Below are 72089 nucleotides of genomic sequence, written 5' to 3'. Positions count from 1 at the left end.
TTTATATCTTTAAATAAAAACAAAATAAATAAAACTGTGCTGTTGAGTAAATAGCTAGGATATAGTTAGTTTGAAAATGACTTGCCCTTGCTGTACATACTTTCACACTTTCTCATTTCCTATAAATTGAACACATTCACGCTCCATTCTTAGCAACCATCCCCTTAACACATACTGTGCTTTGCAATCTTTTTCTTCTTCTTCTTCTTCATCAACTTCTTCATCTTCAAATTCATATTTATCTTCTTCATACTCTTTGGTAAGTTCTTTTACGTGAGCATGCATTATATTTTGTGAACTTTATTGAGTTGGAAATATAATTTGCAAGAGCCTCATCTTTTTCCATCCCATATTGTATTTAATAACTACTTTAAATGTTTAATAAGTCATCATGTTCATGTTGTTGTTTTTCTTCTTCTCTCTTTGTTCTTTTCTAATGGTAATAAATTAGGCACGTATAACATTATAAAAGTCTTTTGTTGTATTTATTGCTTAGTAAGATGTTGAAATCATGTTGAAATCTTGGGTGGCTTTTAAGTTCGCTTTAAGAAATTCAGTAGTTATAGTCACAAAGTTATAATGATTCTATCAATGTCTAATTAATATTTGGATGTGTTGCAGAAGAAACCCCGAAAGGCAGCCATGGGTTCACTTAACTTCACCAATGAAACTGCGCTAAAGGTTAGGAAACTACTATTCAAGTGAAAGTTTCACAAATAGAAAATATTTTTCTAGGTTTAATGGAATTTTTTTCAAAAGTCAAGTGGTTGGAGCTATGGTCTAAATGGTCTGTATTTGAAATTGAATGGATATGCACACTTTGGTCTAGATCACTTTTTGGCCATGCAATTGGCCTACGACCATGGCACTACTTATGATTTAACTATTAAACTAGATATAATATTTAATTCATGGAAAAAAAAATGTGATTTAACTATCAAATTTGATGTAATATTTTATCCATGAAAAAAAAATGGTAATCTTTAATTACTTGGGCTCCTTTTCTTGTGGTCTGATGATGACTCGGATCAGCTTTGGCCATGCAATTATTTTGACTCCATATTTGCTTACGTTAGTTGTCCCTACTCCATAAAGTACATGACATTTTGTATTATTTAGATATTGATATTATGTGTCAAGCAATATCATATTTTTGTGATCCACTGGAAATTTTCTTTTGTTCGGTCAAATATGATGGTTTCTTAATTTTTAATTGCAATCTTATCCTTTGAAATCCTAAATTTTCATTTCCCTTATTTATCAATTTGCCAACTTGATAAATTTTATCATTTTTTTTCCTAACAGGATAGAGAAGATAATTGTAACTTTGGAGGTGCAGAAGTTGTGACTAACAACTTCAATCAGAAAGAAGAAAAGGTGACTAGCACAGGAGGGTGGAAATACACATGCATCTTGCTAGGTATCAATGAATCACCTATATACTTTCTATTAACTATTAACTATTAATATTTATTATATTCTCCACCCCATTTTTTTTTAATGTTCATAACGTGGTATTGATTTTTTTTTTTTTTTTCTTCTACATGGTTAATATGGAATAGCAAATCAAGGTCTAGCAACACTAGCTTTCTTTGGTGTTGGAGTGAACTTGGTTTTGTTCTTAACTAGAGTTCTTGATCAAGAAAATGCCACTGCCGCCAACAATGTTAGCAAATGGACTGGAACTGTATACTTGTTCTCTCTTGTGGGAGCATTCCTCAGTGATTCATATTGGGGCCGTTACTTAACCTGTGCAATTTTTCAGATCATTCTTGTTGTGGTAATATATCATCTTCAATAATATTTTTTTAACTTTTATTAGTACATTTTTTCTTTAATTTGTGCTAACCAATATTTTATTTTATCTATCATTAGGGTTTGGTGCTATTATCCCTCACTTCTTGGCTTTTCTTGATCAAACCGAATGGTTGTGGTGATGGAAAAATGGATTGCATGCCCACATCTCCAATTGGCATAGCCATTTTTTACTTATCTATATATTTAGTAGCCTTGGGATATGGAGGTCATCAGCCAACCCTAGCAACATTTGGAGCAGACCAATTTGATGAGGCAAACCCTAAACAAAAGAAATCGAAAGCAGCTTTCTTTGCCTGTTTTTACTTTGCACTCAATGTAGGGTCTCTTTTCTCAAACACCATTTTGGTCTACTATGAGGACAATGGAATGTGGACACTTGGCTTTTTGGTATCCTTAGGTTCAGCTATCATAGGCTTATTGTCATTTCTTATCGGAACCCCTAAATACCGGTATGTACAACCATCTGGCAACCCTTTGCCACGTGTTGCTCAGGTATTTGTAGCTTCTACTAAGAAATGGAACATTGTTCCAGCCAATCCAAATGATCTATATGAATTGGAAGGACCAGAATCTGCAATTAAAGGGAGTAGAAAGATTCTTCATAGCAGTGAGTTTGAGTAAGTATATATTTATAGGAAAAGATTCTTTTTTTTTGTTTTCTTTCAATGTTTTACATATCCATGAAAAATACTTTCTGTCCTTGTTTTTACATATCCGTCGTGACCGTGTATCTAGGCTAGTATTACTTTGTTTGTTTTGTTAATAGTCAATACCATGTTGTTTAGTGAATGTCAACCTGATTATTGCATGGCCTATATGCCTATCCTCTAGTTAAATTTCAATTGATTTTAATTGCAATTCAGTAGTCTTACTAATGGATTTATTAATTTTGGCCTGTAACATACTTATCTATTTCTTGAAATTTTTCAGATTTTTGGACAAGGCAGCAACAGTGACACAGAATGATGTTTATGGTCCAAAAAATCCATGGAGACTTTGCACTGTGACTCAAGTTGAAGAAGCAAAATGTGTTATGAAAATGCTACCCATTTGGCTATGCACAATAATCTACTCAGTCGTATTCACTCAAATGGCTTCCCTCTTTGTTGAGCAAGGCGATGTGATGAAAACAAAATTCGGAGAGTTTCACCTTCCAGCGGCTAGTATGTCTGCCTTTGATATCTGCAGTGTACTTGTTTGCACAGGACTTTATAGCCAAATCCTTGTTCCCTTTGTTGGAAGACTAAGTGGTAATCCCAAGGGCTTAACGGAGCTTCAAAGAATGGGTGTTGGACTCATTATTGGAATGTTGGCAATGCTTGCAGCTGGTGCTACTGAGATTCAAAGGCTTAAATATGTGATCCCTGGTGAGAAGAGTAGCTCCTTAAGCATATTTTGGCAAATTCCACAGTATGTTCTTGTTGGTGCTTCTGAAGTGTTTATGTATGTTGGCCAATTGGAGTTCTTTAATGGACAAGCTCCAGATGGTATCAAAAGCTTTGGCAGCTCGCTTTGCATGGCTTCAATTTCTCTTGGAAACTATGTTAGTAGCATGTTGGTTAACATGGTCATGAGAATCACTGCAAAAGGCAACAACCCTGGTTGGATACCAAATAACTTGAACACAGGCCACATGGACAGGTTTTACTTTCTTATTGCAGTTCTCACAGCTTGTGACTTTGTGATTTACTTGTTTTTGGCTAAGTGGTACAAAGGCATCAATCTTGAGGACAGTGAGAAGGAAATTCAAAAGGAAGGACCAGGACATGAATTGCTCAACAAAGTTTAGACTTTTTCTCTTTGCTTATCAGTCAAATGCATTTTTTTTAAAAATGTTTTTTGAGGTCTATTGGTTCCATCGTGACTTTTAGAATGGACATTTTCACAAGAAGGAAGCATGATCTTTGTTGGTGACATTTGATGAAAAAAAAGAGGGTTGTTACAAGGGATGATTGCTTTCTTTTTTATAATGGTAGGATTTCAGTGAGATAAGGTTGACCACATTAGGTAATGTCATGTGTGTTTTTGAATTTTATGGTTTTATCTATGGTGAGGTGTCCCATACATTGTAAGTGTCAAAAATAAATGAACATCTCCTTTTCAATTACCTTAAACTTTTCATTACACTATTTATTTATTTATTTATTTAATCAGTTACACTAAGTGGGATGAGATATTCATAGTTAAATTTTCCCTCTAAACAAAAGTGAGTAATACAATTAAATTCCTTTGGAAGAAGAAAAAAAGGTAATACTATTGGATTATTGACTAAGTAAGCTATCAAGTAACTAAAAATGCCATGTAGATGGAAATTTCTTTCTCAAGTGGCCCCAAGTCATTAAACCACCCAACTAAATTAGGGTGCTTTTTTTTTTATTATTAATTTTTGTGAGAATCTAGGGTGTGTTGCAATGATAATACGATTTCCATATATAAGCGCTATTGAAAATTTCCCTTTTCTTTTCATTTTTGTTTCAATACTGAGCCAAGACCATTTGCTTCATTTGATTGTCATAACTAGTCTTATGTTGAATTAAATATACTAGCTTGTAATCCTTTGCATATATATAAATGCATGGATATACTTAAAAGATATACATTAAGATGCATAGTATAATTTTTACATATATAATTTAAATATTATTGATAGTAAAATTCTTTTTTTTTTAATTCTTTAAAAAGTTTTATAAGGATATTATTAGGTCGAAAATGTAAATTGTCAATTTAAAAAAAAATTATATTCATTAATTCTAGACTCTTTTTGTAGGCAATAATTCACTTGGATAGATATTTTTGATGTGGTCCTATATATGACTCTAAAATTAAGAAATGAATCTCTCTCTAAAAATAAATAGTTTAGGACATATAGCGCAAAATTAAATTTCCATTATAGAATTTAATTGAATTTTCTCTAAATTTACCCCTCTCTCTCTCTCTCTCTCTCTCTCTCTCTCTCTATATATATATATATATATATATATAGAGAGAGAGAGAGAGAGAGAGAGAGAGAGAGAGAGAGATTTTCAATAAGTTAAAATCATCTCAACCTGCTTGACTTGCAAAAACCCCAGGTAAAGGAGTAAAAATACTAAAATCCCACTATTTTTTTTAAATGATTGGTAAACAACAAAGCAACATTTGGCCAATGAACTTATGGTTCAATGACATTTGCAACATTCTTGTAAGGATTAATGCTAGGGGTTGAATAGCCTACTTTACACTTGATTAACCACAAAAGAAAAGGAGCAAATTCGGATTTTTGTACAAAAAGGATTGAGAAGTCCTTATGATAGTTTGAAAAATTACAAGCAAAATGGTTGTTTTAACTTAAGGTGCATATTATCAATAACCTTGTAGTTCAACTTACACTCATTTCTATTTTCAATAGAAATATCTATAATTTAAATTCCTTCCTCTTATTATCATTGTTGAATTTATAATTTTAAAAAATCAACCTTAATTGCAAGTTTACTCTTACTTTCAGTTTATGTAAAACTTTTTTAAGCCTTATATTTTTAGATATAACTGAACTTTTACACAATTTATTTTTGAATCAAAATAAACTTCATTCAAACATATATAGTTATATACTAATCATTTTGTTACAAAAACAGGTCATTAATACATAAAATGGATTGTTATACATAAAAAGTAAGATAAGAGTCAAAATAATAGTGTCTTCTTAATTGTGAATTGAGGCCTTAGCCTAATGTCACAAAGAAAATGACACATGGAGGGACCTGTTTTCACTTCCCCGATATGCAAGGAAATGGCTGAGGCTGATATACCTAAAATTTTGTAGGCCACAAATTGCTTGTCTTCCTAAAGTTAACAATTCGATCAACGAGTCAACCAACCACACGTACAACCAGCAAAAGGCACGTACAAGTTATTCACTCGATGTGTGTGTGTGTGTGTGATATTTTGGCAACGCACTAGCTACTTTCATGTGTTTTCATATCATGTCGGAACCTCATCGATTGATTTCGTGGGAAATGGACAGTTAAGGGCCTGTGTGTGTGTGTCATATTTTGATGAGGTGTTCAAAATAATGTGAAAATCGGTTTACGCAACTCCATTGGCGGTCTCTATTATGCTTCGCAGTAATGTTCAAGTATTACTGTGCGTTTAGATATAGCTTATTTTGTTGAAAGTTAAAAATTGAAAACATTATAGTAAAATAATTTTAAATGTGTGAATAGTATTGTATGACCAATTTTTAATGAAAGTTTTGTTAAAAAAGAGGTTTGTGAGTTCCGTGAACAGCGCACATGACCCATTGAAAAAACATAAACACTCTTCTCAAAAAAGAAAAAAAGGAAAACGTGAAACGCACGCTATCCAAACGGAGCTTTAGTATTCAAAATGATATAAAAATTGGTTTTTGCAACTCCATTTGCAGCCCATATCATATTTGGTAGTAGTGTTTAAATATTGATGTACAAAATGATATGAAAATTGGTTTATGCAACTCCATTTGTGGTCCATATTAATTGATACACCAATAAAAACTCATTAATTACATTATTTTTCATATACAATTTTTAACCAAATTGTAAGAATAATGCTATATATATAATATTTTTTCACATCTTACTAAAAAATTGAGTTGTTATTGATTTTCATATAAATCCACAACTAGCATGACTATATAATCTAACACTACTAACCATCTATCACATCAATAATTGTAAAAAACAACTATAAAAAAGTTATATTTGTAAAGTTATTGAAATATGATAAATCAATGAGGATTGATTAGGTAACTTCCCACTAAAAAAAATATCGATAGAGAATCTCTGAGATAGTTTAGATGATATTTTAAATTGTATGGTGCATTTACATTGTTATATATATGTACGAGATAAATTTTTTGATCATGACGTTTCACTTGAAATGAAGATGATCAAATTGGTTTACGCAATTCTATTTGTGGTCTATATTATGCTTTGTAGCAGTGTTTAAGTATTGATATTCAAAATGATTGGAAAATTGTTTTATGCAACTCCATTTGCAGTCCATATTATGTTTGGTAGCAGTGTTCAAATTTGATGTACAAAATGACATGAAAACTGGTTTATGCAACTCCGTTTGTGGTCCATATTAATCAATACACCAATAGAAACTCATTAATTACGTTATTTTTCATATACAATTTTTAACCAAATTGTAAGAATAATACTTTATATATAATTTTTTTTTCACAGCTTACTAAAACATTGAGTTGTTATTGATTTTTATATAAATCTACAACTAACATGACTATATAATCTAACACTACTAACAATCTTTTACATCAATAATTGTAAAAAACAACTATATATAAAAAAGTTATATTTGTAAACTTATTGAAATTGTAATGATAAATCAATGAGGATTGATTAGATAACTTCCCACTAAAAAAAATATCATTAGAGAATCTATGAGATAATTTAGATGATATTTTAAATTGTATGGTGCGTTTACATTGTTATATGCACCAGATAAAAATTTTGATCATGACATTTCACTTGAAATGAAGATGTTCAAATTTATGAAGTTTAGAATTGTGTTTTTTTTGTATGAAAATATTGTGAACGTAGCATTTATCTTGTTTTTGTTGGTTTAGTTAGAGATTGCTATATGAAATCGAGGAAAATTTTATTTTCTGTTGAACTTGCCACAATTAATGGCCACCCACTCACTCGCTTTGGGAGTGCTTACTTATCAATAATGAGACAACTTGTGACTTGTCTATAAAAGAACCAAGATCATTGTGTTTAGGTTGCCATGAAATCCAGGGAAATTATATTTTCTACAAGTAATGGTCATCCCACTCATTACTCGGGGATTGCTTAGTTAGCAATAGTGAGACAACTTGTCAATAATGGAACCAAAATCATTTTGAAAATTATGTATGGTCCTCTTCACGCTCAAAAAAAAAAAAGTTTCAACTTTTCTAGAAGATGTATTCTCCTTGACTAAACATTAACTAGCTAGAAAAGATTGTGGAAAATCATTTGGTCTAAAATCAGAATATAGTGGTTAATTTGGTTTAGAAAATCACCATTGTAGTATTCATCTAGTTGAGATGATTATATTAATTGGTAGCTAGAAATAGTAGTAGCCAAGTCATTACTCATCCTCAAAACTTTGTAAAAGAAGAAGTTATTCATCAAAATCTTTCAACAACATAAAAAAATAAAAAATAAATAAAAAAAAGAGAGGGAAAATCAAAATTATACATAGTTACTGTTTTGATCACACTAGTAAGAGTTTTATCTTATAATTGTGCAATCTTGTTACTTGGATTTATCGTATATTTTGGGCCCTTTCAGCATCACATAGAGGATAAGGACCCCACGAGTAGTTAGGTCACTTTAGGCCTGTTAGAACCATGAAAATAGCACAACTTGATCATTATTGCTCTCCATTTTTGCATCTTTCTTCGCCTAATAATTAAGTGTCAAATTTGAGTTTTGCATATCAAACTGGTGGAATGACATAAATATTGTACTCGGACCAGTTAATTATTTGTGGCCTATATTATCTCGACAAAGACCCCCACCATACATGGCTCTCCCTCTAAGGTTTTTAAGTGCTTCGGACAAGAATAGAAGTGAAAGAATCGAAATGCTGATTTGGTTTAATCAAAATGGATGAAACATCATCAAGGAAAGGGATTAAGGATAAAAAGGAATATGCATTATGTTTGACCAACCAAGAAAACAAATGAAGAACAATATTATCAATATGAAATTTAAGTGAAAAAATAGCGTGCATTTCTTTGCTTTGTAGCTTGTAGATTGAAGTAAGAATAATGCTAAAAATACAAACTTTTTTCTAAAAAAATTGACAAAATACTGATGTGGTAAGCAGTGGCGGTTTGGGTCAGGGGGAAGATTAAAAGACAAGATTGGAAGTAAAAAATTAATCAATATTAATAACAAAATAAGTAAACAACTACATGAAATGTAATTGTCATACAGAATCTAACATAAAATGTAAACTTTAATTTATTTTTTCACATCTAGCTTATTTTACTTAATTGCCCTCAACGATTTTTCATATTTTTGAAACCGCTGCATGATTTCTTCACACTCAATAATCTTGAATATATCTTTCTCAATATATATGACTAAGCAATCATTCATCCACTGATCTTTTATTCGATTGCGTAATCAATTTTTAATTATGTTCATTGCTGAAAAAGCTCTTGCAATAGTAGTTGTTGCAACTGGTAAGATCAATGCCAAAGTTACTAATGAGTAAACCAATGGATATGAAACATTCTTTTTCATTTCTACTATCTTTTCAGCAAGCTGTCCAATTTTTTTAAGTGCTGAAAACTCTTTAGTGGACCGCATGTCATGGATGTATGTCTCAAGTTGGTTATCCAAGAAAGAAACTTGAACTGTTGAAAAATCACTTGGATAAAACTGAGAAAGCTGAATCAATTTCATTGAATAATAGACTTCTAAAGGCGGCTTGGTATAGAGTATAAAAAAATTCTACAGGTGGCTTTGTTTAGTCCATCAAGTTTACAAAGTGGGACCCATTGATTTTATATATAGAATTGCTACTACTAGGAATAGAAGTCTACTACTACTACTAGAAAAGTTGGAAAGGTAACGTGAATTCACTTAATTGAGATTTTTTTTTTTGGTCTTTTGTGCAAGGGGCAAATATGGTATTTCAGGTCATTATTAGTCAAAACATTTGAAAGTTCAAGGGGGCACTCCCCCTAGGCCCCTTCCTCCACCCCTGGTGGTAAGTGGTTATTGGTAAATGAAAAAATGATATTAATGATGGGCCAAAATGAAAACCAATAAGAAGCTGACCACATCAACCGTTTGTAAAAATATTGTAAAATAGTTATGACTGTAGCATTAATGCATTACTCTTGAAGTAAACATACGTATATATGGTAAAAGGGATACTCACAAACACCTAACAAAACATAATGAGGTCCTTGTAATATCGAATAAATGAAGAGAGTATTTTTCATTTAGAATTTTATTTTTATATTTTTTATATTTAATATAGTAGATATGGTGTCATACTATTTAAATTAAAAAAGACATTAGGTATACATTTAGGACTTTTTTTACATTATACCAGCAATGTAAACTTATATTGTTGACATACAAGCTAAGAGCTTTATAGTTAAATTTGCACCTCCCCATACATAAAGTGCGTAGAGGATTAAGGGAAATGTTCAAGTTATAGAGTTAGCAGTATATTGTAGTTATCTCTAAAAAAAATATTGTAAATACACAAAAATGTACAATATAAGTTTACATTGTTAGTACAATATAAACTAAGAATTTTTCATACCTTTATATCTATCTATAAAGGGTGCGCATGACAAGATTCATCATCAGAGATAGTACTAAATTTTTTTCACTGGTGGTGTGAACGTGGCCACGTTCTTAACAAGAGATTTGGGTGAACAAAAAGCCAATCATGTTTGGAGTTGTGTAACTTATGTTGCTTTAACACTACATGGTAATTGAAAAAAAAAAATTCAATGTAGTTTTAGTCACATGCGTTTCTTTTTATGAATTATGTGATTTATTTAAATAATACACATAAATAGTCTTATAATTTATCATGTAATATATGAATTGAAAAAAATAGTTTTAAACATGTTTAGAGCCAAATTAATTTTGTTCCAATCTATATGTTGCTAATAGACTTAATAATAGTGTTAGCTAATGGACCGGACCTGTATCAAATGTGCTTAGCACAAGTTAACGCACGTACATATATTATATATATATATATATATATATATATATATATATATATATAGATATTTTTTTTGATGGGTACATATATTATATATAGTTGCATGCAAAACCGAGTGGGTAATATTAACATTGTAAGAATGCATGTATTCTTCCACTTGAGTTGCAGTGCAAACTGCAAACCTCTGGTGACCTTTTTGGCCACAATCACTCTCTGTCATTGCTGTTGCCTCCCACCAAATCGATCGATCCAAATTTCTAAAAGACTTGCTTACTAAAATCAAGTTTAAACATAGGTTTCTATCGTTTTCTCTTTGACTTGCTAGGCAAGCATTTATAAACCAACATAAAACACTACAAGGCCAGCATGTTTGTAGTTTGGGAGAAACTCCAATGTTTTTACTTAGTGTGTGTTTGGTAAAAATTAAAAAGACAATTTATTTTAATATTCAGTTTATTTTTGTTACTATTTATGAGCTCTTTGGCATATTTTGGTACTATTCATTGGTACTATTTCAACTAACTTTTATCTTTATCTACCGTACTTTTAACAAAAAAAATTTCAATTTCAACAAAATAAGCTGATTTTAAACAAACCCTTAACGAAGTTAGCCAAAGAAATTAAAAGGAAATGTACGTTTGGGCTGTCTCAAAATTTACTAAAACAATTAGTATAAATTGATATATGACTGTGTATTCTTTAAATCATATATATCGTATTCACCAACCCGTAACTTGGGAGTGCGAGATAGACTATATAAGTATTAGATTTGGCATGGTTATAATAACAAACGATTATTTAAAAACAGAATTATATTAAAAATTGTGATATCTTAGCAGTACTTTCAAGAAAAATGACATAAAAAATGTTTAAATGATATTGAATTTAGTCAAAATAAGTAGGTTTTCTGTTTTCAGATTAGTCCTTGTAGAGAGCATGAGGTTATAAATTTATAGGATACCCTACTTCTCACTTTGTCCAATTTATAAGTAAACGTATATAATTAATAGAGAAAAAAAAAAAAGTAAACATGCATAGATCATGATATATATTATCATGAATATATATGCTTATCACATGGTGCCTAGTCTAGCCTTCATGCTAATTACGACCATATATTGGTTCAACTCAAATTTATGTGCTATCATTGTTTCTTGTTTGTTTGTATAATTAATGAGACATAGCTGGCAGGAAGAAATGACTTACGGCCGGGGCACTACAACCAGTTTCAACCTTCCCCAGATTAAGATTGATATTGCATATATGCCTTATTAAGCATCAGAATCTGCAAGCAATACTGGTTTTTAGCAATAGTTTCTAAGTTGTAATCATTATTAATCGTGTGTCACCCACACTTTAATTTGAGGGAATATATATATAGAGTGGCAGCCAACCAGTTGAGTTGATCACACATAAAAGACAGATATGTTGTCTCAATGTCTCCTACTAATGATATTTCTTCTTCTTTTTTCTAATTCGTTTAAGTTGCAATTAGATTGATGGAGATTTGAAGAGAATTATTAGTACAAAGTGCCATGTGAAGTATGGATGATGTGTTTTGGGGATTGTCGTCAATGGAGAAATATCTACAGCCCATCATCTAGTCTTTGGAGCTAGGAGCATGTACTATGCATGGTGAATTTTGGTGAAAGTAATTACTAATTAAGAGACACAAAATTGGCTACATATTGCCATCTTGAAGTTCATGAATTATTATTATTATTTTGATAATTTGAAAGTTACATCAGGAGGAAAGGAATTTAAATCTTAAATGTATTAAAAATACTAAAAAGTGTTAACTAGTTGAACTATTAGAATCTTAACGAATTTCATGCACCTTATTAATATATAATCCGAGATTTTAATTGTATAAGAAATAAATAAGGAAATCTATTCAACATTCCTCCAAATTGACACCATGAGGTGGCCAAAATTTTACACTGAGGTCTTATTTATTATTTTTTTTACAGGTGACATCTTTCTTTTATCTTTTTTTGAGTGTCATTACGTGTCAATTGTTAGGGTTAATTTTGTTAAAATCGAGTACTTAAATTTTGTTAATTGAATCTTAAATACGATTGTACGGGTTGGATCAAATCGTGAATTATAATATCCTTAAAAGCAAAAAAGACGTTGGTGTTAACTAATCACTAAAATTATAAATTTATCCAAAAAGGGGGAAGAAAAAAAAAAACAAAGTATTGCATCAATATAATTTAATTTTGTATATCACACATTGCTACTTTTATTATTATAATATCCTTAAAAGCAAAAAAGACTTTGGTGTTGACTAGTCACTAAAATTATAAATTTATCCATAAAAGGGAGAAGAAAAAAAAAGTATTGCATCAATATAGTTTAATTTTGTATATCACACATCGCTACTTATATATATATATATATATATATATATATATATATATATATATATATATATATATAAACCCATACATACACTCAAACACTTAAGTTTCAACATAATTATTCAAAAAGTTCAACAACTGTTAGATACCAATTGTGGGGAGTAAAAAGACCCTGATGGAGATGTGGGCCTTGGGGCCATGCTAAGGAAGGCCGACCTGCTCTTGGGTTTAGAACTTGTTAGTACTGCGGGTCGGCCCATACGCCGAGGATCCGAGGATCCAGCCGAGGGTGAATTTCTCTTCGGACGGACACCTGAGAACCCGGGACTTCATGATAAATGTTAGGGAATGACACGGTCAAGACCGATGGTTAAAGGGGGGGAAACCCTTGAATGTCTTAGAAGCACCGATGTTAAGGAAATACCAAAGATAAAGGCTGCCACCTCCACATTAAAGACCCTGCACCTACCACCCTGGCCGCATTAATGGAGAAGTGACACCTGAACAGTGGAAGGGAAACTTCTGGTTACTATTCAAAGGCACTGAGAAAAGAAATATCTAGGCTAAGGGGGAGTTGGGGCAACACGTGTACGAAGTACCAAAGAGAGGAGTATTTAAGGAACAACCTAGAACAGAAATAAGGGGCTCCCTTCTTTGTAATCTAGGAGAAAAAGAAAAAAGAGAAAGAGATAATATAAGAACAGCTCTCGGCTTACGTCCGAGCAGGTTGATTTGCAATATCCTTTGTTGTTTTCAAGTGTTTGCAATCTTTGGCTTGTCATTTAACCCTTAGACACTTCTAACCTGGGTTTCAAGCCCACACTCTACAAATTCATATTGTTTAAGGCTCATTGGGCCTGAGCCCGTAACTGTTCTTGGGGCCAGGTGCAATTGTGCACTTACACCAATAAGGTAAAAAATCACTAATAACAATGATATATGTTAAAAATATTAAAATCATTAAACGAAACAAGTAAATTTGACATAAGATATAACTCTAAGAACTACAAATTATTTAGAAATACCAAATTACCAATATATGAGAGAAAAAAGATATGTCTCATACCTCAAAATTCAAATACCATAAAAAAAAATATATATATATATATATATATATATATATATATAGATATATATATATGCACACACACATACATAACCTTAAAATATTAATTAAAATAAAAATTTTAATTAATGTGTTCTATTATTATTATTATTATTATTGAAAGGTTAAGTCTTGGTGTCTCTTCAAAAAAAATACTTGAGAATATGTTTGCATATCGATTAGTTCTCTAAAACCCTACAAAAATAGGAACTTAACATACAAGATACAACCTACTATTATCTTTATTATTAAGAGTTTGTTTAAAATTCGTTTATTTTATTGAAACTGAAAATTTTTTATTGAAAGTATTGTATATAAAGGTAAAAGTTAGTTGAAATAATACAGTGAAATACTTGAATAGTACCAAAAAATGCAATGAGACCCATAAATAGTAGCAAAAATAAGCTGGATAGTAAAATAAGTTGGCAAAAAATAAATAATCCAAACACAACCTAATTATAAAATTAATATTCAATATTTTTTTGAAAATTAATATTCAATTGGATGATCATGCCTTTTTTTTTTTTTTTTTTTTACGGAGAAAGACCAAGTTTTATATTTTACTGCTACTTACTTTTTATAATTATTATATTTTTTTAACTTACATAGAGTAACTTTCATGTGGCGGCCTTTATAAAATAAAGTAACAGGTAAAAAATAAAAAGAGATAGTCAACAAGCATAAATTGAAACGTGGCACTCCTTTATTAAAAAGTTTCCATTTAATATTCCACCGATCCCCACCATCTAATTCTCTGTTCTTACTCCTTTACGTTTTAGCTTTAAGTCTCTCTCTCTCTGCTTCTCAAAAAAAAAAAAAAAAAAAAAAGTCTCTCTCTCTCTCTCTCTCTCTCTCTCTCTTCTTGTGATTTTTGGTTATATATCTGTCTCTTTCTTCTCATAAACTCAAAGAAGACAATAAAATTGGGCCTATTTCTATTTTGTTTTTATTTTTTTGGGCGCAATTGGGCTTACATCAACCAAAAGAAATGGCTTAAAACAGGATTGCGTGGGCTTGTTAGGATTGTACAATCCAACTTATCCTTAAATGTGAATGGTCCTAATCGTTTTGGATATGTGTGATTGTAAGATTGTGCAATCCCATAATTTGGACCATGATTTTGTTAATTTTAGTTGGGGATTGTCCTTATTATATTTGGATTTGTCTTCCAATGCCCTCATATTTTGCAACAATTATAATTCTCCAACAATCATATTTTAAAGGATATATTCTCTTTTTATAAATAATATTATTTCCTTTCAAATCTGAACCCATGGCAATCCAAACACTCTCTTTGAGACATTCTTTGTTTTCTCTCAACCCAAAAGTGAAAGTCATTCTTTGTTTCCTCTCAACCCAAAAGTATCTTTCATTTATTCTTTATTCAACTAAATTGTAATTCATACCCTTAATGTTTAGGATACCTAAAGTTCTAAAATTTTGATCCACACCCTTAACATTACCTATTGTTTGAAAAATGACTATTCTATTCACTAATGAGTTGGATGTTAAGTGTTAACTAAACTCAAAAAGATTTAATTTTAATATTGAGTAATTTTAACACATTAGTATTACATTGTTTTGAGTTAGGGATGGCTCCACATTGAGTCCAGGTTGGTGACAGGACTACACAGACTTAAAAAAATAATTATTATTATATATAAATTTCAAAAATTTATGATTTTTATCCTTCAAAAATTTTGTGACCACTCTAAATTATTTTAGGTCCAACATAAATAAACTACTACAACTCCACTCAATATATTTTTATTTAATGTGAATTTTGACAAATCCACCATTGAATTATATTTTTTTTTATATTCTCTATAGTTGCAAAATTTCAAGAAAATCAAAAATCAATTACTATGTCATTAATCAAATGTTTGAATTTTGAGTTTTTGTAGTCTAAGATTATACATAAAATACAAGTTTATGGATTAAATAATAAATATCATCCGATTGGTTTGACAAATATGCAAGCAATTCAATGATTAGATTTTCGAAATATGTAGTTATATTAATTTATTTAGTGAGAAATTTGTAGTCAGATTTTGTCCTTAAATTTTAGTTCCCTTAAAATTATTTTAGGTCCTTACAAATAAAAAGAAAAATCCCAAGAAAACTTTTCTTTAACTAAAATATGTAGCATGCAATATTGACAATGAAACTATCATGTAATAGTTTTAAAATAAAAAAATTTGTACTCTATGTATTTGCGCGTGTTTTTTTTTTTAAAATTTTTTTTGCTGTCAATATATAAAATTATCTTTTTATTAGATTTTATATAATTTAAGTTTCTTTTAATAGTCATCCTATAAAAAATTCATGAAACTGCCATTGTTTTGATTCCATTAAATCTACATCCAATTAAAATATCTCACGTCACAATTTTTTTTTTATAATAAATATTCCAACATCTATCTAAAAGAAAAGTTAAATTTATTCTCACTTCCACTAAGACTCTCTCTCTCTCCCTTTCCTTTTCTCCACTCCACCCAATCGCTCCTTCTCACTTCCTTCTAAGTTTGTTCGAGGTGCCGTTCTTACTACTTACCTTCTCAACTTTTTTATTGCAGTTTTGGGTCATAGATTCTGCATCTCCAAAGTTACAACCATCTTCTTTGGCCTGTTAACAAGAAAATAATAATTACAATGTATCAAATTGATGAAAGAGGGAATGAAATTCAGAACTTCAAAGGATACGATTGTAATGAAAAGGAGTTGTCATATTTGTCCAAACAAAAGGAATTGTTCAGTGCATCACAGAGAGAGAGAGAGAGAGAGAGAGAGCAATTCATTGGTGGAGATTCAGGGCATGTCTTTCTCATCTTCATCCTCTATCATGTACACCATTTATAAAAAAAAATCACTCACTGACTCGCATAACTCAGAATTCCGAGCAATTCATATTTTCTTTTTAGTTCCCAGATTATATTTTCAATGGAATTATTCTACAGCAATCGAAACTTTTGCTAAAGCTCAATGCGCCTGGTCTTACCTACTCTGTTAACATGCAATATCTAAAACAGTAGAAGAACAAAAACTTCCAGCAAAAAAATTTGGAGAATTGGTTTTCCAAGGTCTTTCCCTGCGCCATATGTTATGCCCAAAAAGTATTCGTGTTGGGAGATCTAAAATGGTGAGTCTCACATAATCAGTCCAATCCTCCATTAAGACCTCTAACTACCAAAGTAGACTAAAGCAGAGAAGAACCGTTCTTCTTTTGTATTTTTCTGCTTCCCTCTTAGTTTTCAAAGGCCCATTTGCATGGATATATTAAGTAGGATGGCCATGGGTAGGGTATACCCGTACCCAACCTAATTAATTTATCCATGGATACTCAATTACCTTACCCAATTAGTATCCATATCTAATTGTTACCCAGTTTCTTTACTCGTGAATATTCATACCCTACCCAAACCTAATTTTTATAAAATTACCAAATACGCTCAAAAACCACTAAAAAGACCAAAATATCCTCAAAATCTCTAAAATGAGCAAAATGCCCATGAAACCTTTAAAATGACCAAAATACCCCTGGTATCTCTAAAATCACCAATTATGCTAAAAAACCACTAAAATGACCAAAATATCTCTAAAATGAGCAAAATATCCTTGAAATCTCTAAAATGACCAAAATACCTCTGAAACCTAAAAAATGACTAAATACCCATGGAATCTAAAAAATGTCCAAAATATCCCCGAAACCTAAAATTTGATTAAAATACCCCTGAAACTTGAAAATTACCAAAATACTCCCAAAACCTAAAAAATGACTGAAATAACCCTAAACCTAGAAAATGACCGAAATATCTCTGAAATCTAAAAACTTACTAAAACACCCTCGAAACTTAAAAATTACCAAAATACCCCTAAAACCTAAAAATTGACAGAAATATCTCGTAAACCTGAAAAATAATCAAAATACCTCCAAAACCTAGAAAATGACCAAAATACCCTCAAAATCTATAAAATGACAAAAATGCCCCTAAAACCTATAAAATGTTTGAAATACCCTCAAACCTATAAAATGACCAAAATAAGCCCTAAACCAATAAAATGATCAAATACGCCCAAAACCTCTAAAATGACTAAAAATAACCCCAAACCTCTAAAATTACCAAAAATACCCCAAAACCTATAAATCGACCAAAATAACCCTAAACCTCTAAAACAACAAAATACCGGCATAAAATATCTAAAATGACCAAAACACCCTTGAAACCTTTAAAGTGACTAAAATACCCCTAAACCTGTAAGATGACCAAAATACATTTGTGTTCGTTTTTAGACCCCTTAAACACAAACAGATTAATCTAGTTATTTAGCCAAGTGATTAACTAAGGTAAATTATTTAGATCTAGGTTAACACAAGTTAATCATATCATGCAAAGCAGTGCGAAAATATAAAGAACACACGATATGATAACCCAGGAAAACCAAATCGGTAAAAAACTTAGGGAGGATTTAACCTAGCTATCCTCAAGGTAAAATAGATCCACAATGAAAGAATTGAAATTTTACAATAATGACTTAGACTACTAACATCCTATTGCTACCTCGAGTAGAAAACTCACTACCACGACCGCGTGACAGCTTCGAGTCCACAGACTACTTCTTTCTTAGATCCACAGCATCCACAAGTATACCACTTGTTTTTCTTGAAGCTCTTTATGTAGCAATTGAAGTGATCACCAAGCTCTCGACATCAATCTTGATCTTGATAACCTTAAGTGTGTATGAAGGCAAACATCTCTAGATCTCACAAGAGATTCACACACACATAGCATAAACAACCACATCAAAACGTGGCTAGGGTTTTTCCTTTTATACTTAAGACAAAACATAAAACCCTACACGTCATATGGGCTTGGGCTGAGTTGGAAATTCTGCAGAAAAAAAAATATTCTGCACGAGTTTCGATCGATCGAGTCTAATTTTCGATCGATCAAGCCTTACAGAAAATAAACAGTAATTTTTGCAATTACTCGATTTCAACTTTACACACACATCACGTTGAGTAGCCTAAATCTAGACTCTAAGTTTTGATCATGGTTTGCCAACATTACATATTGAAGTTCTAAAACATTTAGATCCTAAATCCTTAGAACCTAACAATTTGTAACCTCTTAAATTATGAAAATAGAGGTTTGGGGTTCTGAGGGAATTTTGGTAATTTTTGTCAAGATTAAAGGTTCTAAGAATATTTTAGTCATTTTGTAGATTTTGAGGGAAGTTTAGTAATTTTTTAGGTTTCGGGGTTATTTTGGTCATTTGTTAGATTCTAAGGGTATTTCAATCATTTTTTAGATTATGGGGGCATTTTTTCATTTTTAAGGTTTTAGGGGTATTTCGGTAATTTTATATTTTTGGGCTATTTTGGTAATTTTATAGATTTCAGAGGTATTTTGGTAATTTCAAGTATTCAGGGGTAATTTTTTTATGTTTCAGGGGCATTTTGGTCATTTTCTAGGTTTTGGGGGTATTTTGGTTATTTTTTAAACTTTAGGGGTATTTCGGTCATTTTTTTAGGTTTTGGGATCTTTTGGTCTTTTTTTAGGTTTCAAGGTTATTTCAGTCATTTTTTAGGGTTGGGTGTATTTTTTATCATCTTATAAGTTTTAGGGGCAATTTTGTCATTTTATAGGTTTCAGGGTATTTTGGTAATTTTATAGGTTTCAGGAGTATTTCGGTCATTTTTTAGATTTAGGGAGGTATTTTGGTTATTTTATAGTTTTCGGGGGTATTCTTGTCATTTTATATGTTTATAGGGTATTTTGGTAATTTTAAGGTTTCAGGGGGTATTTCAGTCATTTTTTGGTGTAGAGGGTATTTTAGTAATTTTAAGTTTATAGGGGCTATTTTGGTCATTTTTGGGTTTCACAGGGTATTTCGGTTATTTTTTATGTTTCAGGGGTATTTCAGTCATTTTTTAGGTTTTGAGGCTATTTTGGTAATTTTTAGGTTTCGGGGATATTTTGGTCATTTTTAGGGTTCAGTGGTCTTTCAATCATTTTTTAGGTTTAGGGGTTATTTTGGTACTTTTAAGTTTTCGGGGGTATTTTGGTCATTTTCAGGTTTCAGGGATATTTTGGTCATTTTTAGGTTTTGTGGTTGTTTCATTCATTTTTATTTAATATTTCGGGGGTTTTTGGGTAATTTTTAAGTTTCGAGGGTATTTAGGTCATTTTTTAGGTTTATGATAAGATTCTAATAGTTCAGTGGAAGAAAGGGAAGAAGGAACTAAGAATTGGAATAAGGAACAAGGTAGAGAGAAAGATTAGGGAAGTAAAAAAATGAAATTCTTATATGCATGACCTTTACAATCCTTACCCTTTTCCTATAAGCACTACACCCCGTAACCAACTAACTACCTACTTGACACCTTGGCTCAACCAACTAATAGCCCACAATAGCAGTACAGTTTATCTGCACTAGCTACTGCATACTCCCACGCACTCACATCCAAGCACACATGCACACCTCTATAGGTATATACGCACCACCTTGCGCACACACGCACACCCTTAAACACTACAACTGTCACACCTACATACAAATATCAACAATAGCATACACTGTCACAATGCCTACTTACAAATATCTACAAATATCCACAATAGCCTACAACCGTTGTCACAATACAATAACAATTAATACCCCCCCCTCCAATCAAAGCACCTTGCCCACAAGGTGAGGGAATTGATACTGCAATGCATAAAGAGACTCCCAGGTAGCATGTACTGGATCTTGCCCTTGCCATTAGACTAAAACCTCAATAATTAACCTGGATTGAAGCTGCTTAGTTCTGGTCTGCAAAACGGCAACAAGTTTAGGATGGAAAAAACCATTAGAATCCATAGGAGATAAGGTAGGAATGGGAATGACTTGAGCCCCCAAATGCTTCTTAAGGCAGGACACATGGAAAACTGGATGCAAGAGACAATCTAAAGGTAAAGCCAACTTGTAAGCCACAAAACCTAGCCTCTGCAAAACCTGAAATGGCCCATAGTACCTTGGAGAGAACTTATTGAAGCCCTTGGACCTTAAGGTCAATTGTCTATAAGGCTGAAGCCTCAAATAAACCCATTCCCAATCTCAAATGACCTGTCAAGCCAATTCTAATCAGCTTGGAGCTTCATTCTAGATTGAGTAGTAAAAAGGTTTTGTTTCAGTAATGTCAATACTTCAGACCTAGTTTTAAGAAGGTGATCCACTACCTTAACCTTAGTGGTGCCAGGAATGTAATCCAATTGCCTTGGAGGAGGACAACCATACAATGCTTCATAAGGAGTGAATTTGATAGAGGTGTGGTAGTTAGTGTTGAACTAGAATTTTACTAAATGCAACCACTTAACCCAAGAGTTAGGCTTGTCACATACAAAGGCCTTAAGATATTGCTCTAAACTCCTATTAACCACCTCAGTTTGACTATTTGTTTGAGGATGGTATGCTGAAGACACGGTTAAGGTACTGACCTGAAGTCTGAAAAGTTCCTGCCAAAATTTGGAAGTAAACACTGCATCTCTGTCACTCACAATGGACTGTGGCATGCCATGAAGCCCAAAAATCTCCTTCATAAACACAATAGCCACCTTAGAAGCAGTGTAAGGATTAGAAAGAGACATGAAATGCACAAATTTGGTCAATCTATCCACCACCACCAAAATGACCTCAAATCCATGAGACTTAGGAAGACTCTCCACAAAATCCAAGCTAATATTAGTCCAAGGCTTGGAAGGAATTGGCAAAGGCTCTAATAAACCCCCTAGCTTGGTAGTCTCAACCTTAATTCTTTGACATACTTCACAATGCTTCACATGCCTCTTAACATCAAACTTCATTCCCTTCCAAAAGAAGTCTTGCTTGACCCTATATAAGGTCTTTAAATAACCAAAATGACCACCAATTGCTGTCATGCATATGATGAAGAACCAAGGACTTTAATGGAAAGGTAGAGCTCAAGAACACCTTATCCTTATAAAGAAGAAGACCATTTTGTAGAGAAAATTTAGAGGAATTGAAAGAGCTGCCAGAAAGAGAAGTGAACAACTGTTGATATTCAGCATCCTCATTGCAGCTATCTTTCAAAATAGTCAACTAGGTAGGGGAAGGAAAAGAAAAAAGAAACAAGGAAGCAACATCCACCGAAAAGGAAACAAAACCATCCCCTGGTTGCATAGCAGAACTCTCTTCTTTTCTAGAAAAGGCATCAGCTGCCTTATTTTCCTTACCCTTCCTGTACTCCATAATGAAAGAGTAACCAAGCAATTTGGTGAACCATTTTTGTTGAGCAAGTATCCCAATCCGTTGCTCTAAAAGAAATTTGAGACTCTGTTGATCAGTCTTGATCACAAAGGGCCTTCCTACCAAGTATGGTCTTTATTTCTTCATAGCAGTGACCAATGCCAACAATTCCTTCTCATAAGTTGACAAAAGCAAGCTTCTGCCCTTAAGAGCTTGGCTGTGGAAAACTAATGGCCTATGATTCTATATGAGGACACCCTCCAAACCAGTACCTGAGGCATCACACTCAACAACAAAGGCTTAGTAAAGTTAGGTAAGGCTAACACTGGTGGTTGTGACATAGCTTGCTTGAGAGTATTGAAAGCTAATTCAGCCTGAGCAGACCATTGGAAGGAGTCCTTCTTCAATAGGGCAGTAAGTGGAGCTGCAATCAAGCCATAATCCTTCACAAATTTCCTATAATAGCCTGTCAACCCCAAGAACCCTCTCAAGGCCTTAAAAGAAGTAAGGACAGGCCACTACAACGTAGCTTCAGTCCCCTAGGGTATGTTCTAACTCCCTGACCAGAAATCAAATGACCAATGTACTCCACTTCCACACAACCAAAAAAACACTTGCTTCTCTTTGCATACAACTTATTGTCAAGCAACAGAGTAAGCACCACTCTCAAATGAGATAAGTGAGATGTCAAATCTTTACTAAACACCAAAATGTTATTAAAAAAAATAAGAACAAACTTCTTTAGGTAGGGTTTAAAAATCTAGTTCATGAGTGATTGCAAGGTTGATGGGGCATCTGTCAAACCAAATGGCATGACCAAAAATTCATGCCATTTGGTTTGACAAATGCCCCTTCAACCTTTCAGTTTTCTCAATGTCATCATCCTTCATTCTGATTTGGTGGTAGCCTGATCTAAGGTCCAACTTAGAAAAAATGGAAGAACCAGGAAGTTCATCCAACAACTCATCCACCACAGAAATAGGATATTTATCATTGATTGTAGCTTTGTTAAGGGCCTTATAATCTATACACATATGCCAACTACCATCTGCCTTTCTCACCAACAACACTAGTGAAGAGAAAGGACTTTGACTAGGCCTAATGGATCCAACCTCTAGGAGTTCATGCACAATTTTCTCAATTTCAGATTTCTGATAAAAAGGGTACTTGTAGGGCCTTTCACTGATGGCTTGAGTCCTTTCCTTAAGCAAAATTTGATGGTCATGGCCTTTCAAGGGTGGCAGACCAGATGGAACAACAACAACTGCACTAAATTCAGTCAAAAGGTCTTCAATCTCTGGCTGAATTTGTTCTAGAACTGAATAAGGAATTGGGGAGATAACTTGAAGACACAACCCCTTCTTGATAGCGGGTTTGAAGAACTTCATAGAGTCCTGAAAATCAAGACTAGAGGGCTGCAAACCCTTGAGCAAAACTGGCTTACCATCTAAAACAAACTCCATAATGAAGTGCTGAAAGTCCCACTGGATTAGTCCCAAAGTGTACAACCATTGAGTGCCTAAGACAACATCACACCCTCCTAAAGACAAAACATTGAGATCCATAAGGAATGTCTGCTCTTGAAGCTTAAGTTGGACTGCATGACAAGCACCCTTGGTCTGCACCAATGCACCATTGGCAACCTTAACCTCAAAGCTACCTTCAACAACTATGGGAAGTTTCAGCAACATCCAAATGGAGGTTTCCAAGAAGTTATGAGTGCTACCTCTATAAATTAGGATCACCAGTTCTTGATGATTTATTCTTCCAAGTACTCTCATGGTGCCTGGAGATGGACTGCCTAACAAGGCATACAATGTGATCTCAGCAGTAGAATTGATCAAGTCAAAAGACACATCAAAACTAATGCACTCCTCCACTTGCTCCACGTGCATCTCCTCGAAACAGACCTCTACTTCAGACACAGAAACTTGCACCCCTTCAATCATAAAAAACTTTGGAGTCTTGCACTTATGACCAGCAACCCACTTCTCATCACAGGAAAAACATAATCCTTTCCTTCTTTCTTCAATTTGAGCAACTGGGATCTTCTGAAATTGTGGTTTAGAAGTCTTGAAGCTAGCCTTGGAAGGAGAAGAACCAAGAATTGAGGGTCTTGCTACCTGAGCTTCACCCTATGATTTAGTACCTTTCTTGCTAGCCTTGAGGTACTCTTCTTGAATTTTAGCCAATCCAAAGGCAGCACCAAGATTTGGAGGGTTGAACATCTTCACAGGAAGCCTAATCTCTTCTTTCAAGCCACTTAAGAAGCAAGAGAGCTTATGCTTGTCTAGAATTTCCTTAATACGATTGGATAAGGCTTCAAATTGCCCTTTGTAATGAGCTATTGAACTGATCTGCCTCAATTTTGACAATGCTTCCATGGGGTCATCATAGGCTAAAGTGCCAAATCTGATATGCAAGGCCCTGATGAATGCATCCCAGCTAGTGAATTGACTTGCATCCTGAAACCATACCAAAGCCTCGTCCTACATGTGGTAAGAAGCCAACAAGATCCTCTGATTAAATGGTACATTGTACAAATGGAAAAATTGCTGAGCTTTGTACACCAAACCTGAGGGATTTTCCCCTTTAAATCTTGGAAAATCAAGCTTTACAATCCTAGTGGTTAAAACTGAATCTTGGTGTGCTTTCACTCTTGGAGACATAGCCCTTTTTGGAGAATTTGGCCTAGCTTGCCATCTGTTTCCAGCTTCAAAGAAGATTTGGACTATCTCTAATAAGGTCTGCAACATGGTTGTCATGGCATCCATCTTCTGGTGCAAAACTTGGAATTCATTATCATGTTGCTCTATAGTCTTGGATAGAGCATTGAACCTTTCTATGAGGGCAGCTATGAATCGAGTTTCTATCATGGTTACAAAAATGGGCTCTGATACTAATTGATAAGATTTTGATAGTTTAATGGAAGAAAGGGAATAAGGAATTAAGAATTGGAACAAGGAACAAGGTAGAGAGAAATAATAGGGAAGTAAAACAATGAAATTCTTATCTACATGACTTTTACAATCCTTACCATTTCCCTATAAGCACTACACCCCGTAACCAACTAACTACCCACTTGACACCCTGGCCCAACCAACTAACAACCCACAATAGCAGTACGGTTTATCTACACTAGTCACTGCACACTCCCATGCACTCACATCCAGGCACACACGCACACCTCTACAAGTATATATGCACCACCTTGCACACACACACGCACACCCTTACACACTAAAACTGTCACACCTACTTACAAATATCTACAAATATCAACAATAGCATACATTGTCACAATGCCTACTTACAAATATCTACAAATATCCACAATAGCCTACAACCACTGTCACAATACAATACCTATCAGTTTAGAGGGCATTTCAGTAATTTATGTTTATGGGGGGTATTTTAGTTATTTTAAGGGTTCAAGGGGGTATTTTGGTAATTTTTTATGTTTCGAGGGTATTTCAGTAATTTTTTAGGTTTAGAGGGTATTTTGGTAATTTTTAAGGTTCAGTGGTCTTTCGGTCATATTTTAGGTTTATGGGGTATTTTGGTAATTTTTAGTTTTCAAGGGTGTTTTGGTCTTTTTTTTAGGTTTTTTGGGTGTTTTAGTCTTTTTTTATGTTTCGTGGATATTTTGGTAATTTTTAGATTTCGGGGGTATTTTGGTCATTTTATAGGTGTGCATTTCGGCAATTTTAGAGGAATTTATGAATAATTTGGTCATTTTCAAGTTTTAGGGGCAATTTGATAATTTTGATTATTGGGTAATTGGGTGGGTTGAGGTTTACCCATAATAATTTGGTTGAGTAGGGTTTGAGTTAGATCTAATTAGTTAAATGAGTAATAATGGGTAAATGGGTAATATCCAAACCCTACCAAATTACCTTTTACCCATTAAGAACGAGAAAATACATGTGTGGGACCCACCTTCATGTGAGTGTGAGGATGCATGCATCCGAAACACCTTATACTACCTCCATTAAGAACTGGGTATTACCCAGAATAATTGAATGAGGTAGGGTTGAATATCCATTACTTAATGGGTATGGTCATCCCTAGATATATATCGCATTCATTCATCAATCACTTCTCTTTACCTCCGTACGTAAGATGGCTCCTTTTAACTTAATTAATATAACATACATCAAGTTATTAACAATTCCCTTCTATTAAGTTTCATTTAATTTCTTTCTAAAAAAAAAGTTTCATTTAATTAAAATCATATTTTAACTTAATTTAATGTTAAAATGCACTAACATTCCTCCAGTCATCATATCATATATATTACATTAAAGTATAATAAAGTAGACGTTGAGAGAAAATTCATTATATAATCAAATTAAAATCTGGTTAGCTCAACTAATAAAATGTCTTGTTGTCGAATAAAAGATTTTAAGTTCAAACTTAGCTTATACCAAAAACCAATTAGTGTTTTGACTAATGATAAAGAGTAATCATCATAGAATAGAACCCATTAGTTTGAAATTTTATCTTATCTTAAAAAAAAAGTGATTCTAATTGCATTACAATTTTGTGCTAAGTGTCCTTCTAATTGGCCACTAATTTATTGTCAATTGTCTTTTGATTTTAAATAGACTTCAATTGTGTCCGGTGTTATTATATCAATAATTACGTGCCAAGTGCATTTACATGTGAATCATTACTTTAAAAAATATAAAAACACTCAATTAAAATTGTCTTATATTTCCATGTAAAATTTTTGAATGTAATTGTAAGTTGTAACTATGTGTTTACAAAGGTTTACATGTTAGTTTTAATTTTAAAATTAGAAAAAAAAAAAGAGAGAGATTGTTGGGAAATATAGATCAATATGTATCATGAAAGTGTACTCTTGCAAATTTGCATTGAACCTTCACATACTACAATACTTACTCTAAAGGTTAGTAGTAGTCTGAGGCTGAAACTATGATTGCTTAGGGGAAATTAAAGTGTCATTGCTTACACATAATAATCCAAGTTAGACATGAGCTTTATTTGTTGGTACGTTACGGGCCTTACGGCCTTATGCTAATCTCAGTTTTCACAAGCTTATTAGAGAGTAAGTCCAATTCTCATAGAAATCAACCCACTCTCATGCTCACATATGTGAAATTTATTAATAGTATGCTTGTATCTTTGACACCCCATTCATAAGAGTTATAGATATTTTGTTGAGAATTTTTAAAAAAACTCAACCTTCAAATAATATTGGATAATTGCACTTACATGATTGAGATGGATAAATATTCATTTAAAAATATTAACGATTATAATTGAATATATATTTTATACCATCAACATATGATTTTTTTCCCCATTAAACTTAGTTCTCAAGATACTTAGTACCTAAGTTGAGTATCTTTATATATGGCTCATGATTGTATGGGTTTTGGTTCCATCCCCTTTTAATGCATTCCAAATTCTTTCTTTTATTAAGGCTTTTGTTAATGAATTTGTAAGGTTATCACAAGACTTAACACAATCCATATCAATGATGCTATTATTCAAATAAGGTCTCACAATATTGTATTTTATTCAAATGAGTTTGGATTTTTTGTGATAATGACTATTACATAACCGACCAATTGCAACAGTGGTACCACAATGAATTAATAGGTAGAATCGGTTCTTGAATCAGGAGGCTTTGAAAAACTACTGAGGATTTTTTTTTTAAGAAGACTAAAGTACACTCCATAAAAATTTAAAATTGTTTTAATTTTAATTATGTACATTGTAAAATTTTCTTCTTCTCTAATCATGCTTTTTCATATTGGTACTATTGTTCATTTTCATTAGTAATCTGACCATTCATAATATATTTTTCAATTTACAACAATGAAATTTAAGATTTCTTTACATATAAGAAGTAGTATGTCATAAGATAGGTTTTTTTTTTTTTTTTTTTTTTTGAGAAACATAAGATAGTTAAGAATGGAATACGATTAATGGTTAAATTATTAACAAACATTGACAATATAATTAACATAAAAAAAAATAAAATAAAAATAGTAATTCATTTAAAACTACAATTTGAAACTTATATCGAGTATCGACTATCGAGTGCCTAGACAAGATACGATCCAATTATATGTCCAATTTTAGATACGTGTTCTTTGTCCCTTAAAAAAAAATACAACCTGAGCTGACATCATATGGTGGCTAGGTCACGTGATAGTTTCGCCGCTCCGACTTTGTTTTTGCAAAAAATTATCAACCACATTTAAACCTTATTTTCAATTCCGCCTCTTCATTTACACTATCTCTCTCTCTCTCTCCCTCGAATCGAAACCCCGCCTTTTCGTTTTTTTCTCTCTTTCCTCGCTCGAGCCCTAGTTTTCTCTCTCTTAGGGTTTGTTCTCTCTCTCGGATTTTCTCGCACTTTCTCGCGTCGTGGTTTCGCTCGCTCGTATTCATTCTCCGGCGCGTGGTTCTTTGGGGGGGAAAAAAAGGAGGAATCTCAGTGTGCGATGGAGTATGGCGGTGGTCGTAAAAGATTTAGGCCCGAAGCTGCTTTGAATGGCAATGGCGGCTTCAAGAAATCCAAGCCAGGTATGCCTTCGCATTGCTCTTCTACTTACACTCGCAAACACATTTTCCTTTTACTCTGTTACGTATACACAATAGAGGTAGTTCTGCCTTTATTTCTCTCTGCGCAAAGTTAGGGTTTTTTTTTGTCGTTTTGTGTTACTGCTATGGTTGTGCTTGATTTGGATAGAGAGTGAGCGTGGCTGAATTTGAAAAAAAAAATTTATGAATAGTGTAGTTTTGAATCTTAAGTTCCGTTTGGTTGCTGAGAAATACGAGTCATAGAGTTTTTATTACTTGAATTGGAACCAAGGGAAATCTTAAGAACGAATCATATGTTGTAAGCTTGATTGGAAGTGAAACAGCTTCTTTTATAGTTTTTTTTTCCTGCTTCTTTCTTGAGAGAATCAAATTTGTGTTTTCAGTATTTTGTCTTTGGAAATAGAAGTTCAGTTATCAGTTGGGATATAAATAACTGGAAACATTAGAATAGAAATTTTTATTCTGCTTTGATTGCAAGCATTTTGTGTAGCATTTTGGTGCAATTGATGAATGTTTTTCGGGGGTATTTTGTTTACAAGTACAAGGTTACTTCAAGAGTTTTGGGTTCTTGTGTCTTTGGTGTTTTATGTATGTGTTTATGGCATTAAAGTGAAGTACTGGTTGGGAATGGTTGTGTTCATAATGGATTGTGTTTGTGAAGCCCACTGATTATGATTTCTCTGTTCTTGGGCTTAGTGGTGGCCTTGAGGTGCCTAGTCCTTGTATCACCTGAGGCATGTGGCACCAAATAGTTGCTTGCCCAAGTAAAGTGAGGTGCTGAATTCTAATATGGTTCTATAAACTCAAATCATATGTATTCAATGCATATTGGACACGATTTGAATTTTCTAGACTGGTAGGAGGCTCTTTACAACAATTTTATCAAAATTGTTCAAAAAACAAAAATGAACATAACCATCAAAGCTAAAAGATCTTATGATTGAAATTTAAAAGGACTATTTTTAAATTGATGCAAAAAGAGGTGAAAGAGAGAAGAAAGCAAGACAAAGAGACACCCCTAACTTGAATTTATGTAAAGAATGATCTTATTTTTGCCAAATTAGAAAACTGCCTTTTTTGGGCTGAATTTCATTGAGGCTTTTGCCTCAAGTGCCTTATACTCTGTTCAAGGCGCTCGCCTTTAGAGCTAAGGTGAACCATGAACGCCACACGAAAGATTGCCTCGTCTCAAGGCTTCAAAGGCTCCTCACCTCCTTGGCTTGCCTGAGCGCCTAGGCAAGTGTCCAGCTTGTCTTTGAGTACGCTGGTTGAGATTTCATGTGTCTTGTTTTAGGTTGTGTTGGTAATTTCAATTGACTCTCCTTGGCTGTCAACTGGATGGTGTGTTTTCCTAATGTTACATATTGCTTCTTTAATGTGCTCATGTAGATACTTGATTATTTATCAATAGCAGTGATTAATCTATGGTAACTTGACTGATGGTGGTGTATTTCTTCAGTGGGTGTTCCTTGTAAAGCAATATATTTGAAAAGGAAGATTTTTTGCTGGCTGCTTTAGTCTGCAGTTTGATTAGTATTTTGTTCAACATTCTGTTTTATTTATATGTATGTGCATAGTTTGGTAATTCAGTTTCCAAAAGTTTGATTGGATGTTACACTTGCTGTTGTTAGCTATTCTCGCCTCTATCCAAGCGATTATTTTCTGCTTGTATGTGACGGTTCTTTTTTCTTAAAACCATCTTTCATAGGTTTGGTTGAGTTTTGCAAACCTGAACAATTAATGTGTTATCCACTGAGAAAGATGAAAATCAAAGGAAAATATATCTTAACTCTTAAATTATCTACAATTTAGTTCCTGGGAGAAAAGCAAATTCAAATTTGCTTCAACAAGCTACTCTTATCCGGTTTTCTTGGGGACCAATAGATTGAAAAACAAAAGGTTTAAGTATCCTTTTCTTTTCCGATCCGTTTTAACCAAAAATGTAGTTTGGTGAGAGATTGAGGTCTTACTAAAAAAAAAGTAGGACAGATGTCTTCCTCTGTTGGATTTTTCTTCCACTATCTAAATTTTTCAATGGGATTGGTACTATTTTTATCATGTATCAAATAAACACAATCCTTTTACTTATGAAACAGCGTATTCTCCATGGTGATAAAAAATGCTATATGGTATATGATATTACATATTGCCTAAACTTCAAAGATTTAATAACTCACTGAAAGTTTAACTGAGGGAAATTAATTAATGTTCTTCAACAGAAATGGAGTCCTTTCCAACTGGTATAGGAAGCAAATCGAAGCCTTGCACAAAGTTTTTCAGGTTCTAATCTTAACCTATCTAAAATAAATATTCTAAATACAATTTCATCTACTGCTAATCTTTATAAGTTATAACAAACATTATTACACAATTTTTGCTAGTAAAATTGGTGTTATCTGGACTAATGAATTGGGCAGTTAAAGTTGTGATACAGGTTGTACTCTTTGTTCTAATCATGTTAAGAAAGACTTATGAACAGAAACAGTTGGGTCACAAGCTTACAGTTCGATTAACTACTTGCTGGACTATATGTAAATTGAAAGCCGTTGTTGGATCTTGGATGCATAAGTCATCCTCCATAATATTGTTATATATAATTTGTTATACAATGTTTACAAGTAAAAGCTGTGTGATGCGGACCAGTGAATTGGAAACTAAAGCTGTGGTACAGGTTACCGTATTTGTTCTGATTATCTAAGAAAATTACTGAATTGATTTGCGATGCACAAATTGATTTGTAAAGACTGTGTTGGAACACTAATCTTGTCCACAGCATGATGATTATGAATCAGCCTCCCCCCCTCCCCCTCTCTGGATGTTGACTCTTATTGCACCTTTTTAGTACTGATCATATGAAAGTTTTGTCAGATTCTCCTGGAGTATAAGAAAATTGAATAATTGACCTTTTTTTTCTTTGAAATTTGCTGCCCCTTCAGCTTGTTGTTCCCCCCCTTTTTGCAATGTTGTCTTGGTTCATCTTTAATAGAAGTTGCTTTGTACTTCCTTCCCACATTGTTTGTAGTACATCTCTGTTGTGTATAAAATGTTTATGCTTTGAAGTAGTGGACCATAGCATCATATACAAATTTCTCATGTAAATTTGTTGTCCAAGCTGTGTTGATGTCAAAGCCTGTTGTATACAAATTTTGACTGATTCTCAAGAATTTTTCTTTAGATTTGCTGCCTTTTCTGCCCTTGAATTCTGCTCAGTATATTGTTCTCTTGGTCTCTATGAATTGGTTCTTTTTAAAAATCAATACTTTTTAAAATGGCAAATATATAAATGGGCAAAGTTTAGCTATGAAATTGGTTGTAGCCTACGGCTACAACTTTACTCAATAAAATAAAAACTACTACATATTTTGAAATTCTAATTGTTGAATTGCAGGATCTTTACTCTTTTAATATACATGTCAAATTTTGTGTTAATTAGATATTATTTACTATATGATCAATAAGCTTATAGTTTATGTATAATTTTAAACTACAAAAATATGCAATTTAAGGAATTTATTGATGATATAACTATTGATCTTTAATTTTCTAGAAATTTTGCAAGCATGAAGGATATAAGAAGAAGATATAATCTAATTGTGGATTTGTCAAAATTCACCTCCAATAAAAATATATTAAGTAAGGTTGTAGCTTAAGGTTACAACCAATTTTGTAGCTAAATTTTGTGCTATATAAATTATCATGTAATTTTCCTCTTTTGGAGTGACTTTTTTATTCCTCATGTCCTGCATTGGTTTTGTATTTAACATTTTTTACAAAATGTCAATGAGCTCTAGCTCAAATGACACTACTTCCCCTTGTAATTCAAGGTGGACAGTGAGTTTGTGGATTCAAAAACTTATGTTTACAAAATCATATGGATTCCAATAATGTAGCAATGTAGGATAGATGCTAAGTTTTGAATTCAATATTTTAGTGGCGTGAGGTGTTTCGGTTGTTAGAATGTCATTTAAACAGTCTACATTTAAGTCTTGTTTATTTCTCTACTACACTTCCAGGGATCCCATCCCAATATGTATACTGTAAAGTGGTCAAAGCTGTAATGGTGTTTTCATTTCTTAGAAGTATGGCTTATTTTTTTATAAAATAAAAATTTGGAGTTGTTAGGATTATAAACAATTTGTTTGGATTTTAAAAAAAATTGTGAAAGAACAATGCAGGAGCTATGGTTTGATGAAGGAATTATTCACTTCTGTTTTGTCTTAACCCTCAGGTTTTGTAGAATTTTACTTCTGATTCCTGAGCATGCTATTCCTAAAGCAGCTTGTCTGTGTATTGTATTGTTATGATTTTAGTCTGTTGGGCTTGAATAAATTCTCATTACAATCTATATTGTTCAACACTTGAAAGTTCCTATTTACTGTGCTTATAGTTCAACTTTTCACAACCTTGACAATATATGGCATTGATTAAATGCTTTGGTTAAAGCATGTCTTTTTGTCTTTACCCTATGATTATGTCCGCTTACTGTTGCTGATTGATTAAGTGCATTGAGATAATTTATATTAATTCATAGGTAGTTCATTGCTCTATTATGAAGTTGATGGCATGTTTGTTATACTCAAGCTTGACCCCAGAAATTTGGGACTAAGGCTTTGTTGTTGTTGTTGTCATTGTTGAATAGATTAGGAAAATGCATGTGTTTAAGAGACAGTAATAGATGACTGATTAAGATATTTATGTGTATCTATTTTTAATAAACAAATTTTCTTTTATAATTTTCTTTGTCATGTTCTCATCATGTCTGTGTTTTAAATGTTTTAGATTAGCTGTTTTTCTGTGTTCATGTTGTGTTTTGCCTTGTGTCCATGCTTCCTTAATAGAAATTGACTAATGTTTTTGAAAGACTAGTATCCATTAGGGGCAAATGAGAATATTATTTGGATAAGAAATAAGCTTTAATTGCTGTAGACTGTTTGAGAAACTTACACTGTCCTGTTACTTTAGTCAGTAAGCTCTTCAAGTAAAATGCTTAATCTTATTCCATAATGTGACATGCTTGTGCAAATGGATGTGATCCTCATCTATTAAAAGTTGATTTTAAATAAAATTCCTAGGTAAGCTTGGGCTATTGACTTAGGTTCCTGTTACCTGGTGTTTGCTTCCTGCATGCTGTATTATTTCGTATGTGATGCATGAGGATTTGGAAAGCTATTGATGTAAAAGATTATACTAGTTTAAAGCATATAATTTTAAATAGATAACATTTACTCTTCATTCTAATTTTCAAGAGCCTATTGTTAATAAATAGTGATGGTTTTGACTTTTTTGCATGTTTGTACTTGCTTTCTTGTCTTTGACGAAATTGGATATGTAGTATTGTATGTTTTGTTGAATGTAGTATTAAGATTTTGATAGCATTCTACCCCTTACCATTCATGTGAATGAAATCAAAATTATATTCCCACTAGGGCCACGTTGCTGTTGGGAATGCAACAAGGCAGGGATCTGTTTGCTTTGCTGTCCAGTGGGAAATGGTTGGCATTTGGTGCCTAAAGTTGGCCCATAGATTTGCCTATAAACTGTCTATTCTGCAAGCTTTGTCAACTGTTTTATTTGTAATGCTCTTAAGGGCAACAAAAGTACTGTAGCTTCTGTGTGTGATGGGGGTCTCTGTTGATACTTTGCCAGATATTTTAGCTCTCTGTATGCAATACAACTTAGCTATAATCCCAACTAAATTGGGCTACATCAAATTTTGTAAAATTTCTAGACATTCTAAACCTATGCAGAATTGCAGTATTTTTTCAATGTTGGGAATCCTTAAATTGTTTTGTTCATTCTGTGTCTGTGCTAACAAATTTTGCTTTCTGATCAATGTGTGCTTGTAGTTACAGTATCCTCTGATTGTATATATTGTACTTAGTTTTTGACAGATGACATTCAATTGTCTTTTGCAATGCAGCACTTCTGGGTGCCCATTTGGTGAGGCATGTCACTTCTTGCACTACGTTCCTGGTGGCATCAAAGTTGTGTCTCAGATGATGAATGTTGCTGGCAACCCAACTCTTCCACAACCTGCCAGAAATTCGGCTGCTCCACCATCATTTCCAGATGGTTCGTCTCCTCCAGCTGTCAAGACCCGTTTGTGCAACAAGTTTAAGTCAGCCGAAGGATGCAAGTTTGGTGATAAATGCCATTTTGCTCATGGTGAGTGGGAACTTGGCAAGCCAACTGCTCCATCCTATGAAGATTCTCGTGCAATGGGACCGATGCCAGGCAGGATGGGTGGCCGGGTTGAACCTCACCCATCCAATCATCACCAATCCAGTCATCGGGCTATGGCTAGCTTCGGAACCTCCGCCACTGCTAAGATACTTGTAGATGCTTCACTTACTGGAGCCATCATTGGGAAGAATGGTGTGAACTCAAAGCATATTTGCCGTGTGACAGGAGCAAAGCTTTCCATAAAAGAGCATGATTCAGATCCCACCAGGAGGAACATTGAGCTTGAGGGTACTCTCGATCAGATTGATCAAGCCAGTGCCATGGTACAAGAGCTCATTGCAAATGTTCGTGCAACCTCTGGACCTCCCATGAGGAACCATGCAACGACAGCCTCGGCTCCAGCAAACAACTTCAAGACCAAGCTCTGTGAGAATTTTACTAAAGGGTCCTGCACTTTTGGAGAGAGGTGCCACTTTGCACATGGAGTCGAGGAATTGCGCAAGACAGGGATGTGACTCCCATTTCTTTGATGACCTCTCATCTTTGTTTCCTTGCTATCGTCATTAGGACGAACACTTGTAATAGATTTTGTTTTGTTTCGTTTATTGTTCTATTTTTTGTTTTTGATTTGCTAGGTTTATGATATTTTGGAATATTATTATATTGACAGATTTACTCCTCTTGTGGTTAACTTGACCGGAATATTGTTGTAGGGTTTTTAATTTCCCATCGTCTGTAACATGTATAAGAAGCCTTAAGCTCCAAACACAGGCACCTGGGTTGTTTGCAAGTAGTATTCAGCTACAACGGATGGGCATTGGGTTAAAATATCGGTGCATTTGTGTCATCTTTTGAGGCCCCACTTTTTTCCTTATTTTTGCTTTGTAACTCTCTTTTTCCTTATTTTTGTTCAATAATTGTCAATTCCCTCCCTTGGTTTGGGGGTGTGATGTAAACTCACAGGTTTTCCTTATTTTTGCTTTATAATTGTCAATTCCCTCCCTTGGTTGGTTTGGGGATGTGATGTAAACTCCAAGGTTCTGGGTATTCGTCACGCAATTGGTATATGAGCTTGGAATGGTCTAGCCGAAGATGGTTATGTCCCATTGTGTTTACATAGATGCTATATTTGGTTGGCATGCGTGTTCGATTGAGAATTACCTATTTTCAGTAGACAGCTATTTTTAAAAAGTTTAAAGTTAGATTCTAGTTTATAATCATTCCCCAAACACAAGCCTATTGTTTTGCTTCTTAAATCAGTACTAATACTTTCTTTGTAACATAATAGAATATTGGGTTGCATTGGAGATTCTTTATTGTATTAAAGTTTCAGTTTGTACCAAAAAAAGAAAAGAAAATGTAAAGCATCATACGTTTTTGGCTTAATACGCATTGTTGCATGCATACATGAATTACCCACGTTATGTTAAGATAATGTTACACGTTGTGTAACTTTTAATTTTACTTCACATAAAAATTATTATTGAAAGTATTGCAGATAAAGGTAAAAGTTAGATAAAATAATACAGTGGGCTTATGAATAGCGTCAAAAAGTGCAGTGAGACCTATGAATAGTAGCAAAAATAAGCTGAATAGTGAAATAATTTTAAGTTTTAATCCTAACCCAAATGCACACTTTGTATTAAGATAATGTTTTGACAGTTTTGAGGTTTAATTGATAGTATATGTCATCATTTTCAGTGTTCCATGTTTGCGGTTTGAACTCCACCACTTTTCCTTCACTATATTCCTATATAAAAATATATTGTGAAAAATCTACTATTGGATTATATACTCTCTTTGTTCTTAATAGTTAATACACATCAAATTTCATGTCAATCAAATATATACTTATATAAATTAGTAGTCAATTTATGAACTCATCTTTTACACATAATTTTACACTACAAAAACCTAAAATCTAGATATTTTATAAATTAAATAGTTATTGATCGGATATAAGAAGAAGATCAAATTCTGCATTTTTTTCGTATCCAATTAAAAAAAGAGATTGTGTAACCGTGTAACTTCGATAATAGTCCGTGATCTTTTGATGAGGGTTTAGTTTTGTTACAGGAGTTTGATGGGACAACTCAACCATTAGAAATGCAGATCACGGAAGCTTCCTATTTGATTCAATTACACAACCTCCCATTGAATGGGATGACAGCCGAGGTTGTAGAGCTTGGTGCTTCCCAGGGAAAATTGGAAGAGATAAATTAATATGCTGGAGGACGAAATAGGCTGGGGTTCCGGGTGAGGTTGAATTGGAAACACAAACCCTTTTTAACAGGGGAAACCAGTAAAGATAGGAGATCCCAACTTGTTTGGGTCTCTTTCAAAGAAGAGAGACTCCCTAAAACTTTTGAAACTAGTGTGGTCTTCTTGGTCATAACAAATGTAGTTTCTGAAGGAGGATATTGAAAGAAGTTATGAATTGGTCTCTAGTTAGTGGAGTAACCTGTTAGGTAAGCTAGCTTGGGGTGCTTTGGTCTATCATTTGTGGTCAGGGGAATTCCAGAATTCGTGGAGGAATGGTGAAAAATAAGGAGTGCAAGCCACCAAATGGGATGTAAGAACAAGAATTGAAGCACTTTACAGTTTCAAGAACTCTGTGTTGAACAGAGCTTGTGTTGGGCCGGGGAGTTACAATTTCAAATTTTCAATCTTAACAAAGAAAGCTTGAGTGAGGTTTATTGGTCTTCCCTGAGTTAGTTTTGTTTGTTTATTCCACTCATGTCTGTTGGTTCTAAACTTCCATTGCAAAGGTGTTGTCTTTACTGGTTTCTGTTTGCAATTTGTTGTTTTAGGTAGAGCATAAATGATCCTCTCAAAAAGAAAAGAAAAAAAAAGAAAAAAGATAAATTACAAATTATACCCTTAAAGTTTGGAATGATTGGATTTTACACACTAAAGTTTCAGAATTTAGATTTTATCCTCTGAAGTTTGATGATGTTTAGATTTTACACCCCAACGTTTCAGAATTTGGATTTTACCCATTATATTTTAGGAGTGTTTGAATTTTACTTCCTAAAGTTTTGGGGTGTTTGGATTTTACACCCTAAAGTTTTAGAATTTGGGAGTGTAAAATCCAAACAACTTTAAACTTTAGGGGGTAAAATTCAAATTCTGAAATGTCAGGGTATAAAATCCAAAAATCCCAAACTTTAGGGAGTAAAATCTATATTCTGAACTTTTAAAGTGTAAATTTCAATCACCTCCAAATTTTAAGTGTGTTATTTATAATTTATAAAATAAAATAAAAAGGGTAGAGCAAAGATGTTACTGTTGTGTAAACTTGTTTTCTTCCTGTGTCTCTTTGTTTTGTGAGTGTTTCTTCAATAAATTTATCTCTTCAAAAAAAAAAAAATGTTGATGTGACAATTTATAGTGGTGCTGTGTAATATTATGACGCATAATTGGTGCACCAAATTCACAGAGGAAAGTTTATGGTAACACACAAATGTGTAACTAATTTATAGTAAAATATAGGGGTAGGCATCCAATCCATTGATCCGCTAAAATCAATTCAATTTAACCCAGTCCATTGGGTTGGTAGGTTAGGTTGGGTTGGGGGTCAGCAGGTCAAATTGGGTTGGGTTTTATTATTTACTCTTTTGGTTTGATGAACTTCTAATAGATTTGTAATTTATAAATCTTTTTTCCATTTGTATTGGTTTGATGTACTAACTAATTAGTTTGCGTTGGTTTGGTGCGATTCTTGAGTTTGATTAGTAAATTTGTTGTTATTTGTGTTGAAAATTTTATAAATTTGTTGTTCTAATCCTCTTTTTTTTAATGTCCAACCCATGGGTCCAATCTGATCCATGTAAGTTGGGTTGGGTTGGACACTTGTGATGTGTTGGGTTGGACTAAGGTTTTTTTTTTTTTTTTTTCAACCTGACTATGGTAGGTTGGATTGAAAAAACCAAACCCAACTCAACTCATACACACCCCGAGTGAAATGTATAATATTTCAAGCATTTTCTGATGAATAAGAACCATTTCATTCTTTAAATTTTACCCCTCGTAATGAACAATAGAGGTTTTCATAGAGGGTGTAAATTACATATGCCACGGGTTGGGCTGTTTTCTTAGACAACCCGACATGTAATTTTTCTCCCATATTAATATACTTCTATCCTATTCAGTAAAAAAAATTACCAGAAAATTTCTCAGACTCCCACTGAAAGAGAAAAAGTGAGATATAACCCATTGTCACAATAAAACATAGTCCATTAAATAGAAAATATAAGTTAATAACGGAAAGCAACCTAATAGTTTGATAGGTAATTTAAGAAAGGAAAAGCCATGGTAGTGTCTCATATGTTTCCATTATTAATTTCAAAAACTGTTTGTTATGGAACCAGGCTACAAGCATGAGAATTGTTTGGGAACTCTTTCACTCCTGATCAGTGATTGGGCAAGGGTTTTCGACAGCCGCCTTAGCAGCTTTCTTTTTCTCTTCTTCCTTTCTATACCTGATCCCACAAGCATTGCAAAGGCTCTGAAAATAAAAAGTTAAGGAAAAGAGTTTAGCAAATTGCATCAATATTGAATATATATATATATAAATAAAAATAAAAATAAAAAGAAGAAGAAGAAGAAGAAGAAGAAGCAAAAGATGATTTGATATTTTATTTTTATTTTTTGGTAAATTGCATTGGTACTACTAGTAAAACTAGACTTAGTAAATGATTTCGGAAACGACATTGTACCCAAATTAGCAATCTAATTGAAATTCCACCCCTTTATCCTCTTTTTAGGTCAAATGGTATTAAATGTTGATGTATAAATTAATATCTCTTTTCTGAGGAATATTTTTTTAATAAAAAAATTAGCTTAACAGACCCAAACAAAACCATGGGTGTTGCAAGGTAGAAAATTATTAAGTCCATATTTTTTGTTGACTTAATTCCGTGTCAAATTTACTTGTAATTTTGCTTTATTTTATGTTTTAGGAAAATTACAATGCAATTGGATAGAATGTATTGAGCCCTGGTCAAAGATAGTCAAAGTTGTTGGAAGAAGAACTTGCGACCTACTCACGACATACCTAGCCCACAATATAAACACGTGGCAGATAAAGAAGGAATCTTTGTAGTATGCAACTTGCGACTTACTTATGACTGGCTTAAAGACAAATGTCCAACACAACATTTTGATCCATTGGACAACTCAGTCATATGTGTCAAAGCTCACACATTCTACATGTAGAACATGAGAAACATGTAGAAAATGATCTTATAGTGCCTTAAGAGAGCAATTTCTTGCTCATTGTTTTGTGAGAGAGAACCCATGGGCTTAGAGTAAATCTCTACCATTCTCTCTTCTTCTTCCCTCTTATCGGTGACGTATCTTAGAGAAGAAACCATCACACTCTTCACCATATTTAAGTGTTAGAGAGTTGATTGGTGTGGAAATCATTGAAGCAAACCTTAAATCCAAGGAGATTTGTTGACTTACCATTGGTCACTCAATACATGGATTCTAGGAGCTAGGTGAAGAAAGGACTTGATGAAATCGATTGCTAATACTTGAAGGGTTCAAGTACATTAGATAACTTAGATTTGCAGGGTCTTTGTTGTAACCGTACACTACAACTATTCATTAGTAGGGATTTGAGAGGTGGTACCGTAGAGAGGTTTTTCTACCCACTTGGGTTTTTCTCTATGAAAATGTGTTTTTGGTGTTTTTGTATGGTTTACATTTTTTATTTTTGCAGACCTATTTGTCACTTTCTACCCTTTCTAGGTTATTATAAGGGAAAAAGGTGATTCAAGTTTACGATTTCAAAGTGATATTGCATGGATTTGACCTGTTGCGAGTGTTTTCATTGTGATAATGTGCCGATGGTGTTATGCAGGAGATTGGCTTTGGTCATGGAATTTTTTGGTTGATAGGTAAAGGGATTATGTGTAGTGGGGGTAGATGTGAGGGTTGTATAAGAGGTGGTGGCTTGAGGTGGTGGCTCAAGGTGATGTTGGAAACCGCGGTGTTAAAGATAGATAATTGGATTTTATATTTAAGATTAGGCCATTGGATGATTGATAGTGGGTTGGGTTGAGGGGAAATTTTGATTGGATGTGGTTGTTTTTGGGTTAATATTAAATAGAAATAATTATCATGTTTCACCAAAGATAAAATATATGCATGCTTGTAATTATATGTTTTAATTAGTTAAATTGGTAAAATATTTTATGGTCAAATAAGAGAACATACCTTAGGACCAAGGGGACCTTTGCGCCACATTGGGGTATTATTAACGCCACAGTTATAGTTTGTACACCTCTTATTTGGGTCATTGTAATTCACCTCACGTTTGCGTGAGCTCCTCTTACGTGAAGACGAGCTGCCACTGCCTCTCCTAGAAGTGGGATTGAGCAGTGTGTACTCATTCATTTGCTGCGTTGGAGGGATGAAGTTGTAGATGTGATGATGAACTCCCCCAACAGCAACAGCAAGCTGACTTTGTCCATTTGAATTAGTCATGAAATGGTTTCCCATGATTCTCACTTGTGTCGAGTATGGAACACGTCGAGTGTTAAAGGCTTGTCCTCGAGTGTTGCTTCCCCCATAAACCATGCCATTGTGATATTGTGCCTGTTTTTAAGTGTAAAACAAGAATGCCCATTTTGAATCCGTAGGACAATGTAGAAAAGTTGTATGCATTTCACATTGGGATGATTTACTATAATGTAAGAGTTGAGACAAATTGTGGCTGATTTCTTGGAAACTAAAAATGGATTTCACATTAAGAAACAAGATTGATTCTTATAAAAAAAATACAAAAAAAAAAAAGTTTCTTTAATTGTACAACTATATCCCATAAAAAAAAAAAATGTACAACTATATTCAACATTATTTAAGAAGTATTCATCAATTCCCGTCTCCCTCTTTTACGGAAAAATAATAATAATCTAATAAAGGGGACGTATGCATACTTTATGGGATCATTACCTTTATTAAATTTGAACTATAATGGGTTGCGCAATGTACAGTTAAGGGGATTCAAATGAACCCTAACCTGGCAATTATATATATATATATATTATTTGACCCTTCTAAAATAAAACTTAGAGCACTTCGGCCCTAAATTTTTTTTAAAACCCACTTTATCTTAAATATGATTTTCGTAACAATATTTTGGTTTTTTTGGACACAAAAAAAGCCCAACAGCAAACCAATTTTTTCAAATATGGAGAAAATAGTAAGTCCCACAATAATTTTATTTTTTTTTTCATCTTAAGGGTTCGTTTGGATACTGCTTATTTTGTTAAAAACTGAAAATAATAAAAAAAGTTACTGTTCACAAAATTTTTACTGTTCACATGCTTAAATGCACTGTTCATGGACAATGAACAGTGCAAGAGGTGCTCAACTAGAAAAAAAAAAAAAAATGGCCGCAGACACACTGCCTAAACAAACACTAAATCTCAAAAAAGCTCATTTTAATCTTAACAAATTTGAAATAAACTAATGGAATTCATAGTTTACATTGTATTATCAATGTAATATTTACATTATTTTTAAACATGTGTACAATATTGTATATTTTTTTGGCAAATGTGTATAGTATAATCTTACATTGATTCTAAACAAATATGTACAGTATAATTGTCTACAATGTAAATCTTACATTGATAGTACAATGTAAATATATAATTGTCATAATTTAATAGATAAAAGTAATTTAAGCAGTTATAATTAAAATCCACTTAATAATAATAATTAATATGTTCCTAAGATGTATCTTCTTATTGACTCCTCTAGAATTTTTTTTAAAGAATTTATATTTTATTTTTTAACTTGTGCTATTAATGTTAACAACATCTATTAAGAGTTGAAATGGTAAGATGGGCATATGATGAATGTTAAGAACTCATGAGTAGAATTCATCCTTGAAATTCGGTTTGCAGTGAAAGAGTGTTCAAGAGTTTATAAACACATGATTAAGTTTATACTTAATGCATGTGGAGCACTAGAATTATAATATTGATCACAACGAATATTAAAGTAACAACATCGCTACAGTCATAAAGTTTAGCTTAAAAATAAAATAACAAAGAGGTATGAGATGATAATGTAGTTGAACTTTTTTATTTTTTGGGTAATGTACAAGGAAGGATAAGGTGATTCTCAAATTGATCAAGGGCTAATTATCAGTTGTTAGCATAGGTAGCAATATATAAAGCAAAATATATGCTATAAGAAATAGATGTAAGTATGCATTTCATTTAGTTCAAATTTAAAATAAAAAAATGTTTTAAAGTTCAGCATAAAAATGAAAATAATTAATTCATTTATTATATTCCAATTTTGTAGCATGATTAATGTTATCTTAGGATAATTTTCATAAGATATCTAAAACCAACTAGTTAAGTTTTAATATAACCACCACGTACTTAGGTCCAGGGTTCAAGTTTGTAGGAAAGGGACTTTAATATATATATATAGGACATTATGATCACCCAAATTAAAAAAAAAAAAAATTTACGTTGTATAACAAAGAAAAAAAATTCAAGATCATTATAAAGATATAAGAATTTTGATGTTTAATATAGATATATTGTAAAGTATGAAACTATAAAATATTGATTTTAAGAATTTTATTGTCATATATAAAAACAAATCTTGGTGAAATAAACAATATTAGTATAGGAAAGAATAAAGAAATTGAAATATATTTTTGGTACAGATATAATACAGAAAACATTTAATATGTGTTGAAATTAAAAAACAAAAGCACATATTTTACAATATACCATATAGTATGCATATTTACTACCTATGCTTGATTTTCATGTACCTTAATCTTCCTTTATTGAGTTGATGAAATAGGTTGGTTTCTAAAAAACACAGAAAAACTACCTATGCTTGTTATATATAAAACTCATTATTCCTTCGGCTTAATTAACGAATTTGAAACATCATATGATTTTATTGTCATTTTTTATCTGAGAACATAATAACAAATTTTGAAAATAATGTAGTGGAATATAATTTATAAGTACTTTTAAAAAGTAGACTGATGGTAATTAAAATGGTAATGATAATAATGATCATGTTCACAATAAGCACAAGGGAAAAAATACTATAATGGTTAAGGATTGATTATCAATTGTTTTAGTTTACTAGTAGTTTCTCAAAAAAAAAAAAAAAATTACTACTAAAATGTGTAATTAGTACACTTCATTCATATTTATGATATTCGCTCTTAATAATTACTTTTTATTTATTTATAATTAGACCAATACATCTAATTGGTTTTAGTGTAAGTGAACACTTCATTCATATTTATAATGTCCGCTCATAATAATTACTTTCTATTTCTTTATAATTAGATCAAGACACTAATTGGTTTTTAATGTAAGCGAAGATTGAACGCCCAAATCTCTTATTCTACTATAAAAGATTTTACCAATTTATTTTTGAATTAACTTAAACCCGCTTTAATTTTTGATTTGCTATAGGATTATACGATATACAACTCCCAAATAAATAAATTAAAATAGAGACATATCCCAAGTCCACACCTTCTATGAATTCACCTAAGGCATAGTGTTGTTGTTTGCATTGGCTAGTATAACCGATTTGTTTCTATGTTACATGTTAGTGACATGACAAAATTTAATAGAATCTAAGAATCTGCAGTATAATTATTTTAAGAACTTTAGAGGAAGTTAATCTCAATTAGGTGAAAAATAGAATATTTATTTTAGCAACAATAAAACCATATTGACGATACCAAAGGTATGGTTGGTTCCAGAGCTATTTTTGCTGCTTCCATTACAATTCAAAGAAATTACTTTTTTTTTATGTGAAGAAATTATATCTAGTTACTTTAAAAACATAGTCATTTTTTTTTTTAAGAATACTGTATTCGTAATAGTAATAATAATGATAACCAATCATTGTCATTCCATAGCTTCATACTTGAGCTAGGGGACTCAAAAATAAAAACCAATGATATAGAATATTTTTTATTTTTAAAAAATCATATTTAAAAGAATGTCTTCAAGCAAAAAAATGTGGATGCACACAAGTAACAATACAATTTGGAAGGTGATAAGAATGAAAAAATTTGATTATAATCAATGAAGGTCATGATTATGAAGACAATTGTGATGATAATCTTAAGAAAATTTAGAATTTTTCATAAAAAATAATTGAATGAGATCATTTTCTTATAGGAAATGACTTATAAACATGAGAATAATTATATATATAGACACACACTCCCTGATATAAAAATTCCAACATTAATTGAATTTTTCTTTAAAAAATTAATTTAGACAAAAAATATTTTCAGGTTCTTAATTAAATTATCGAAATATATTCCTATTCACATGAAAACCCATTTATCAATTATCATCATGACATAATTAACAAAACAAACAAGGTTTAACAATTAATACCAGACCGATCATCTCTTGTTAAGTATTAACCCTAGAAGCAATCAGCATAATAAGCTACCAAAATTTAATTTGTAGCAAGAACAAAGTATAGGAGAACCTGAGTCTGAGGGCCAGTGAAGTAATTGGGTTTGGCATATTGAGGGTTCATGGGAATAGGATTAGCAAATTGGAATGATCCAAGCCTGAGAGTGAGGTCCACCTGCTGGTTTCTTGATGGGTTGGAATATCCAACATTTCTATTCACTCCATATGCCTGATTGAACGATTGGGGAGCCATTGCCTGATTGCTAAGAACAAGATCCTAGTCAAGCTTTGAGAGCAAATTAAAGAGACCTGTGTCCATGCAAATTATTAAAAAAAAATAATAAGAAAAGAAAAACAATGTCAGAGAAAGAAAGAAGGGTCATTAAGGAAATTAGTATTATACCAACCAACCCACCCTTCACACATACACACACACACACGAGAGAGAGGTAGAGATTATAGATCAGGATTTGGCTTGTATGAGAGAATGAAACCGAAACACTTTATGAAAACACAATATGACCTGGAAGGCTGACACAAATTACAAATGGACAACACTTTCATCAGGTAGCTAACAAAAAATCATCATTGAGAGGGAGATAGAGATTTGAACACATATGGAAATTTGGGTTTTCGATGAATTCATCGAAGACCAATAATCCATTAATCGATCCAGCTTTGGTAGATCAATGGTCCAGACTCATTTCAAAATTGCTTTAGAGAGAGAGAGAGAGAGAGAGAGAGAGAGAGAGAGATCTAGTTCCTATCTACATGATAAACGTGAACATGTAGAGCCATGAAGATGAATCAGAGGAAAAAAGTATATTATATACTGATAAAAAAATTGTATAATAGATAGATAAGATAACGACATAATACACACTTCTCCCTCATGATAATAATAATAATAATAATAATAATAATAATAATAATAATACACGCACAAAAACATGGGGAAATGAGAACGTTATATATAAAGTTCGTCCGAGTTCATGCAAGCAGTCCAAAGAAGACTGAAAGCATGACCAATTGAGCTCCCTATAACAGCGGGAATCAAAATCGGTAATACAGATATTGATCTATGGATGATCGATCAATACCATTGTGCTATAAACAACATCCACCACCATATGCAGATACATATATTATATATACAGGCAGAATCAGAGAGAGAGAGAGAGAGAGAGAGAGAGAGAGAGAGAGAACCAACTATGGTATTTTCTTGCTATAGCAATGGCAATGGTCTCAAACTTGTGATGGTATGTCCTAAATGAAAATGAGAGGTCCAAAATTTATAGGGTTTAGGCAAGAATCTTTATATGGAAGGTCTAAAATAAAAAAATAAATAATAATAATAATAATAATAATAATAATAATAATAATAATATTATTATTATTATTATTATTATTATTATTATTATTATTATCATAAAAAAATTATACAAAATTAAAAATAATGTGATAAACTGGATTACCATCTAATAGATTGAAAATATTTGAGCAGGAGTATCCAAAAGCAATTCATTCTTTTTTTTTTCAAAAAAATTTATTCATATTATAAAATATGAAATGTGATTGCTCATATGGCTTACATATCGATCTAGTGTATGTTTAATGTGTGACTCCATTAGTCCTAAATTTATACTAATCTACATGGTTTGGATATTACAATCTCTCTCACTTAAATACTTAAATACTTATTTCAAGTTTATTTGTTATGATCCAAGAAAGTGATAGTCACATCAATACTATATCTACAATGACTAATAATAATAATAATATGAGTAGTATCTTATAAAGTTCAAATCAACTTAGAGCGGATCTAACATAAGACTTAGTATAAGGTCGCACAACGCTTTCAAAGTGCAAAAATTTAAATTCTAGCGCCTAAGTTTTTGAATTATAGGCATTGATCACATATGCTCTTGTTTGGCAACCTTGTAATAGGTATTTGTCTGATTTGGAATGTGGTATAGTACGTGGTCAACCCCATGTTGTGACTGAAGTAATAATGTTGAGAAGGCAAGGATATACATGATTACATGGAAATTATAATTTATATGGTAAGTGGTGGTTCAAGTTTACATCTTCCTCCTCTACTATCTAATATCTATCTCTACATATACAAAAATAAATACATAAATTTAAAGCATTTTATTATAAATGAGAAATGCTATATTTACAACATTTTCACAAAAAATTCTAAATAGTAAGTTATTATTGGATGGTAAAAAAGTAATTTTATTAGTAAATTCAAATTAGAACCAGTAACAATTTTATCATATAAGATTTATTCTAAAATTTTTGTGAATATAACACTTCTCTTTATAAATATAGCCTAAAATTATGATATTGAAAAAAAAGAAGAGGAAAACTGACTTATTAACATGTTTAACAAATGTCCATGACTTGACAATCACATGATTAAATAAAACATAGTCTAAGTATAACTATGAATGATGACTCGCTAGCACTCAGTATATAATGAATTTTTTATAGACAAATAAAAAATAAAATATGCTCCTAATTTGGCAAGAATACTCCACCTAATGATTTTCAAACAAAGAAAAAGTCCATAGAACAAATTTTTTTCACCTCTCATATGGGGGCGCCAGCCCTATGTTAACCCATTGGAGAGGTCACCGCCCGCCCGAAAGGGTAGGGGAGTTGCACTGGGGAGACAATTAATTTTAATAATTTCTTCATGACAAGACAATCTTCCTAATTAAGAAAACATAATTGCCTTAATTATTATTAAATATTAATTAATGAAAGCTAATAAAATAAAGGTAATTGCCCCATTCGGATTAATAAATTTCAAATTCAAGGGTTACCTTATTGGTTCTTAAGGCCTCATGATATCCATGAGAACCTGAATTCAAAATTTCTAGCCAACATCTTGAAGCTACTCTAAGGGATTTCACATTGATATACCTAGTCTGTATGGAATGAAGGTACTGCACAAACATGAGGGAATAGTCAGGTGCTTAAAGAGCCTTGAAAATTCTTGTTCTTAGAAAAGAAAAAGAGTAATAAATTCCATATGTGGCTATTTGACATCAGTTAGAATGGATACCTTCAACTTCTTAATCTTAAAAGAATGGGAGTGGACCTAGTCTATTTTTTTGTTTTTGTTTTTAATTTTTTAGGGTGTTTTTTTGTTTTTTATTAATAAAAAAATATTTAATTTAATTTTTTTTTGTTACGAATAATGATGATATATTAGATAAAAAATAAATAGAGAATTGTTTCCAATCCATCTCAATCTTGAGAGAAAACCCAAGAGGCAATAGAGGAGATGACCATGAATCTTAAAAGAAGATGAGTAGACCTAGGTTTTTTATATATAATAATAATAATAATAATAATAATAATAATAATAATAATAATAATAATAATAATAATAAGCTATGTTTACAATCTACAATAGATACATAGAGTACGCTCATTTTACTAACTAGTTACTAACCCGTGTTATGCACAGGAACCTACCTATTTGTGAGGTAGACTAAAATAAATTTATAAAATCTTAAATTGATTAAGAAATTGCACAATTGCATGTTTTACTCTTTTATAACTTTAATTTGTGTTACAATTTGATGAAGAAGTTATTGCTTAATGTAAGCGATTGCGACCTCAGCCCGCCAATTTTTTCTCAAACTGTGCCTAACCTACATGAAAAACTGGGCCTAACCTGCGCGAACGGGTGAGATCATAATGCTCAAAATGTCGAATTCACTATAAAATGTACTCCCCCCTAGATCGAGGGTTTTACATGAAGTCGCCACTTATTTAATTTAAATGAAAAAATAAGAAAACCTTCTCTATAAAAAATGCCTCTATTGTATTAATATATATGACAATTTACATCAATTTTGTAACAAAATTTACAATGCTTTTTTGGTCCTAGACACAATTTACAAAAGTAAATTATATTGCTTTGTTTCCTAGTTACATTCTAAAAATGTAAAATTGCATATACAAGAGCCTAGTCTAGAACCCTTAATCTTGATTCGGAGGCTAATTTACGAGATAGGAAGAGATTAAGCACCCATCTCACCCGGTAAAACCAGTCTCCAAGGTTAAAGTGGCCAATATCATGTCATGTTAAACAAATGCAAATAATATATCACATAAACATGTTAATTTGCAAGAATTGTAAACAAACATGTGTTGGAGAATTTAATGTAAAGAGAAACAAAAAGTGAAATTTGTTAGATAACAATGTAAATGCAAAGAAAGCACGAAAGTAATGGCATATTCATCTAGGAAGTTAATGTAAAACAAAGAATTTCTAGCTTAGACATGTTCATCCAAGCACGTATAATAGATCAAAAATTAGATATGTTCATCTAATCATGTTATGAAAAGTAAATAATAACTTAGAAGTGTTCATCCAAGCATATGAAGGAAAACAGAAAATTGTCATGTTATTTGTCATCCGCACAATTGCAAAAAAAAAAAAAAAAAAAAACGTTTGAGTATATTGATTATCCAAGCATGTGAAGGAAAACAAAAAATTGTCATGTTATTTGTCATCCACACAATTGAAAAAAAAAACACAAAACAAAAACAAAACAAAACGTTTGAGTATATTGATTATCCAAGAAATTTAAAATTAAAAAAAAAAAAGCAAAAAAAAATCATTTAGAGATGTTCATCTAAATATTATAGAGAAAATTAGAATATTTATCGTGTTCGTCTAAGCATTTAAAAAAAGTAAAACAACTACCTAGACATGTTCATCTAAGTATTTAAATGAAAATTGCACATTAGCCTAGAAGTGTTAATCTAAGCATGTAAATAGAATATCAATGACATATATAGGCATGTTCATCCAAGCATATTACGAAAGAAAGGAAAAAAAAAAAAGACTTGGAAGCATTTATCCAGGAATGTGCATAAACTAAAAAAAATCTAGACATGTTCGTCTTAAGTTTTTAATGGAAAGTCAGAAAATTACGTCATGTTCATGTCTCAATCATTGGTGAAGAGAACCAAAGATATATGTCATGCTATTTTGAGATGGAAAGTTAAAATCCAGCATCTAAAGATTCAGCATGTGAAGAAAATCAAGGTCGAGCAACAAAGCATATGTAAGCAAACCAAGATTCAAGTCACCTGAAGACAAACTAAAATATGATAATATGACTAAGAATGAATACATCTGTCGTGTCGAAAGCAAACTAAGATGTTGGAGCATATATGATTACAAAATAATCTGAGTGCAATTCAAGATTTAATCATGGAGAACTACAAAGAATAGGACATTCCCTAACAAGCAACAATCTGATTTTTATGAAGAAAACCAAACATTAAGCATGTGGTAACAAAGCATCAGAACTACATGTGTGAAAGACAATAGACAATAAGCATGTGATATATCATGAGATGGTATTCAAAATTGGAATTACATTAAGAGATTACATCGATGTGTGTAGCATACGAGAAGACACAAAATTATAAGAGAGGAACAAGATACCATGAATAAAGCATTATATGAGAATAAAAAAGATAACCATGTATTAAAACAAGCATGAATCCACGAAATTTAGAATACGAAGGACAAAATAAGGCAAGTACTTTAATGTTAAAAACAACCTAAACACCTAATTGAAGATTAAAGACAGATAATAGTATTATAAATAAAAAGGAAATTAAAATAGGGAAATAATCACTAAAAGACTAGAGAGGAAGCAAGAAGTACTAAGCCATAGCCAAAGTAAGAACAGGGACTATTCAATTGCTTTTCTTTATTGCTTTCTCCCGAGTTTCTTAGAGTGGATGGGTGTTTAATGCAAGGAAAATAAAGAAAACAACATAAACAAGTGCAGAAGCTTAGCAAATAGGAAATAATAAACTAGTGCAGAATTTAAAGAACATAATTAACTACTTACCAGCATAAAACATTAATTAAAGGGGGAAGTGATCACTTGAAGGGTTAGGAAGAAATCAAGGAAGTACTAAACTACAATCAAAGTAAGAACAATGGTTGCACCACAATTTTTCTTTTCTGCTTTCTCACTAGCTCTCTAGTGGGAATGGGGTGCCGAAAATGGAAGAGGTCTTCTCTATTTATAGGAGAAGAGATGACTTAGATTTAAAGCTAAGTTATTAGCTTTCTTCTGAAGGCAAGGGAAGAGATAAACCTATTTAGATAAGCTGGAACAGATTTGGTTTTGATCCCTATTTGAAATTTTGAAAGAAAGTTGAAAATGATGATGAATTTGTGTTATCTTCTGCATCTGTTTCGTATTTTGGCTTTAACTTTCTACTCAAAATTCCAATTGATTCGAGATTGGTTTTATGTTAAAGGAAATTTAATTCTCTACAACTTTTACAAAAATAAAGAAAACCAAATTTCAACGTTTTTTAGGCCAAAAATGCAATTCAAGTTGTTACTGAAAATAGTAACGTTTTTTTGAGCATTTTTCTATTATTTTTTTGAAAATTTTCATGGATCATGTATTTTTCTCTATCCAAATTGTTTTTCAAAATGGCATGCCATAAAAAAATCCCTTTTTTATTATTTATTAAAAATAATAAAATAAAATGAATTCCAATCAAAATTCATACTTAATTAATTTTAAATTAATTCTTGTTGGAACCAATTTAAATTAAGTGTTTAAAATAAGACGTGATTGGGCTCATTATGTAGGTGAGCCACGATCATTGAAAATTGTTTGTATGATAACTTTTGATTAGGTGGTTTGATCAAGGCCATGACATACCATTGTGATTGTTAGAGCATCAAATTTGTTTTGTATCACTAATTTAAAAATCTAACGGTTAAATTATGACCATACCCTTAGTGCAACATTCCTATTTTGCCTGTAATATTGGCTAAATGCAAGTTGTAAAATGGGGTGTCTACACTTGAACGTGCAATGGCTTAAGAAAAATTTGTTAGACAGTTTTAGATACTGCAAAAAAATAACTAAAAAATTCAGATATTAAATCTTTTGAAATATCAAAAAAATATTAAAGAATCAGATGATTCACTGCTTAGAAATTATTGAAATATATATATATATATATATATATGACTAAACAATAGAGAAATATAAGAGAAAGATGAGTTACATTTAAAAGAATAATCCATGGCTATAACTATTAAAAGGAATCAAAAGATTCAAAGCATACAAATTATAGATAATAAATATGTGAGTGTGTGTGTGTGTATGTCTACACAAATTCAAATGTTAAAACTTCCAAAATGCCAGAAAATATATATATAATTAAAGAATAACTTATTGAAATAATTCAATAAATATATGACTATTCAAAAGAGAAATATAAGAAAAATAAAAAGATACACACACTTTTAAAGCAATAATTTAAATTTTAACGGGTCTAAACTTTAAATGAACCTTATCAGCATATGGTTCAGGCTAAAAAAAGTTGGGCAGGAGTCCATGTTGAAATAATTGAAACCATACTTTCTCTTACTATATCGTATATAAGTTTTCTGCCCAAGAAATTAACATATTTTCATATTGTGAGGTGAAGCAAAGACATATGTAGGAGCGATAACCTTAAATTTCAATTATTGCAAACTTTTTTATCTTGTAAGAAACGGCTAAAGAAAGTTTGGTGATTCATGTACGAAAATTACTTTTTAAAAAATACATGAAAAACCATAAAATATCTTTTTTAACAAAGTAGAGGAGAAGAAAATAACAAAAGAAGAGTTCATACCTCTACTTGGCTTAAAATAAAAAATATTGGGGTTTGCACTGATTTTATAGTGTTCATGATTAACCTCGCAAATTTGGAGATAAATTATTAACATTTGAGTTTGAATTTAAGTTGGACTTGTTAGAGAGAAAGAGTTTCACTTCTTGTTAAGTTTGAATTAAACAAAAATAATTTTGTTAAAAAAATGATAATGATGAGTTTGAGTTTAAGTTGGACTTGTTAGAGAGGTAGAGTTTATACTCATTATTAAGTTTGGACTAAAAATAATAATTTTATTTAAAAATAAATGATAATGAAGTGGCAAATTCTGGAGAAGTCAATAAAAAGTCAAAGGTTTCAACCTTAAATTTCAATTATTGCAAGATTTTTTATCTTGTAAAAAACAGTTAAAGAGAGTTTGGTGGCTCATGAATAAAAATTATTTTTTAAAAGATACATGAAAAATCATAAAATAATTTTTTTTAACAAAGTAGAGGAGAAAAAAATAATAGAAGAAGAGCTCATATCTCTACTCGGCTTTTAAAAAAAATATATTGAGGTTTGCACTGCTTTTATAGTGTACATGATTAACTTCACAAATTTAGAAATAAATTATCAATATTTGAGTTTGAGTTTGAGTTTGAGTTTAAGTTGGACTTGTAAGAGATAGAGTTTCAGTCCTTGTTAAGTTTAGACTAAACAAAAATAATTTTGTTAAAAAAATGATGATGATGAGTTTGAATTTAAGTTGAACTTGTTAGAGAGATAGAATTTCACTCATTATTAAGTTTAGACTAAACAAAAATAATTTTATTTTTAAAAAATGATTATGATGTGATAAGTTCTGGAGAGGTTAACAAAAACTCAAAAGCATATATATATATTTCACATTTATATCTGGAGCTATCAACCAATAGTATGTGTGATAGTTTTTTTTTTTTTTATGTAGAAATACAATAACCCATCGAGTGGTGGGACTTCTGGGCTCTGGCGTAAAGGTGATTTTTAGTGTTCGGCCCAAGAAGGGGAGGGTTGGGGTCTAAATGGACTTTGGAAATGGGCCATATAACTTTTAACATTACTATTTACTGGGTCTTTATTACAGAGCCTGTTAAACAATACAAATATCAAAAGAGGCACAGTCCATTGCTTTGAGATATACAAAGTTACAAGCCACTTTTCAATACTGAATTTTGAAAGACTTATATACCCACTCACTCCTCATAATGAACATTGCTGACGAGGCCGAAATGAACATAAAGGCTAGTGAAGTACTGAAGTTAAACCCCCCATTGACATATGTGTGGTCTTCTAGAAAGTGTTTGGTTTGGTGCGATATATGTGATGCACGCTATGATTGACACTAAAAAATTTTGTTTATTTTACTTTTTTCAAATATTACCGTAATTTAAAATTATAAAATATATCACAACATTTTAATCTCACCACGTTTCTTTTTTTAGAAATAATTACAACATGCTACTAACTCCGCAGCTAGAACATTTTCCTTCACTAGACCCCCAAATACTTTGTACATAGAGAAGTGTCAATTCAACTACAAGACCTTTGACATCTCACCACATTTTTATATAATGTAATGTTGTATTATTATTATTTCACAACTCTAATACAGCAAATTGTAAATAGTTAACTATCATTTATACACGTGAACTCATCATTTTGTCTTTCGTCAATCCCACTGCAGAGTTATAACTTTGGCAAGAAGTGGGTGAAAATTTTTATGGTGTTAGACTTTTTCGTGGTCCTAACTCCTAAGAAAATTGTACAACTTAGTTAGAGCTCCCCCAACACCCACCGCTCCCCTCCACACCTACATTTATCCAAAGTTTAAGGTTGTCCCCAGGTAATCAATGCTATGTCTATGAGAATGAGAGAACATCTAGAAACCATGTTGGCTTAATAACACCCAGTCTTTTACTTAAAACTTGAAATATGATATTTATTAAGATGATATCATATATTATTAGATATATTTATATTTTAATAATATGATGATGTGATATGTCTTTATTGAAATATGTAAACCAAAGTGTTTATGCCAAATCTTTAGAGAATTTAATTTCTATTTACTTTATTGTAATGTTTTTGCTAGAGTTGATGCGTGTGATCTTTAATGTCAACAAAAAACCTTGTTAAAATACGATAATGTTTTATTGAAAATGTAAGATAACATCAAAAGTGAGTTTATATATATATATATATATATATATATATATATATATATATATATATATATATATTTTTTTTTTTTTTTTTTTTTTCATTTCAACCCCTACGACGTGGAAGGAATACGTAAAGGTCATATAATATGTTCTAAATTCAAAACAAAGTAGTTGCCTTGGTCTAAGAATCCATTCAAATATCAACGAATTTCTAGATTTTTAGGTGGAACGAGGATTATTATTTTTCCCAGTTCTCGGGATAGAAAGAATTGCAGAAATATATATATTTCTCTCTTCTTAATAGGCCAGTGAGCTTAAATTTAGCTCACATCATAATTCATGCAGAATTTTTTAGTTATTTCACCTTAAGGCAACATAGATGTAAAACAAAATTAAGGTAAAAATTGGGAAAACCTTGTAACTCAATTAGTTGTGGCATCCTAGTATTTTTAAATGAGATATTTATAATCATGAAATTATTAAAAAAGTGTTAAGGTGAAAATGTTTCAAATTTTTTTGCGTGCATGTGCTTAAAGTTTGTTGTAGAATCAATTAATTATATTTACATCCTCGTAGCTATTGGAATATGAGGCACATAATTGGATATATGGTCTTCATAAATTCTATGAATATGATTAGAATTTAGGAGGGAAAATTCAGTGACTGTCTATTGTATGAGCTGGAATCTCATGTGCCAGATAGTCACCGAATTTTCCCTCCTAAATTCTAATCATAGTCATAGAATTTGTAGACACTTTTCTCCTCCTTAAAATAAGTGGAGGCCGGGACAAAAATGGGCAGCAATAGAAATATGAAAATGAAATCAAACAACTTAAAATGAAAATTTTAAAATATAAAGGTACAAAAAAAAAAAAACTCCAAAATTTTAAGATCGACAATGTATTTTAGTTTAGAATTTAAATAATAGTCTAGTAGTGATAAACTCTTTACTCCCTACTCTTTAAGCTTATCTTTTATTGTTGATATTGCATGAATATGGCTTAGGGTAATTATATCGGTTGTTTGCACTCATTTACTCTTATTTGGTTATTCCGCACTTAGCTTAAATTCGAGTAAAAGCAATCTAGCAATAATTTTTATTTGGAGGTCTGAACAAATTCTTGTGTTTTCACACAAATCCGAGCTTTCAGAAACATTCTTTCTTTCCTGTCATGCAATGCAGCAATGTTGTAAGTTTGACTTTCTAAAACATTCATAACTCTTTTTTGTTTCATTGAAAGTTGCAAACTATTGAAAATTTGAAATGGAACAACCTGGTGATTATAAATAAAAAATTAAAAAAAGAAATGGAACAACCTGGCTATATGCTTAAAAATATCACAAGAAGATCCATTTTTCTATATATTCTCCTCAAATATTCGAGGTGTCTAGAAATAGAATATAATTTTAGGAAAAAAAAAAATTTCTTTGGAACCAAAAAGCCCTTTTGTTAAGGCGATAAAACCTAGAGAAGATCCTCCATTAGGAAAGGAGATATTCCAAGTTGGCCACGGAAGTCGAGATAGTTAAGTGAGAGTCGCCTCGAGTGGAGTCTAAGTGAATATTATGCTATATATACACAAATAGACAGTCTTCTCGAGTAGAGTCAGGTGAATATTTCAAGGGAGATGCTATATATACAGAAATATTTTTAGATACTTATTCTGCAATTTTTTTTTTTAATTTCGTAAAAAATTTTGTAATTTGCTAAGTTAGTCTTGTATAGGACTATTTTTTGAGTAATTTTTTTTTATAATATTTTATGAGTAATTTTTAGGTATTTTTGGAACACGAAACTGTGTTCCTTTCTCTCACATTAATGATGTGGTCCACTCATTAAATTCATTGTGGAGTTTAGAAGAGACTTGGTTTAGGTCCAGTGCATCCAGTGCACTGGATCCGGTCAAATGGTAACACACGTCTAAAAGTAAACATATATCATCATCTCAATAAATCCAGTACTACTAGACACTGAACATAAGCTTGACCTGTCTAAAAGTACCTAAGAATCTCTCTTATTTTATTATTTATCATTAATAATTTATTAATTCAAACAGTTGCGAAATTTATTGTTAAAATTATTGTAATCGTCAATTATAATCTTGTATTCTAATATATTGAAATTAGTGTGCTACAATTTTTTTTTTTTTTATCTCTACATATTCTCATTACGTTAAGTGTTTTATATATATAGTTAATTTAGCGTTTTAAATCATTCACTAATTAGTATGATAGTTTTGACAATATAATTATGCACAAGATACCCATAAGATACACGTACGTACATGAGGATAAGGTTGAGAGAAACGGGTGTTTCCCGTTTGGTTTCCAAAGCTACAGATATATTCGCGTTTATTTGTTAGTGTTATCGTTATTTATTCATAATATTAAAATAATTTTCTTTATTAATCAAATTATTTCAAGTTAAATTGTTCAGAATTTTCTATATGACTATAATATGTTAAATTATTGTGTTTATACCTTAAACAATATATAGTAAATATTTACGTATTTTTGTTACGAAAATTTAGAATATAAACATAGTATACCCATACTAAACATATACTATTCTTTCTCGGTTTCCGAATTTTTTTGCCGAATTTTGAAACGTATTTTTCTTGAAATAATTCAAATTATACCCGTTCATACACTTGCTATGCTCAAAACTATACTCAACTTCAACCACTAAGCATATTAGGTTCTATTATATGTCAAATATTCTTCTAATGTGTTGTCCAGGGGCGGAGCTATGTCATGGCCCCCAAAATTTTAATTTTCTTCTACTCTTAGGCTCTGGGTCTGATAGCAACAGAAAAAGTAAAAGGCTATTGCCCCCTCAGAAAAATATGACCAGCCCCTCCAATTCTTTCTAAGATCTCTACTTAGTCCAATAGATAACAACACCCAAAGTCCTCAAATAAAATACTAGCTAGCTCTTCCAATTGTCTAAATGATTTGTTGTCAATCCAACAGGCAATAACCCACACTCTCAAAATAGCATCTTTTGCCACCCATTTTCAAACACAAAATTACTTTTTTCCCATCCTTCTCAATCTCAAGAAGCCACCAATGGGTTTCTCAAAGAAAAAAGAAGCTGCCACTGCTATTTTTTCACCCTGCTGATACCAGCCCCATGTTTCTTTCCTCTCATTGGTAATACCACTGCTATTTAACTCTCTTCTCAACAAGGGTGGGAACCAAATAAACTCCTTTTATCTATAAAAAAACTGTCCATATTTGCTTCCAGTTCTAGCTTCTCCTTACTAATTTGTTTAAGTTTTTGTTTTAGCCTTCAAGACATTAATTGTCTCAGAATATGCTTCGTTTACTAAGAATATGTTGTTCAATTTTTTGTATTGCTCTATGATAATATATATATATATATATATATATATATATATATATATATAATATAATATTCTCTCTCCATATCATCATTTTTTAAATTTGAAATTAGGTGCTGAATAATTCGTTAAAAAAAGAGGAAAATTTCAATATTATGGATAATGATGAGTTGATGGTACTTAAAATAATAGTTTGTAAATTTTTGTATATGTATATAGTTAACAGAACCTTATTTGTATTTTCATTAATGTTTAAAAATATGACAATATATCAAAATTAATAATTTTGTATTTATAGATTTATGAATTATGATTATTTCATCAATATTGCAATTTGGCCCCCAAGTAAAAATTTCTAATTACACCCCTAGTGTTGTCAAGTAGAACACACTCAAACAAGTTGTTTAGGCATGTAGACCATGGTTTTAAAAACCGAACCTGACATCAAACTGTTTTTTTTTAAAGTTACGGTTCAACCCCGATTTTTGCCAGGTTATTGACCGGTTTTTCGATTTTTGATCGGTTATTGACAGGTTTTGGATGTTTTAACCGGACTGGACTGGCTCTGGGTTCCCGGTTGAACTGGCCAGTTCGGTCTGATTTTTAAAACTATGGTGTAGACCCAAATATTATTGTGATAGCATTCAAATCTCAATATCTTAATGTTCCAAACTTTTAACTTTATATCCAAAAGGATATCCAAAAATTATCAAATATATAATCATTTTTTTTTAGAAATAATTACAACATGCTGCTACTCCGCAGATTGAACACTTTTCCCTCTAGACCCCCAAACATTTTGTACATAGGGAGGTGTCAATTCAGCTACAAGGCCTTTGGCATATAATCACTTGAATTTCAAAATAACTAAATAAATACATAATCATTTGTTTTTTTATTTATTAAACAAATCGGTACCAAGGATTTGTTAGGTAAACGAGGGTGTTTTGTTTTGGGAGGGATCGCCAATCATAGAAATGGGTTGTGTGACCATTTGTTTATATGGTCTTTCATTTTTTGACTAGTTGTCAGTTTTTGAGAGGGCAAGTATAATTTTTCACCTAAATTTTTTTTTTAATTTCTCAAAAAAAAAATAAATTTTTTTAAATTTATATATACTTTTAAAAAATAAATAACACCTTAGGTGATCATGGCCCCTTTGGTCTATTCACAGTTTGTCCGTAAGTAGATCACAACCGTTGCTGAAATTTTTTATCCACTCCATTAGTATAAGGAGATTTTTCATAAATACCGCATAGGGCAATTATATTTATATGTAAAGTTGTAAACTAGTTAAAAGCCTATCCGCCATGCGTTATACAGTTTTGGCGATAAACTTATAAAATAGATAATTTATATAAAAAACAATAACGAAGTGGGAAAAAAAAATGAGTCTAAGATAAAAATTGATAAGAACATTTTAACAAATACGTTGATAAGAACAATTAAGTACTAATAGATAAGAAGTTTCTAAAAAAAATAAGTACAGTAATAGATAAAGAGAATAGCCACTTGGCAAGAACGCAAATTTTAAGCCAATTTTTATTATATAGTAAGTATATAATATGATATGTTGTGTCCATTCTTCTTTGATGAACATCCGTTGTGTTCATTCACCTCACTAAATACCAGAACCTATTATGAAAGTATAATTTGTACCCAAGCTTATTCCATTTGTGTTGCGGTTGGTGCAAGGATGTAAGCTTACCTAACTTTATAAGGTACGTACCAAATTTAGGGTTGCGTGAGATATAAGCCTCATGGGCTCTGCGCACGAGATACTGTTTTTGTTATTGCTTTCCTCTCCCTCTCTTGGTCTTGGATATGGACCAATGGAATGATTAAAAAAAAAAATCACTACGATGGTACGATCACAATAAATCAAAAGGTCAATTCCTAATTTTCTCAATTTCCTTAAGGACCCATAAGGATTTTTTTTTTAATGTCTCTTGATTTTCGCTTTTATTTTTCCATCTAATTGCACGTAAAAATATAATATGTGACACTTATAAATGTTAAGGGATGAAAAAATTTCTGTCATGCCCAGACCCAATCAAACTGTAACATTATTTTTTAAGATTTAGGATGCTTAATGAGGAATATATATTTCATTTAATATGTCCAATAGAAAATAGGTCATTATTGATAAAGTAAAAAATTAAAATATTTAACACACTACGAATTTTTATTAATGTTTTCTATTTCATCTCTTTTATTTTATAAGAAATATTATGTCTACAATATATTTACAACAAATCAGAAGTGGTAAATTGTTATTATTAGTTTTAATTTAAATTTATCACGTACTAAAATTATTTTTTGTCTACCAATAACAACTCATAATAACCTGCAACTTATAATTTATTATAAAAGTATTATGAACATAACATTTCTCTTATTTTATAGTTTTTTTTTCTTGGTAAAAAGTTATTCCATTGCTCAAGAGTAATAGTAGCAACTTTCCTATTTTAAGGCAAGAATTCAATATAAGTAATAAAACCAAAAATCACCTAAAAAAACTCACATCAGAATCCCCTACCTGTTCCCTATATTAGGATTATTCTGTTATACAATACTCTTCTATTTATATATAAAAGAAATATGATGTTGGTGAAAATTAAAAGTGACTAGGTAAAAAAAAAAAAAGTATATTCTTAATTATACTAAAGTAAAAAAATCTACCCCTTTCAAAAAAAAGTAAAAAAATCTACGGTATTTGATGACAAGAAGATAAGAAGAAATTTTTTATTTTTTAATTAATCAGCAATCGTACCCAATCAATAGTGCATGCTTAAATAGACATGTGAATATATATGCTTGCAATCCATGCGTCACGGAATAGTAGAAGTACAATGCAGAACAGAAACTGTGGTAGTTTCGTGATTAAAACGCAATTTTAATCCGTCTACAACTAGGAGAAACAAAACATTGAAAGATCAAGGCCATTAATTACCCCTACACGTTTATAAAAAAAACAAGGTAGGTTAAGTATACGTGGATCTCATTGTGGGACCCATTGTCTAATATAGCCCAAAAGAGAGTTCATAAATAGATAGTGACCCTCTCTTTTGTGAAACACAACACAAACACAAAGCCAATGCAGATTGCAGAGAACAAACTCAGCCTCTGATACTGTGTTTGAGAGAGAGAGCTTTCTGGGAAATTAAAAGGGCTTCTCTATTTCTTTGTTTTCAGGTATGTCTCTATATAATATACTCTTTCTCTTTGTGTTTGACATGCATGGATTATAAATCTTTTTTGTTAGTTTTTTCTTTATATGTGGCTTGTGGGTGCAATCTGCAGAGATGTGTGTGTTAAGCTTTTCTGATGGGGTTGAGAATTTTCTTTTATCCCATTAATGCAAAAGATTTACTTTTTCTCAATTTTCGAGTTTCAACTTTCAACCGGTAGATCCAATTATTGCTCTTTTTTTTTTTTTTTTTTGTTATTTCTTATGGTGATGATTGATGATGGCTTTTCTTTTTTTGGATGAATCAAATAAGCGTTACTTAGGCCTTGTTTGGTACATTCACTTAAACACATATTTTCAGTTTTTAAACAATATTACACGTATTTCTACACACTTTTCTACCTACATGTATTTTTACACATGTTTTCAGTTTTTTTTTTTAAGAGCATTTCAACCTATGACGTCCGATTCTAATAGTAGCTCTTTATTATCAGACCAAGACATCAATCGGTTTTTGGTGTAGGCGGGGATTAAACCTCAGATCTCTTATACAACAATCAGAGACTTTACCAGTTGAGCTAACTAGAACCCACAAGTTTTCAGTTTTTAAGTGCAAGTACTAAACACCTCAATTTTTTTTTGTTAATTTCTAGTTTTTTTTTGGCTGACTCGATAAATTTCATGGCCATGCATTTAGGGGCGGAGTTAGGATTTTTTGTTTGGAGGCCAAATTTTGCTACTAATATATTAGTCTCTAGTTAATATATTCTATCACACACATACGTAAACGCACATACACAAATATAAACATTAATATTTTTTTGATACTAGATTATAATTTATAAATATATTGTATATAAAATACTATATAAAAGTTGTCTAGTTTGATATTAAACATGTACAAAAAATGAATTAAAGAAAAAAAAAACTACATTGTCTCAATAACTACTTGACTAATTGACAAATTCTATTAGTTTTTAAAAACATCATTGGATTAACTCAAACATTTGGGAGTTTAACTTCTATTTTTGTAGCTAAATATTTAAAATTTTTAATACTTACACATAATATAAAATAATTTTTTAAAGGGGGGACCCTTCCTATAGCTCCGCCCCTGCATGCATTGCAATTGCATGTCGCCGTCACTTTTGAATTAAAGATATATTGATGTCATCCTGGGTTGTTCCAAGCCTTGAAGTATTGCGCTTTGCTGCTCTGACTTTTTATTTTTTACACTAATGATAAGTACAATTAATAAAATTTGAGTAATTTTAGAATTACATAAAAGTCATAGTTTTGGCCACAATTATTTTATTTGGTAGATTACAATTGTTTGTCTGTTATTGTTATATATAGATTTGTTATTTTTTTTCCACCATTTACAATCCGCCAACAGTTTTGATAAACATTTTAATATTTACGTAGTCATAAATTTTTTATGCGGAGTATTTTGGTTGAATCTCTCTAACGTATATTATATGACTCTTTCTTTATGAATATACTTATTTCTCTGCAATTTTATAGTTTGCTGTTATTATTTTTTTTTCCTTTTATATTTTTTCCGGATACAATGCAGTGCCGTTTAGATTTTTAATTACTAAAATTTTCTTCTTGGAAACAACGCCTTACAATATTCGTATAATTACTGAATTATTTTCTTTAAATAAATAAAAAAAACTAGTTTTATTTACGGGCCGACCGGTTTGAACCGGTTGCTTTGCTCTGCTCATTAGTCATTATAAGAAAACATTTTGTATACAAAAAAAAAAAAAAAAGGATCTCTCTCTCTAGAAAGTTGGGAAATTTTCAGTGAAATAAAGAGGTAACCGTATAATTAGTTTCTCATGTATTTCGTCATCTTCACTTTTAGTCTCTTTAATTAATTTTAATGAATAAAGTTTTTTCTTTCCTTTTTTTTTTTTTGATGGATTTCATGAATAAATTTGTTATCTAACTTAGAATTCTTAAAACCCTACCCTATGTATTCGGTGTAAAATAGGTGAAACAAAATTTCACACGACATCCCTTCTCAAAAAAAATAAAAAATTTCACACGACAACAATAATTTCTCTAATCTACTGAATAGGATTCTAATACAAAGTAGAGGTTTCCTAAAACTTGAGAATCCTAATCCCTTGTCATGGAGGGTAATTCGTAAGAATAAGATGATGACAAGTGAGGAGTTTGATTATGCACGTTTTGGGAATTGGGACCACTAATAAGTCTATTACAACTTGTTTTTTTTTTCTTCTTCTCTAAGTTTAGTCTATTGACAACTAGAATCCTGCTATGGTTGGTATTTCCATATGTGGTATAGGTGCAGCGTTTGGACCAAAAATAGGGAGGTTACATTATGGCCGATGTCATTGATGGTAAAGTACTTTTTTTTTTTAATTAATAATTCAATAGTAAGAGGAAGGGGAATTGAGTTGAATATTTTCTTTGAAAAAACTAGGAGGAGCGAACTAATTAAACGAAATACACTCTTGTTAATTATTATATCATAGTGCTGTTTCAAAAAAATAAAGTATTATATCATAGTGCCATGAAAAGTAGATATCATTTGTAATGTATTTTATATTTTTGCCATGAAAAGTAGATATCATTTGTAATGTATTTTATATTTAGGTAAAAGTTTACTGGATTAGTTTTAGCGCATATATATTTTTTCATTTTTTGTGTTCTACCTTATATTCTACCAATTACAACTTGTTATGTATTTTTTTTCCTAATAAAATAATCAAAGTTTAAAATGAAAAAACAAAATCAAATACATGGTCTATTATAAATTGGTGGAGTAAAAAGTTGAATATGGGATAAATTTGAGTTTGTGGTATGCTATGTGTCTAATTATCTTCCATTTTAAACTTTAATTATTTTATTAAATAAATCAGAAAACATGAAAGTTGTGGTTAGTATTATATAAAGTATAACACAAAATTTGAGATATGATTTGAATTATTAATAGAATAGACTAGCCTTTTGTCATTATTGGTGCTTCAACTACCATCCGTTTGAAATCAAACTAATTAAAGTCCTGCAGTGAATTAAATAGCCAAAGAAAATGCAATGAACTTTGACTGAAAAACAAAAAAAAAACAAGAAAAGTGTGATTGAAAAATGAAATTGATTTATGCAATTTCCTTCCTCTCTTGTACAACTGTCTCAAATACCCGATAATCGTTGGATGTCCCCATCCACGATTTGGATGGCATCAATTTGTTGATTTGGAGTTCATATGGTGGATCCCATGGCTATGATAGTTGTAACTTTGTTTTGATAATCATGATAGTTGTAACTTGAAACGTGGTACAGACATCCCTTTAATATGGATGTTGACTTTCTTGGCATAAGATCCATTCTTATGTGAAAGAAAGTTAAAGAACATTTAGGCGGTCTGGATTTATGTTTTTCTGTTTTCATCGCTCATAATTCAAAATAAGTGAGTCTCACGAAAAAAAAAATTGTTTGGATTTGTTTCCTGTTTTTATTTCCATCATTCAATTCTCTGATATTTGAGTAATGAGTTATGAAAACTGAAAACACATTTTAGATGTTTTCAGTTTCCATATCTCTGTTTTCAATAACATTTTCGTAATTAAACACACATTCATGGGACCCATGGCTAGACACAAATCACGTCAAGCGCACATTTTTCTTCTTCTTTCTTTTTCTTTCTTTCTTTCTTTCTTCTTCACAGACTCACTCCAACGACCATTTTTTTCTTCTTCTTCATTCTTTTTCATTCATTTCTTCTTCACAGCAACACATATACTTCATCAAAAAAAAAAAAAAAAACACATGGGTACCGATTTCTCAAACCCAGAAAATCAAACCCATAAACACATGAGTTAGATCATACACAAACCCACAAACATGTTCACTATGAGTCTAACTCCATAGCCACCGCTGCTTCACAATTTCACAAACCCACAAAAATCCTCCGTGGCTGCCACCCTCTCCCCCGCCGCTACTGCTTCACGATTTCACAAACCCACAAGCAACAGAGACAAAAAAAGGGGCATGAACAACAACAACAAAAACAGAGCACAAACTGAACAATACCCACAAAAAATCTTTACAAATTTCATCGATAAAACTTTAGGGATCTATGAAAAATAAAGCCTTGGGGTTTTCAAAAATCAACACCGATAAAACGTGGAGATCGTCACTGGGTTGAGAAGGTGGGAGATCGGCGCCGATCAACACCACTACACGTCAGAGGTGGGAGATCGGCGCCGCCGCTACACCAATCGGTGTCGCTGCTACACCGATCGTCTTCTATCTTACCTGGGTTCGGGTTTGTGTTGGAGAGTAACAAGGCAATGTTTTGTGGAGAAGAAAATGAAATGAAAAGGTGAAAGGAGAAGAAAATGAAACGGGTGGGTATACTCACTGACATTGTACTCAGGCAGTGGGGTAATGAGTGATGAATAATGAGTGATGAGTGACAAAAATTGAGTGAAGAGTGATGATTGATGACAAAAAAAAAAAAAATCCAAACAGCCCCTTAATGTTTGTTTGCCTTCAACTGTTTTTGTTCAGCTTTTAACTTTTACTTACAATTTTTAAAAAGCTTTATGTTTTCAAAATAAAAGTTTACTTAGGGATTATTTAGTAATGTTATTCTAATAACGTTATTTAAATGTTGTGAAAATATATGTGGATGAAAAAGTATTGTAAAAATATGTGTTGTGTTGTTTAAACAACGAAAATGGTTGTTTAAATAACACATACTACCTTCAAGTTCAGAATGGAATGACCTAGCAATTGCTTGCATAATTTATTTTAGTCTCACTAAGTTGAATTTCAGTGGACCCCCTAAGTTGTACACCTTATAAAGTGGGGGTATTCATTGATGTGGTTGGCCTATTTTGGAGGCGTTTTTGCACCTCAGTAAAAACGTCGTTACATTGGTTTCTTCCTTTTCTCTGAAAGAAGAAACCAGTGATGAGGTCACAGTTGGTGTGATCAATGGTTGGGTGATTTTTTAATAGCTTTATTATATGCTGTTGAGGACCCATTCGTTTAAGTTTAAAACTTTCTAAATTTTAAGCACAATAAACCAATGAATTCAAAATATCCCAAAAAGTGAATTGCAAATCTTGCATGCATTTATTTGTGGAAGTAATTCACTTTCCTTCACGGGAAGTCATATGATCATGTTTAACTAAAGATAATTTAATCAACAAAAGGGGGGAAGGTAAGAGTGAGAGAGTAATATAGTTTCATGTGCATGTCAAGTACACTTCTAAATGCTGCTAAGTACTAAAGATGTGTTTGTGTATTGGAACAGAGCCAGAGCAAGAAATTGCTTTCTGGGTTAACTTTGTGAGGGTTAAATTGTGTATGGATGAGTCATGTGTGGGTTAACTTGTGTAAACTGAGATAATGTAAGAAAGAATTGTGGGTTTAACTATAGTTGTGAAGCTTTAGCGTTTCCCAATCCATAATATTCTGTTTAGTGTTCACCATGCTGATTACCTGCTACCTTGTTGAGCGTATGCTATTTAACCGCAGAATGCCATAGTACACGACACACCTTGTAATACTGTTTGGAAATTCCTGGCTCAGTTTGTTTACATTTTCAGTGTATTAATAGATAACCTGAACTTGTGTTTAAGGAACGATATCTTTGAGCTTTCATCAAAGTGTTAAATTAAGGAAATAGTTCTTTCTTACTCTAAAGAAAAGTATGTGACATTTCATTGAAAATGTTGATTAGGATGTCTAGCAACTTACACGTATTGACCTTTTTTCAGGATCGCACATAAGCCTGGAAGAACAATGGGAGCTGGGGGCCGAATGTCTTCCCCCAAGAAGAATGGAGAGCAGAAGAATACCCTCCAACGAGTACCACACACAAAGCCCCCATTCACACTTAGCCAAGTCAAGAAAACCATACCACCCCATTGCTTCCAACGCTCCCTAATTCGCTCATTCTCCTATGTCGTTTACGACCTCTCCTTAGCCTTCCTCTTCTACTACATTGCTACCTCTTACTTCCAAATCCTCCCATATCCCCTTTCCTACTTTGCATGGCCAATCTATTGGGCTTTCCAAGGCTGCATTCTCACTGGTGTTTGGGTCATTGCACATGAGTGCGGTCACCATGCCTTCAGTGACTATCAATGGCTTGATGACATAGTTGGCCTCATCCTCCATTCTGCTCTTATGGTGCCATATTTCTCATGGAAAATTAGTCACCGCCGCCATCACTCCAACACAGGTTCTCTTGATCGAGATGAGGTGTTTGTCCCCAAGCCTAAATCCAAAATGCAATGGTATTCCAAGTACTTAAACAATCCACCAGGTAGGGCCTTAACTCTTTTGGTCACACTCACTCTAGGATGGCCCTTGTACTTGGCCTTCAATGTTTCAGGCCGCCCCTATGACCGTTTTGCATGCCACTATGATCCCTATGGCCCCATTTATTCTGATCGTGAAAGGCTTCAAATATTTATCTCGGATGCTGGTATCTTTGCTACAACTTTTGTGCTTTACCGAGTTGCAATAGCAAAAGGGCTGGCTTGGCTTGTATGTGTTTATGGCATGCCATTGCTTGTAGTGAATGGCTTCCTTGTGATGATCACATACTTGCAGCATACTCACCCTGCATTGCCACACTATGACTCATCGGAATGGGATTGGCTGAGAGGAGCATTGTCAACCATGGACAGAGATTATGGGGTGCTAAATAAGGTTTTCCATAATATTACAGACACTCATGTGGCTCACCATCTCTTCTCTACAATGCCTCATTACCATGCAATGGAGGCTACCAAAGCAATCAAGCCAATACTTAATGAGTACTACCAGTTTGATGGCACTCCAGTTTACAAAGCAATGTGGAGAGAGGCTAAAGAGTGTATTTATGTTGAGCCGGATGAGGCTGCCTCTAACAAAGGCGTTTTCTGGTACCAGAATAAGCTGTGATGCTGGCTACTAAAGAAAATATTGTTGTTAGAGGAGAACCTGTAGTGTGCTTATGAACGTAGTAATAATTATGATGAAAAGAAGAAGAAAAAAGAAAAGTATGCTAGTTTTGTAACTTGTAAGGACATGTAATGCACCTTCCCAAACATGAATTGTGCTTTGTTTTGGTATAAGTTCTGTTTAAACTTTAAGGAATAATGTTTAGTTCTTAAGATTTCTCTTAAGTCTTCATTCGGAAGTTCATAAATGAATGGAATTGAATGATAGTTCTCAGTCAACATGGTCAAAACAACATTTGATTACATAATTGAGTCACTTTTCATGCTGAATAATGCAACTACCACGTACAAACAAACACACTTTGCTACAATTGTCCTAAAACAATTGTGGTAAAGTGAGTATTTTTGTGTTGTTCTAATATTATTTCAGGACCAATTCTTAATGTCTTAAACTTATTATTATTATTTACAAATAAGATAGATTTCAACCTATTGAATTGGTCATTATGGATTGGGTGGTAGAGTAGTTTTGACTAAGCATAAGATACTGTTGTTACAGGAAACAACAAATTGAGGTATCAACCCATTTTAGGCAGTTGACTAAACATTAGACTTTCTATATTTTGTTAAATTATACTGTATGTCCTTAAATAGAGACTTGAACTTTCTCAAAAAAAAAAAAAAAATTAAATTAAATAGAGACTTGAAAGTCGCAGTGAGAAAGTGAAACCACAATGTCCTTAAATTAGGACTAAAAAAAGGCAGAGAGAAATCGATATCACAAAATAACCTTCACACACAAACAGCACACAGGATTAACTTAGCATGGTCTTCGTTTACGGTTTACCTACATTTATGCAAGAATAGTTGCAGAAATTTTACCTAACCAAATAGTTTTTTATATATATAGATTTTCTTTTGGGGTGGAGAGTACTAGAATCGAAGGGCAATTGATTTTGGTTTGGACCTCACTTTGTCATAAGAGTGAAGGGGTCTCGGATAGGATTATAAAATTTATCATTGAAGCTCACTTTACTATGGGCTTTACTATACAAACTTAAAACCTGTAATCCAATTAATTACATGGGATGCTCTATAACTCCGGATTAAATTGGAACTTTCTTAACCCTCCTGCTTAACACTACTACGAGGCCCAACATAACACTTTGTCCGACATATGAAGATCTACACTACTAAAAATCCAGAAGATGCTACCTTCCCAGTCACATTCTTTCATTTCTAAAGGCTTGTAGTTTTTTTTTTTGGACACCCAAGAGTGCCTAGACCTCTTCGAGTATTTAATTATTCCGGCTCTCAGGTGTATATAGTCCCTTATCTCACACGCACCAGGTTATTATAATGAAAATTCTCATGAGAATGAGCTCCAAGTAGCTTGATACATTTGGAGGCCTAAGATGAAACCTGATTATCTTGTTTTAGATGCAAAACTACTGCTAATTAATATGAACTACGTAGAATTTTTTTTTTTTAAATCTATATGCACAAAAAATTTGACAAAACTTTTTACATCTATTGATGTGACAAATTAATAACAGTAAGTAAAAGAATGATGTTAGTGGTAAACCTAAAAAAGAACTATTAAAAATTTAATTTTTTTATAAATTTTTTTTTTTTTTTGAGAAGTGCTACATTTACAAAAACTTTTGTAACAAATTCGAGATGTTAAGTTGTTACCGGTTCTAATTTGAACCCACTACCACTAAAATTATTTTTTTCCATCAATAACAATTTGCTACTTAGGATTTGTAGTAAAATGTTATGAACAATATTGTGGATGTAGCATTTTTTTTTTTTTTTGGTATTTCATTTGATAAAAAAAAATTATTTTATTTATTGACTAATATTTGGGCTTAATTAATACTATTACAATGATAGATATAGCACTATTGGTTAAAATTTGGAGGCTTTTTTTTTTAGTTGGAACTTTAGGCGACTGCATCAATTGCTTATACCATTAAATCGGCATTGGCCCCAAGATATTGGTAAGAAATTTCAAACCTAAGATATTATGAATACGTGAGACCTTAAGAACCACTAAGTGAACCCGTTAGAGTTTAAATGCGTGTAGTTTGATTAATCTATAAGTGCTAGTCTTTTTTCTTTTTCGTTTCACTATAAATGTAGGATTGAATCTGATCACCCTCATCAGGGAGGGATTAAGTGGTTTACTATCCCTGTGTTTTTTTATCCCATCAATTGATCCCCCACCCCGGCCCTCCCCACTAAAAATTGTATAATTCATTAGGGACTATTTTACCAAATACGATTATCTTTGTGTAATTTTTTCTAGACATTAGGAATTGAATTTTATGGTGGCACTAATATGATATCAATGAAAACAGGAAAGAAGATTCCCTTCATGGTTTTTTTAAAATAAAATAAAATAATTATCATAATATAAGATAGTTTCGGAATATGAGTATTATGTTATAATAGAATCTTGAGCATAAGCACTAGGGTTTCCTTGGAGACTAGGGGCCCGTTTGGCAATGTTATTTTAGTAACGTTGTTTGTATTTTTAAAAATACGTATGGGTGAAAAAGTGTGTAAAAATATGTGTAATGTTATTTAAAAATTGAAAACATGTTTGGCTAGAAACTTCAATTTATACTTAAGATCCTAGCCCGATGACTAAGAAGACTTCAATCATTACCAAAATGGTCATTATTATTTTGGCTAGGAACTTCAAGTTAAGGAAGATACAGGCTTCTTGGCAAGGTGGCCGATACCGTACCGGTACATATACCAGTATCGAAACACCAACGTTTCATACCGGTTTAAATACTGGTCATACCGGCTGATTTCCGACAATACCAGCTGGTACATAAAAATGTTTTTTTTTTTTTTTAATTTTGTAATTTTTGAATTTTGGTAAGAACAGAATAGTAACTTTTTTGCATTAACTTATTAGTATTATTTGTTTTCTTAGTATGGAATGAACAATTAAACTTTCTATTTTTTATATTATGTTTTTTTTTTTCTTTTAATTGATGCTAAAGTCTAAAATCATGAATAATTTGTTCTGAATTGAGATAATGTTTTATGGTAAACTTTTATATTTATTATAATATATATATTTATAAATATAAAAAATAACAGTAAATCCGAAACGGTACACGGGTATTGATTGATACCAAAATATATCGTTTCACTGGTCAAACCAATACAGCCTCCAGTATGAGATTGACTCCCTTGCTTCTTGGGGGTGGAATAAACGAAAGAATTCTTATACTAGATAGCTTTCTTTGCAATTCATTTTGTCTTCACACTCC

At 31.9% G+C, this 72089-nt stretch overlaps 4 protein-coding genes across 4 annotated transcripts; 3 read left to right on the top strand and 1 right to left on the bottom strand.

The window, feature by feature from the left end:
* Positions 1–157: 157 nt before the first annotated feature.
* On the top strand, positions 158–3932 carry LOC142608074 (protein NRT1/ PTR FAMILY 7.1). Its single transcript, XM_075779783.1, has 6 exons — positions 158–259; positions 622–681; positions 1306–1420; positions 1563–1780; positions 1876–2435; positions 2749–3932. The coding sequence occupies exons 2-6, from the start codon at positions 643–645 to the stop codon at positions 3605–3607; spliced, it is 1791 nt and encodes a 596-aa protein (XP_075635898.1). The 5' UTR covers positions 158–259; positions 622–642; the 3' UTR covers positions 3608–3932.
* A 24597-nt stretch (positions 3933–28529) lies between these two features.
* LOC142607701 (zinc finger CCCH domain-containing protein 14-like) lies at positions 28530–35872 on the top strand. Its single transcript, XM_075779292.1, has 3 exons — positions 28530–28824; positions 31062–31122; positions 34763–35872. The coding sequence occupies exons 1-3, from the start codon at positions 28743–28745 to the stop codon at positions 35538–35540; spliced, it is 921 nt and encodes a 306-aa protein (XP_075635407.1). The 5' UTR covers positions 28530–28742; the 3' UTR covers positions 35541–35872.
* Positions 35873–39427: 3555 nt separating this feature from the next.
* On the bottom strand, positions 39428–45720 carry LOC142606451 (uncharacterized). Its single transcript, XM_075777801.1, has 3 exons — positions 45541–45720; positions 41248–41628; positions 39428–39532 (listed from the first exon to the last, which is right to left on the bottom strand). The coding sequence occupies exons 1-3, from the start codon at positions 45718–45720 to the stop codon at positions 39428–39430; spliced, it is 666 nt and encodes a 221-aa protein (XP_075633916.1).
* Positions 45721–61748: 16028 nt separating this feature from the next.
* Positions 61749–69028, top strand: LOC142606825 (delta(12)-acyl-lipid-desaturase-like). The gene is made up of 2 exons (XM_075778177.1): positions 61749–61866; positions 67624–69028. Exon 2 carries the CDS (start codon positions 67649–67651, stop codon positions 68795–68797), a length of 1149 nt encoding a protein of 382 aa, XP_075634292.1. The 5' UTR covers positions 61749–61866; positions 67624–67648; the 3' UTR covers positions 68798–69028.
* Positions 69029–72089: the final 3061 nt, after the last annotated feature.

The sequence above is a fragment of the Castanea sativa genome, chromosome 8 (assembly GCF_040712315.1).
Source record: "Castanea sativa cultivar Marrone di Chiusa Pesio chromosome 8, ASM4071231v1".
Classification (NCBI taxonomy): Eukaryota; Viridiplantae; Streptophyta; class Magnoliopsida; order Fagales; family Fagaceae; genus Castanea; species Castanea sativa.
This window is presented reverse-complemented; position numbering and strand designations above follow the sequence as displayed.

Bases quoted from the DNA above. Each gene is read 5' to 3' on its own strand.
- LOC142608074 (XM_075779783.1), top strand. From the start codon at position 643: ATGGGTTCACTTAACTTCACCAATGAAACTGCGCTAAAG. The intron at 1,421-1,562 runs GTATCAATGAAT...AATATGGAATAG, and splicing joins ATACACATGCATCTTGCTAG to CAAATCAAGGTCTAGCAACA. The intron at 2,436-2,748 runs GTAAGTATATAT...GAAATTTTTCAG, and splicing joins CTTCATAGCAGTGAGTTTGA to ATTTTTGGACAAGGCAGCAA.
- LOC142607701 (XM_075779292.1), top strand. From the start codon at position 28,743: ATGGAGTATGGCGGTGGTCGTAAAAGATTTAGGCCCGAAGCTGCTTTG. The intron at 28,825-31,061 runs GTATGCCTTCGC...GTTCTTCAACAG, and splicing joins CTTCAAGAAATCCAAGCCAG to AAATGGAGTCCTTTCCAACT. The intron at 31,123-34,762 runs GTTCTAATCTTA...TTTGCAATGCAG, and splicing joins CCTTGCACAAAGTTTTTCAG to CACTTCTGGGTGCCCATTTG.
- LOC142606451 (XM_075777801.1), bottom strand. From the start codon at position 45,720: ATGGCTCCCCAATCGTTCAATCAGGCATATGGAGTGAATAGAAATGTT. The intron at 41,629-45,540 runs GTTCTCCTATAC...ACTTAAAAACAG, and splicing joins TCACTGGCCCTCAGACTCAG to GCACAATATCACAATGGCAT. The intron at 39,533-41,247 runs GTATGTTCTCTT...TTTTATTTTCAG, and splicing joins AAGGTCCCCTTGGTCCTAAG to AGCCTTTGCAATGCTTGTGG.
- LOC142606825 (XM_075778177.1), top strand. From the start codon at position 67,649: ATGGGAGCTGGGGGCCGAATGTCTTCCCCCAAGAAGAATGGAGAGCAG.